The sequence below is a fragment of the Rhea americana genome, unplaced genomic scaffold (genome assembly GCF_003343005.1).
Source record: "Rhea americana isolate MKP2758 unplaced genomic scaffold, rheAme1 scaffold_5, whole genome shotgun sequence".
Classification (NCBI taxonomy): domain Eukaryota; kingdom Metazoa; phylum Chordata; class Aves; order Rheiformes; family Rheidae; genus Rhea; species Rhea americana.
In genome coordinates this window covers 8,587,938-8,650,692 of record NW_028186645.1, presented here as the reverse complement: position 1 = coordinate 8,650,692, position 62,755 = coordinate 8,587,938, and the positions used below count along the sequence as shown (strand labels likewise).

Genomic DNA, 62,755 nt, shown 5'->3' with positions numbered 1-62,755 from the left:
AGACATGCGTGCAGTGGACTATTTTAGTCAACAGGGTGGAGGTTAATGCAGGTATTCACCTTGCTGTGATTCTGGGAATTATGTCAGGCATCAGGTCTTCACATCAACTAATGAAAAAGAGGGAAAGCTGGAAAAGAGTCAAAAAGGAAGCAAAATCAGTCACCCTCCAGGCAGAAAAGTGGTATGCATTTATACTTTGCTCCGCCTAGTGAGGAGTCATCCATTTGTGATAAAAAGAAATAGGATAATCCAGAAACTAGTGGTGAAAAGATTATTCCCAGGAATATTCTACTGCGTAAGATTACTACAGAATTTTTCTATTATAAAAAATAGGCAGATTTCCTAAGCATAATGGAGTTCTGAACTTGAAGCAGTAAGCTTCGGTTATTATTTACACAGGATTTAATATACACTTTCAGATAAAGACCCCTTTTTTGGGAACAAAATATTTTTATAAATTTATATGTAAATCCATTAATCAGTTGATTAATTAAACTTAATTTGTACTAAATTCTTCAATAATTATTTTTATTATTCCAATAATGAAATAATACAACTTACTCAAAATCTTAACAGTGAAATGTGTCTCTTGGAAGTTAAAATGGAATATTTTTACTAGCTGTATCACATAGTAACACCAATATATTATAAGTAGGGTCATGGAAACAGCTCAGATAATTAGCAGTAATTGGGCTATTTCTGTATTGTTTGGTTAATATTGTGAGCTGTGATGCAGAAAAGGATTAATAGGGCTGTAAGCAGCCAACACTTGGAGTTAATTTTATCCAATACCAGTACACATTAAAGACCCTGTAGCTGCATGCTAGGCTTTTTGTAATGTTGCTACCCACTAAATCTGCACTACTGTATGAAACAAAGCTAGGACACTGGTGCAGATGGTAAATGGTATGATTCAAGTAAGGCTTCTTTTCATCCATATTTTTATTGGCCTTATACTTTGTCCCTCCAAATGACACTTTGTGTCTAGACTAAGACTAATCCACGCACCAACTTCTTTCTGTCCACAAAGAACTTCACCTTTGTCAGAGCAGCTGCGAAGAAAACATTATTTTCAGGCTTCCTAAAACATTATTTTAAGACTTCCTGTCAATCAGTCTAACCTGGAGTCACAAAACTACAATGCAATTCTTTTTAGTATAGCTGTAATATGACATAAAAGATTGTTTTGATACTTTGCATATTGTTATACCATATTTGTTTTTTTAACACATAGATGTTTAGATCTTCAGACTGTGTACTTTTTAAGAAAAAACATGAAGTTTAACTACAAAGTTAGTTTAAGTTATTCATATTTACTCTGAATTTGTATGGCAGGAGGGAAACCTTACAAAAACTAGGAATGAAAAAAAAGGTGGAACATTACACTTGACTAAGGAAACAAAGAATGAACCACTCGGTATGAAATTACTAAAAATACCTAAAATTTAGAGTCAGACTCCCGAGTACGCAGTGGCCCCCTCAGGCCTGCAGGCCGAAACAGGCGCCCGAAGGGCCCTTAGGAGTGCTGCGGGCCGGCGCGTCCGGCCGGGGCGCCGCACTAGACCCCACGGCCCGTCTGCGCGGGCGCTCAGCGCGTTGCCCTCGTTAGCGGGGTGCCGTGTCGCCCCTCGCCCCCCACATCGGTGGCGGCTTCAGGCGTGCGCCAGCGCAGCCGCTCCGTCGCGTTCGGGCCTGCGGGAGCTGCGGAGCCTGGGGCCGAGGGGGAACGCTAGAAGGGAAGAGCTTGGCACCTGCCTCAGGCATGAGGCACCGCCCGGCCGGGGAAGGCGCAGCCAGCGGGAACGGGTGACGAGGGACGTGGAGAGGGCACGAGGGCTGCCGAGGGGAGCTTACGAAGGGCGCAGGCACCTTCTGGGGGTGGTTTTGTGCCCGTTTGTGTGCCAGGATGCGTTTTACTGCTCCGCACCCAGCCCCTCGCCTTGCTCTCGGCCGCCTGCGCCCCCTCCCCGGGGAAGAGCCCCCCGGCCGCTGCGGGGGCAGCGCGCACCCGGCCGCGGTGCCCGCGGGAGGGCGATGCCGCCCCCACGGCTCCCGAGGCCGCGGACGGGGCGGGGCGGGCAGGGGGCGCCGCGGCTGCCCGGCAGGGGGCGCCGCAGGCGGAGGCCGGCGCTCTGCGGCGCGGCCCTCGGAGGCGGCGCGGCGCGGCCTGCTGCGGGAGCGGCGCTGGGAGGCCACGGCGCGGCTATGGAGATCGGCACCGAGATCAGCCGCAAGATCCGGGTGAGAGAGGAGCGGCCGGCTCGCTCCCCCTCGGCCGGCGGCGCCTGCCCCGAGCCCCGCTCGCGTGCGGCCGCGGCGGCGCGGCGCCGCCACCGCCGAGCCCTCGCCGCTCTCGGCCTCCCAGGCGGAAGGACGCGGCGGGGCCAGCCCGGCCGGGCCGCGGTTACGGGGCGGCTCCTCGCCGCGGCGGGCGGGCGGCGGGGGAGGGGGCAGCAGCAGGAAAGCAGCAGTTTGGGGAGATGGAGTCGGGGCCCGGCGCAGGCGGCCTCTCCCCCGCCCGGGCCGCGGGCCTGGAGGCCGAGGGGCACCGCCGCTGGGCCGTGCGCTGGAAGCCTCCTTCCGCCGGCAGGTGTTCGCACCATCAGCTGCTTCCACCCCGCAGCCGCCGGCGCGAACTCCTGCCAGGTTTTTCACGCTCAGCCAGGAAACACCTTCATCAAAACATCCAGGGTTTGTTWCCTTTGCACTGCATGAGCCCAGATGGTGCCCGCTTGAAGTATCTGGGACTTGCAAGGCGTCTGGTGGCTCTGGGAGCTGACGTGTAGGAGATATGGCAGATCCTGTGAGATTGCTGCCAGTTCTCACTGTTCGGCTGCCAGTCCCTCTCTGTTACAACCTTTGCACCACAAACAATGGTGAATAAGAAAAATAATCTCTGTTAAACCAACACTTTCAAAGAATTAACAAGAAAAACTTTACTAAATGAGCTTCCCACAGTTTTGCAGTTAGGAGTGCTTTGTTGCTCTGTCGTTTAAATGCTATTTGATTATTTTTTAGGGTGCTATAAAAGGAAAGTTGCAGGAGCTGGGGGCTTATGTAGGTAAGTTTTCTCATGTACTTAGCAATTTTCTGTAGGTACATTATATAGATAGAAAACTAGTAGCCGGTTAATGCCATTATTTGGATCAGCGTATTCATTTATTATTAATTGTGTTGCTGCATAAAAAAGGTTAAGCGTGCGATGAATTTTCTGACATGCTGGACTAATATGAAAGAAAAAAGACTTTTTCTCCACAAAACAAGTACAGTCTAAGTTAAAGTACATGCGTTGCCCTCGTTAGCGGTGTGCCGTGTCGCCCCTTGCCCCCCACATCGGTGGCGGCTTCAGGCGTGCGCCAGCGCAGCCACTCCATCGCGTTCGGGCCTGCGGGAGCTGCGGAGCCTGGGGCCGAGGGGGTACGCTAGAAGGGAAGAGCTTGGCACCTGCCTCAGGCATAGTACATAGATAGTACATGGACATTAATGAATGAAGGGACTGAAGGAAAATAACTAAGGAYGTCCACAGCCGCCTCTTTCAAGGAAAAATGGTAGCAAGGGAATTGAAAGAAAAACAAATAGTGAAGTGGCTTTGTGCCCCTTTAAGGAAGGTTCTTTGACGCTCAGGAAAAACATTAGATAAAGGAATATGCTTGCAGGTATAACAGCAGTTACATGTGAGCACTTTGAGAGAGAGTCAGTCTTTTCTCTGAAGAGAGATCTTTTCAACTGCATTTTGAATTTCAGTTAAGATGTTTGTCAAAATTAGGAAAAAGAATGTTAAAGTTAGACGGAAAGACAGCTTAATTACATTAGTTTAACCAAAGAGTTGGAAAGGTCACGTCAGAAACATTACATAGAATAAATCTGCAAAATGCAAATACTTGGTTGGATAAAGGGAAAACTAAGAGCTACCTTGAGCTAATGTTGATGAAACATACGTAACTAAATCTCAGAGGCAGGGTGAAATTTTGTTTTGAGTGTAAGGAGACAGATATGAGCAGTTTGTAATGCCCCTTTTTTCCCTGAATCCAGGATGAAATGGATATTGCACTTAAGAGCAACTATTTGATTTACAGCAGTAAAAGTTGTTCATTTAGCAGTGTTCTGTCAGAAGCAGACTACCTGAATCCTGCGGCTGTCTTGTTGTTTTATGTGATATTCCTGGGGATTCAGATGAATGAAAGGAGGTTAGATGCCTACTTGAGTGCAGAAATCCCATGCTTGCAGGACCAAGCTCAAAGTTTGTAGCTTTGTCTTGAATCCATCTTAATTTCTATTTAAAATTAACCAGTCTATTTATGCAGTCAAAATATATTATAAAAGGGGGTTACCAGTGAGTTGACATTCTGAACTCAGTAGTTCCCAGGGAACTGAGTTTACAGTTTTTTCATTGCAAGGTCATCTTTGTCACCATCTCAGTTGGTCACATTGTTGTCTTTTTCAATTATTCATTTTTGAGGTTTTTGTTACTACCATTCCAGGTTCCTATTTCTCAGTCCTTGATTCTTTTTCTGCTTTTTCCTGCATTTCTGAAAATATTATCTCTTAATACCAAGATGCTAGTAAAAATAATACTTGTAATCTCTAATTCCAGCTATGGCTACTTCCTGCTTCTTTGTATTTCCTGTATTTGGAAGGCAGTTCCCAAGATCATCATACAATGTCTACATTTTCTTAGTCAGCTTTTGCACTTCTTTACATTTCTCTGTATTTTTTTATCTCCAAATATGACTCTCTCTTTTAACCACTTTTTCCAAATTTTTGTCATTTTTCTACTTTCTTTTCTTGACTATTTGGGGCAACTTTCCAATTAATGTATTTCAGGTACTCTGTGTTTCTTCTTTTAGGAAACTAGTAAAATCGCTTCTCCCTCATTCTAGCTACTGTGAGCTAGAACCACATTTCCTGAATTTACGCTTTTATGTCGTTCTGTAACTGCTGGTACTTTAATTTCAAAAAGTCTTTTAGATAAAGACACGTTGAAAATCATTTGTTCTGTAGGATTTAAGAAGGAAAAAATCACATCTGTAAAACAAAGTGAAGTAAGATATTCATAAATTATCAAAATTATCAGAGGCTGCGGTTTTGCATGCAAATTAAGTAAGCATAAACCAGCACAGTCACAGAGAGAAGCAGTTTTTTTCTGTTTTTCTTCCTCCTGTTGTGCTGTTGCAAGTAATTCTGCAAAGTTATTTTTAAAATATCGTTTTCTTTGCTTTATATCATATATTGAAACAGACCGAGGAGCTGATCAAGTTTAAAACCAAACTGGCCAAAAGTTTTAATGTCATATGTTCCTTGATCTGTAAAGCAGATTCTATGCATCTTTTGAAGTTTAGAGTTAACATGAAAGTACCACCAAAGAAAAACTAGTATTTAACGGTAGCCTTTGGAACACTCGGACTAGAATACTGAGTAGTGGTAGTGAAATGCAAGTAGAACGTATGTATGTCATTTTTGTAGTTTAGAGTACAAGTGATTGTAGTATATGTAGATAAGAAGAAATAGAATTCCTTTGATTTCTATTTGAGATTTTTCATTTTTTTAGGTCTTTTTAATATTGTATGCAGACTTGATTAGGACTGAGTGCAGCTATGTTAGTACTTTAGTTCACATTCACTTTTCAGAGTGTATTTTCCAACTATCTTCACTTACTGTTCTTTGGTTCATGTCATAGAATGGTGTTGGAGACTATGAGTTGTTTGATTAGACTAATTTGAAAGAGGTGCTGAAGGAGCGTGCCTAATGCTACCGTAAATGGGTGTCCAATCTTCTGGAGTAGACCAAAGCTAGTTCAGAATAAAAAGCTTGAATACCAACTTCTCCAAACCCTTAACTCGTGGATGTCAGATTCTCAGCACCTGAATATCTATTCTTATTGGTAGGCATAGCTAGTGTGAACAGTCCTTTAATGGGAGCAGATTCTTCACTCTGTATGAAATTGTATATAGGAAATTATTTCAGCACCTGAATATCTATTCTTATTGGTAGGCATAGCTAGTGTGAACAGTCCTTTAATGGGAGCAGATTCTTCACTCTGTATGAAATTGTATATAGGAAATTATTATTTTTTTTTTTTTTTTTTTTTTTTTTTTTTTTTTTTTTTTTTTTTTTTTTTTTCATAGATAGAAAATCAGGGAGTTAGTACAAATTTGATTTGTTCAAAGCACAAATCAGAAAGTAAGATTTATCTGCTTGGTCTTTGTAACAAGTGGAAATTTCAGAGAGGGGGCACTATATCTGACAAAACTTGAAGTAATGAAAATTGTGGACTGTTGTGAACATTAAAGAAAAGCAACAGAGGAGTGGCTTTCTTCTATATTGGCTGTCTTTTTTGAGGTTTTATTTACTTGTGTTTTAAAGACTTTGATCTTACCTTCCGTCTGTGCTTCCTTACTCATACTTGTATTGATCCTCAGAGAAAATGGAAAACTTGGTCATTTCTTTATCTAAGACTGTCTACAGTCTTTATAGTAAAACTGAAAAAAAAGAAGCTGATGACTTGTTTGAGGTTCTATTTGCTATGTCTTTTATTATACTTTAAAATAACATATTTTAGTGAGCCTTTCAAAAGTAATACAAAGGGCTATTTTTTCTCCTTCTATTAGATGAAGAGCTCCCCGATTATATTATGGTTATGGTGGCCAATAAGAAGAGTCAGGAGCAGATGACAGAGGACCTTTCCCTTTTCCTTGGAAACAATACTGTCAGATTTACTGTATGGTATGTTTGTGAGCTACTTGTCACACTTACTACCAATAATCAGGACTGTTTTCTATAAATGAAACTTGAGAATGTAAGAAGTTACTTTTCCTTTCATTGTGTTATTTACATTAATCAAAACTTTTTACTATGCAACTCAAATAAATAAATTACTGTAATGTTTTTCAGTAGTTAAGCCATTGCAGTGGTAATTAAGTGACAAAGGTTTGGAGGGCTTATATTTTGGTTTTGCTCATAGGTCCAGTTGAATTTTTGTGACATACTCAGGTAACAGGGCCCTGTGTTGACTTTAAAAAATTATTTTTGCAAAGCCCACTGTGAGTGCAAGAATTCACAGCGGTCAAATGTAAAGTAGTTCTTTAAAAAAAGCTTGCTTGCTTTCTTGCTAGTAGTGCTTCAGACTGCTATTGTACATGGGAATTACTATATCAGGACTGATGATCAGTAGATCTAATTCTGTATACCTGTCTTTAACAAGGCTTAGTACCAAATGCTTAGGTATTCCCACGACTCAGGCTGTTTATTTATCACCACCATCCCACTGCACAAAACAAGACTAGAACCCCAGAATTATTGTGAGGAGGAAAAATTATCAATAGATGAATTCTTTTCCAAATTTCTGACAGTGGAGGATTAATCTATGCTGTGCTGCATGAGAGATTTAGCAATTACAATATTTTTCAGGCATTTTCTAATACTGAATTTGGCTTATATTATTAACCTTTAATTAACTCTAGTTTTTAAAGTATTTAAACAGAATATTCAAACAGATACTGTGTCACCCCAGAGTTTTTTTGGCATGCGCAGTTGTATATTTTTTTTTCAAGTTAACCTTATTTCTGAGTCTTTAACCTAAGACAGTTTTAAGGAACATTATTTTGATTTGTATAGATAAGACAGTATATTACATTTTTCCTGCTTTTCAGTTTGATTCCTTTGTAATTTTTATACTTAGTGATTATGTTCACTTCTAACATTTCTCCTACATGGTTAGCCAGGTTCCCCTTTTGTTGGTAAGGAGCTTTTGTGCAATTAAATACCAGAAGAGAAACATTTTAAAGGTTGAGTAAGTGTGTTAGTTAAACCATAATGTTGACAAAAAGTGAAAACTAGTTCTGGCTRTTATGACTTACTATGTTATCTGTTTAAGCTGATGGATTTTCCTGTGACAGTGTTACTTAAATGGAGATAACTTGAATCTGCTTTCAAACTTTTTTCTTTGAGTTCTCCTTTCTTATATTTTGACAAATGCAATTAGCCCTCCTCTTCTTTTTTCTTTGAAGGATGCAGGCTTCTATTGTTCCTGTGTACTGCCTAAGAAAAACTGTTGACTTTCGCTGTAACAATAAGTCATGCAGTTGTCTTTCTCCCAATGATTTTTGAGAATCAGTTAGACAAATCAGTGAGGTTTAACGAGTTCATAAAGTTACTCTAATACTAGGATTTTGACTGAATCCTGATGCACACTAAAAGTAAAACAATGATCTGTAGCAAAAAATGATTTTATAGCTTTATAGATAAAACAAACTATTGAAAAAAAAGAACTAAGGAAAAATTTTAACAGGGAAGGGAGATTAAGGTTGTTTGTTTTTTTGTTTTTTTGTTTTTTTGCATTTAGAACTAGATATCAGTTATGTACAGCAGTTAAATTGCTTGCTTATTTTGATGACATCTTTTAAAAGTCCCAAAGTAATGAGTCTTTTAATCTCTCAATTCAGTATTCTCATCTGTCAATAAATACAAGTTTAATTTCAGATGCTTTATCAGACGATTAAGTAGGTATTAGTTGAAAGAACAATGGGCAAGACGATTAGATGACATGTGCAGTAGGCTGTAAGAGGACAGATTGAAAAAATGTTATATAGTGTTATTGTTGAGTTTTCTTTGTTTTTACTTCTTTTAAAGGCAGTCTAGTATTTTAATATTTTTAGGCATTGGGTCTGTGGCTAAACTAAGTCATCAGCAAGGTCTGCCTTCCTTGATTTGTCTTTGTAGCTGGTAATTCTAGGTCTTCTAGCAGAAGTTCCACCTCATTGGACCTGATACTCCTGCTGGCTGGCCTGCACTTCTTACTCTGAACCAAGTGTCAGGTCACATATTTCCTTAGGTCAGTGTGGAAAATGTTATGTAGCAGTCACATTGGCAGAGCTCAGCTGACAAAACTTTTAAGACTGTTCTAGTGAAAACTCACAGGGAGATTTGGAAGGCCTTCTTAGTATTCCCATACAGTCTTTCTTTTTGCACTTTTGAATGTGATTTTGTTTCTCAACCTTTTTGTACTGTCTGGTCTAAATTATGAAGATACCTGTAATTACAGTTGGATTTCAACTAGAATGTGCATTTTTTTTTCTCTATAATGTTTGTGGATTTTTAAACAATATTGTTCTTAGTCGTTTGATTTTTCTTCAAGAGTCTGTACTTCAGCTTGGTGCATTTTGCACAGTTAAACAGCAAATTTGCTACTTCCTGRAATGCTTTTTTGCTCACCAGCATGTCTTGAAAAATGTTTTCTGTGTGCATATACATTATTATTCCTGAGTATATTATGTGCTATGAATTGTAAATTTGTTAGGATTGAATTTAGAGTTATTTTAACTGTTTACTTTATAACTAAATACAGTATATATGTATATACAGTACAGTATATACTTCATATATGAAGTAAAATTCTCATGTATACTTTAGACTTGTAACTGAGGTTTTCTAAGTCATGCCTTTTAAAAGGCACTTAAGTTGCCGCATTGACTGTAGGACTTAACGTTGGTTTTAGTTCTCTAAATCAGCCAAATGCCAAAAGTAGATCATGTGATGACTACCTTAGCTGCACATCTAAAGCTGACTCGCTAGAAATGAGGTACTTAAACCACTTCCTTTTGAGTTCGGATATGTGTCAACTGATTGAAATTGAAGTCTTAGATAAACAAGATGCTTATTATATGTGGAGAAAAATGTGATATGTTTTGGCAAGATACTACAATTCTTCTGTTTTTCCTTCTTCTCTTTTTCATTGTTCTCTATCCCTTCCTTCTTTCAGGCTCCATGGTGTTTTAGATAAGCTGCGATCTGTGACTACTGGTAAGTAAGACTGATTTAAGAGTGTAAGTTGATACATGCATCTCTTCTGTGTAGTGTTGCAGGTCTAGTGAGTTTCAAAAAATATCTTATTTCTGAGTGGTTCTTGCTTATGTTTTGAGTTGAAATAAGTTTCAATGTGTTGTATTTTCTGTACTGGGCAATGTCTTTTTTTTTTCTACTTAAATTTATTTTAAAAACTTTATTGCTATACTTTGATGTAAACCAGAAGGTACCTGTATCCACAGAAACAACTAGCGTAAAATCTTCAGAATCTAATATCTTTGAGAGCAACCTTCCTCCTAGCAAAACCAGTTCAAGTGTGAGTGATGAGAAGAGGCGCGAGGATATCTTGCCACCTCTTGCAGTTTCCAGCACTCGGACTGAAAGAAATGACTCTAGAGTTTCAACTAGCTCACAGGAACAAAGAAATACTACTTCACGGTAAGGCTTCTGATTGTTTACTGACGGGGATTCAGACTTCAGGGTTGTGTGACTGTGATAGTTGTTCTGAAGAGCACGTATACTTGAAAAGATCAGAGTGATTTTGAGGGGTAAAACATTGCTACAATTTGTTGCATAAAACATGAAATCAGGAATTTCATTACATGTCTTTAAGCAGCAGATATGCTTACATTAATTAATGAAACTGAAAATAGAGGTCAAGTGTGCTAGGTTTGTATAAACAGTAGTATCTTCATGATTCCTCCCTGCTGGCTTTGTTTAAAAGAAAGTTTTTTTATTTTCCAGAAGTTTATTTGCAAGTTAGGTAATAGTTCATAATGTCTTATTTTATCAGGCAGTCTTGTGAAGATGGTTCTGCATCCCGCTTAACGTCTACAGTCAAACCTTTAAGGGAATTATCACCCTCTGAAGCTGTAATTGACATTAAACCTGAACCAGATGATCTAATTGATGAAGACCTGAACTACGTGCAGGAGAATCCTTTGTCACGGAAGAAACCTATTGTAACTGTAACTTACGGGTCTTCTCGTCCTACTGCTGAAATTTATCGACCACCAGCTAGCAGGAGTGCAGATGGGAATGTGCATGTGCACAGATTGTCACAGCAGGGCAACTTACAGGGGAGCCGGCAGTTAGATGGGCAGAACTGCCGGTCTTTGGAAACAGTCCAGCTGTGCAATCCAGAAGCATTTGGCAGCTTAGCAGAGAGTTACAGATCTACCTCCAAACTTTGTGGTGATAAAGTAGGCAGTGAGGTTAGTATGATCTGAACATTGCTATATTTCACACTTACTAGACACCAGAATTGGTGTATGTACTTCTCAAGTGAGATCTTGACCTCAGAGGAATCAAAGGATTTCTGTCACTGATACCAGTAGGTTTGGGATTTCACCCCTTTGGTTCACTGATCAAAACAGATTGTGTAGTTTAACACTTCAGGTTGCTGACTCTTTAAGTTAGTTACCATCTACATCTTGATGCCATATTGAGTTGGACTAACCAGTTAGCACATTGGCATGTTGCTCTTGGTGAATAAGAAGTAATCATTTTGCTCTCTGTGGAGTTACATGTTCTTCCATGAGTGATGAATTCTGTAAATCTGTGGTTTTTTGAATGCTGTATGTACCTGTGTTAAACATAGTCTCTAAAGCTTGATCATATTGCTTGTTAGGACTATTATTATAGTATGTAGACTCGTGGAATTTGAACTCTTTGGAATCAAATGCAAAATCAAAAGTGATTGCTGCCCTGCTTTAGAGGCTAGAATAATTGAGGCAGGTTGATAGTCCCACCTGATAGTTTTAAGACTATCCATGTGAATCAGTTAAGAGCCTTTTGTGAAAGGGATGAAGGTTGTTATGACTGCTGATGTTGCTATGACAGGGAAGTTTTATATACCTTCTATTCTGGGTGGATCTGTCTTTGCTATTGCTTACATAATTCTGTCTTTGCCGCTATTTAGGTAATTTTGTAAAAAGGATAGTGATTTTTATTCAGAAATTTAGAATGTTTTACAAAGATACGTGATGGTATCTTTGTTTTTAAAAATGAGGAAATGAGAGTGAAAATACAGTGATTTGTTTAAGGCTGTACATAAACAACTGAGACATGACAGTCACTTTGGCATATGTTAGAGGAAGGTCTTGTGATAATTTTCTTTTATTACTATTTCATTAATAGTATCTAGAACAGGGCTATTTTGGGAGTGTTTCTTAGAATTATGGCCTTTGGTGTATTCTGCCTTCTCTTAGACAAGTTCCTGTGTCTTGGAAGGTTTTTATTTTTGTAGATATTAGTGGGATTGTTTTGTTTGTTTGTTTTTTTACTATATATGTCTTCTGTATCAGTGTAGCCCAGAACTATCCTTTATGGTATTTATTCCTCCCTCTTGGAGGACAAAGGAATGATTAAAGGATACTGTGTGCAACTGTAAGGTCCAAATACCTTATTGACCTCCTGTGTGGCTTAGTGCTGAGTGAAGGTTTCTGCAGAGAGAAAGTATCAAGGTGCATTCCTTCTCCTGTGCTTTCATGCAACTAGCCTTTACATTTGTTGCTACCATCTTCATGAAGAATGGTAGAAAACGGGTGTTGCACTACCTAAGCTGCACCAGTCTGGCTCTGCATAGCTTCTAGCATCCTTTGGAAGATGTAAGCTTTCTAGATATTAATCCTTACACTAATCTGAAACTAGAGTTGCTGCAGTGGAGAGAGAGAAAAATAAAATAGGTATGAATAACTATTAAACTTCAAACGTGCAACTTGAAGGGTGCTATGATTTGCTTCCAAAAACTCTGTTTTTCTATTGATCTTGAATAGATTGTCTGTCTTTTAGACTACTTTTCTTTTTCTTTTCCCTTGCTAGGTGTTATTTACTGTCACAATTTAAATTATATGTTTCAGTGTAATTATGTCTCATTTTGATATTTTCTAGTACTGTTCCTTTTGTTTCTGCGGACACTGCAGTACCATTCATGCACTTTGAACTGAAGTTTTCCATCTTCTGGCCCTAAGTAGAATTGCAGTATTTTGATTGCTGACTATTAATATTGAATTTCATACTAAATGAATTATTTTGGCTGCTCTGCTTATTGTAGGAAGAAAGCTCCAGGAAAAGAAGGTTGCCTGTTGTAAGCTCAGTAGTCAAAGTGAAAAAGTTTTGTAATGATGGGGAGGAGGAGGAGGAGGAGGAAGACTATGGTTTGCGAATAGGAAGCATCTCCAGCAGTGTGTCTGTGCCTGCAAAGCCAGAAAGAAGGTACTTAAGACCTCTGTCATTTTGTCTGGTTTCCAGAGTGAATTTAATGAACAAAACTTTGTGAAAGTTGGTAAAAATTATTTGCCATTCCTGAAAATTGAGGGAGGGAAAAAAGACAGCCTTTTTTGTGTGTATTGTCTTACACTTCTGTGTGAGAAGTGTCTGCTTACACAACCTTTTTTTCTCTAATTTTATAACCTATTTTTATTATTGTGCATATATTACCTGTGAAATTTTAGACTCTCTGGGAAAAGTTCACTGGCAAAACAATGTTAAAGTTGGCATCCTTCACACCACGTACTTAATTTAATGTTATAACTTCCCAAGCATTTTGATAGTTTGTTTTTACTTCAAGAATAGTCTTCAAAACAGTTGTGACCGATCAGACAAAGCTGACATTCTTTCCTGCAATGTGCCTTTTGGTGTCAAGTGTTTATTACTGTGAAACAAAACCAAAAATCAATGGAATACTTGGATGATTTTTTTAAATAAAACTTCTTTATGTTGCTATATTCCTTAAGACTATTTTAACTTTACAAAAAAATTCAAAGATTTTTTTTTCCTGACTTCTGTCAATCAAGGTTCATTAATCATTTATAGCTGTGTTTAAATAGTAATAGGAAGAGCATTTAAACTACAGAAGAGACGATTCTTCTGATCTCCAGTGCTAGCTCAGCACTGAGATCATCAAATCATTACATTTGTTTGAAGCTAATCCATTTTATTGAATTTATTTTCAGCCCGACAGCATGCCTCTCTGATTTAAACTTCCTGATTGTTGATGTTCAGAGAGAAACAGGAAGCTTTTTGTGTAACAATTGCTTTTTTGTAAGAATCAGTTTTCAGGCATATCTTACTCCCTGGGACAGCTGCATGAGTACTAGTGTAGACACAGAGGTAGTATCAGGAATGCAAGGGGCAGAAGTAGGAAAAGGAGAATGGCAGAGCTTTACCTTTCACAGAATCACAGAATGGTTGAGGTTGGAAAGGACTTCTGGAGGTCATCTAGTCCAACCCCTCTGCTCAAGCAGGGTCATCTGAAGCACAGTAGACAGGATCATGTCCAGGTGGGTTTTGAGTATCTCTGGAGAAGGAGACTCCACAGCCTCTCTGGCTGTGCCTCCTGAATCTTTTCCCTCCCTGGGAGGATTGAGGAGAATACCACATAGGCCCCATGTCCTCAGAGTTCTAGAGTCACTCTTGATATGCTCAGGGTTGGAAGAATCATTGGATGCAGCATGGTTTTATAGCAGCTTAAGCTAACATGTGAAATCATGCCTTTGGGCTTCCATCTATGAGAGCATTTGGTGGATCCCCGTCCATTCAAAAATGGATTATAAGACTGAAAATATACATAAAGTGAATTTTTAGAGGGTGAATTTAGCAGTATTGTGGTATCTCTGCTTAACATGTCAAAGTATCCATGGTTAACATGCATACAACAACTGTTGCAATTCACGTGCAAGTAATTGTTCTTCCATCTCCTTTAGACCTTCACTACCACCTTCCAAACAGGCCAATAAGAATTTAATACTGAAAGCAATATCCGAAGCGCAGGAATCGGTTACAAAAACAACCAATTACTCCACAGGTAATTAGCATTGTTTTTATTTGTGCTAAGCTATAGTATTTCCAAGCCCTGTTTTATAAATCCAAGCTAAAAGTATTGCTAAGTGAGAAAACAAAGTGAAATAGTAGATGTCAGCAATATACTTAATAGCTCTTGCATGTCCTGTGTACATTACAGGAATCTTCAGGAGTAAGGAGTATTTACAGGAATAAATTACAAAAGCATAAACAAGGGAGGAAATGTCTTTAAAACCTGTTAATCAAAGTGATAAGTTTGTGAAGTATCTAGAGAAAATGCCGGTGCTAGAAGTTTTCTGAAGTATTACTAGTTGGAAGTGTGAGAGTGACTATATTAGAGAGGTTGTTTGAGCTAACTTGTTTACCTCTATTCTCCTTTCTCCACTCTCTCCTTTCCTTCATGGGAGAGGAAGAGAAAGGCCCAACAGCAAAAAAACGAAGTGCACAGATGCAATGGAGGTACAGAACAACAAGCAACAAACTGCTAATGATATAGCAACCTATATTCTCTTCAAGCAGTGAGCTTATAACTGTAGTTTTAGATACTGAGTTGCAGCTCGTATTGCAACCGAACAGTTACTTAATTCTAGGCATTCAGTTTTCCTAGCTAGGAAGGACTTCCACTGATGAAGGGCAAATCCAACTGTGATATTTGGCTTTCGTATAATTGATATTAATAAATCTAGTGTCAATATGAAATTTTGCAAATTTCTGGGGAAAAGCATTCACTAAATTACCTAAACCATTAATTCTCTGCTTTAGTGCCATCTGAAGCAAGAGTAGAAATTATTCAAAATTTGTCCCACTATTTGTCCCCACAGAACTTGTCCCACAAAACCTATAAGCTAAGTGTATCAAAGGTATGACTTCCTTCTACGTTAGCATATTTACAAAATAGTTATTGTGAATGTCTTCCCTTTTTCTTGTAGGTACTCGTATTTTCAAAGTTGCATGGGTGCTGATGAGTAGATCCAAACGCATGATAAATGTGTTGGGAGTTTTCTATGTTCAAAGGCTGTTGTACTGGGGGACCTGTCCTTGCATGTTAGAAGTTGGGTGTAAAGTGAGCTAGCTGTAAAATAGAAAAATTGTGCAAATGAGGTAGTAAATATCATTGCCAACCTTAGAATTGAAGGAGAAAGAACTTAAGAATCATTCTAGTGAATAATTGCTGAATTGTTTGATTAGTTATGAAATATATTTCATACAGTAAATGAACTTTTAAAAGAACATTATTAAGCTTCTTCATTCATAATGAATAGCATGAGTGCCTCCCAAGCACTAAGAGATCATCTTCATTCTAGATGGGAAGTGGAATGAGCAGTTTTTGTAAAGAAAAGAAATAGCAGCTTTAATACTCCTGATTCCAGTTATACAGTGATAAAAAGTGTTTATGGTGGGAAAAGCAGCAACATGGGGAACAGTACTTTGAGGGGATGCAGGAAGCTCTTTCCTGTGTACACAGCAATATTTCAGGAAATGAAACATAGCCAGAAAATTTTAAAATAAAAACTGTTGATTTTCAGCAGTGGTGATCTTGTATAGTTTGACTTACCAACATGAGAAGATTTCAGTGGAATAAGCAAAAAGCACCACTTTGTGGTTTAGCAGAAAGATGATATATGAGTTTTACCTGAAATATGTAGTTACTTCCACTTTTAGGGATTGTATCTTGTTTAAATACTTTGAACAGAGTATGGAGATAAGGTAAATAGATAAAAACAGAACAAAAAGATCTTAAGTGATGCATTGTATACTGAGTTGTGTCTTTTAACTCTGTGTGTTAGTAGTCAGGTATGATAGTGGTTAATATGTTAATAGTGCTGGTGTGATATTCAGCCAGGTAATGGATATGCCGGGCAGTTTCGATGGTCTTGACAAAAGCCAGGCAAAGCAGTCARCCTCTCATCCTGCTATTCCCAAATTCCATGCTGTTGTCATCAAGTTTTCTATTCAGTTTACAAGCACTTTAGCATAGATTATCTGGCTTTGCCTGTATTAGAAGCACACATTGATAATCTATAATTGCTCAGATGAAAAAGTGGAAAGAAAAGTGATTTTGAGATCACAAGAGAGTCTAGTTTTTACTAAATTAATGTTGTGTGGAAGTGGATGAATGAATCTTTACTGATGTCAGTGTAATTTTCATGCTACATTTCAGCTTTTACTAAAAGACTTAGTTTTGACTTGCAAATAGATGTTCTGAGGTGCAGCTCTATACAAATCTCTGAGTACATTTTTATACAACAGATTTTACAGGTAGCTGAAGATACTTTCACAGAGATACTTAGCGTTGGGGTTTTCTTGAATTTATTCAAAATTATTTTAGGATCATGTACAAACATAGTACTGTTGAGTGATTGGGTAGTACTAAAATGATTTACTATTGTTTCTTTAAATAAAGTTCCGCAGAAACAGACTGTTCCAGTTGCACCGAGAACTCGATTTACCCCAGAAGAATCTCAGTTAGAAGTAATCCATGTGCAAAGCAGACTCCCTGCTCTGAGTTCTCAGCTTCAAGTAGAAGAGCCAAAGGAACAGACAGTTGAACGAATTCAAGGTCATTTGATAATGTTCTTTAAAAATTTATACCTGGGGACATCATTTTACAACAGACTGAGCAGCATGTTGTTCACATGTGCTTTACCAGAATACTGTATAGACTGAAATTTCTCTGGGGTGCATTAAAGGGAGGAAAAGAATGCATTGGAGATGCTGCCCTGAACATCTAATATCTGAGTTTGAGTGCATCTTTGTTAGCTGCTCTCATAAGTATCTAGTAGAAACTTGAAAAGTGCTGGGTGAAGTGCTTTTAATGTTTAAGTCAGCATCGAGTTTCATGTGGGAATGAACAGAAAAACAAGAAGCTTTCTGAAGCATGAGTGTATGATGTATGTGGATAACTCAGATCAGCCACTCATGGAGCAAAGGGTAGTTTAGCATTCTGGCATATCACTAAAGAATAATTTTGCGAAACTGAGCAATAAGCAAATGTATCTGTTTATATAGAGATGAAGTGTCTTCTTTCCCATCCACTGCATACTTGATGCCTCATGAGAGGAATTCTGTCAGAAAATTACATGAGAGTTAAAATATGGTATGTTTGGAATCATTTTACAGTGTATGAGGTATTAGAAGATATGTTCCAACATACTGTTATCACATAAGTAGTTTCAATGTTTTTGTTTACTTTATGTAAGCATTACAGTACTACAGCTGCTGTTACAGGAAAGCAGATATTAGGATAACTGTGAACATCAAGCTTTTTTCCTACTTCTGTTATAAAACCCCTAAGAGGAAAATGGCATGCCATTCAAAAACAAGCAAATATTTTTTCAGCATGATTGTGCTATAAAGAAACTCAAGTGTGTGTGTTACAAAGAATTATATATTAAGAGTAAACTTTGACAGGAGTAAGATCTTTGTTACATTGTCTCGCAGTCGTTGTCACGGAGTGGTAGACAAAGGTGCTTTTTTTCAGTCTCTTATTCTTTGTGTAGCTATACTTGAAATTTCGTTGGAGTGCCAACGTAAAATAATTTGAACAGTTTATGTGGAAATATGTATGAAGAAGCTTTCTCTGTCTTTGATTTAATGTACAGAAGGTAGTTATGCTAAATATTTTGGCTCTTTTCCCATTGAAATTGAAATGACAGGTTACTTAACCTACAGAAAGTGAAATAATTTTTTTCGAACTGTAACAGGAAGTCAAATGTAGAACAGTGCTATTGTGATTTGTTTTGCCTCTTTTAACTAGACTATAAATAGTTCATTTTAGTTAGCTGTTTTCCATGTGTGTGTATGTTCTCACATGTAGTTAACACCTCTAAAAATGAGGAGGAATAATTTGACCTTTATCAATTTTTGTACCTAGACATAGTACTAGTCTGTAGTGAGTGATAATTATCGTAAAGACTAAATTCTTCTGATAATTGGCTTTTGCCATGCTACCTTACTGGAGAAAATTTGCTACTGCTTCTGAAACAATGAGAAAGGGATCCACAATAGTGAGAATTACCTTTTCTTTTAGAGGTGTGTGTTTTTTTTCTTCTGCCCGAAAGAACAAGGAGGCTATGCTTCAATATGCTTCTTCAATCTAATTTCTTTTAACATGCAGTAGAATATTGTCATAATTCCTGCTTTTTTTTTTTTTTTTTTTTTGGAGCTGAACAGAGGGAGCTTTCTTCTCGGCTCCAGATCGACCCTGCGATTGAAGATACTTTGCAAGTGACTCAAGGTTAAGTGGTCTTTTATTCCTAAAAAAAAATTACTAGTTCTCAAATGATGCCTACTGGCTGGTTGGTGAATATTAAAATATAAATTCCTTTTAAATTAATTATGCTGATTTTTTAGCATTTTCTAATTTCTAAATGTTTAAGAAATTAAGTGTTTTACATCAGTAGCTGCTTAAAGCCTGAGAGATTTTGCCTGTGCATGTGGATCTCCTTCAATGCTGTTTCAGCACAGGCAATTCAGTAACAAAGTTTCCTGCTCAGGCCTAATATGACCTGTGGCTTTTGTTGATGATTTTTTGTGGAATAAGTGAGGAAGTAAAACTGTTTACTGTAAGTGACTGGTAAGAATTGAAAAGAAAATTAGCTCTTCAGCTATGTAAAATTAATATTCAGAAATGTGCTGTAAGTTAGTTATGTCATCATTTTTCTCTTTTTTTCTTTTTTGTGGATTTTTCTCCAATTCAGATTACTATGACACAGAATCTGTGGTCCATACGGATACCAGGTCATTTATCCTGAAGAAGCCGAAGTTATCTGAGGAAATAATGCCGCAGAATCAGCAGTTGGGAAAGAGGGCCACAGAGGCAATACGAGCACTCTCGGGACGTCTAATACAGCCACGGTAAAAAGTTATCTCTTTTCTTATGCTAACAATTTTAAGAGCCCCTACATGCTGTCATAATAAGAATCTTTTATCTGTGAGAGTGCTTCTTTGTGATCTAAACAGAATCATTCTGTAGTCCCTGTGTTCTGTAAGTCCAGTCAAGATCTGTGACATCAAGGAAAATGGGCTGATGTTGAAGAGTGGAGAGGTAGGGGAGAAGCAAGGGTGAAAAATCAGAAATCCTTCTAAACTGAAAGTAGTTCCCGGGGTGAGCTGTAGTTAGAGTAGTTCTTTGATTTTTAAGAAAGTGAAGGAACTGAGTAGATCAGAGCATTAGCTTGTTTCTCTTTCTTTTCATAGCTGTTTTGGTTTCTGAAATCTATAATTTTGATTATATAGCCTGGTAGTATAATTCAGTTTTATACCTCTCTGACCTTGAGATAAATTTGTTATGAAGTGCCTTTTAACTCTCTATTGAGTATGGTGTCCTGTTTGAGCTTTCATAAGAGTGTTGGAGGAAAAACAGCACACACTCTGGGTAGCTCAGTACCTTTAAGCCCATAAAGGTTTAAGCCTGTAAACAGTAAGTGGCGTGTGGGACAAGTCATTTAAGGCTATTTACTGTGGAGTTTGACCAAGGGAAGTTTAGAATACATGTCAGCTGCAAATGATATGTTGTGGATCTTTTTTCATTCACTTAAATGAGTGACCAGTGGACTGTAATCTTCTTTATTCTTTTTATGCCTTTTGTAGTTCCTTCTACTGAATAGTTTTATCAATATGTGTGCACCTTACCAGTTAGGGTACAAACCACTCTGGGCAATGTGATTTGCTTCATCCCTGTAGGCTGTTGTGCTCTGTCATTCTGTTGCAGAAACTTTCAATGTTTCATTTCCCTGAGCGAAAAGGGCAACCTCACAGAGTTTAAAGGTTTAAAGCTGTGACTTCCTGCCACTGGGGAGCGGTGGATTTTTGCATCTAAATAGATCTGCTTTTGACTTCTAGGACTTGAACCTTTGGGGTACTTTTTTTTTTTAATATATCATTTCTCTCTATTTTTAGAGGCATTATACACTGTAATTGCTTTTAGCTTGATTTTGTAGAGAAACAAAGTTTATATCATCACTGTTGATCAAAGATGAGAACTCTTTAGTAGATTACCAAATATTTCAAACCACATCCCACTCAGGAAATCCCACAGATGAAATGAATGAGGCAGTGGAAAAGTGTTTGAAGAAAATACTATGTATGCATCTGCTGTTTTGATACTCCCTATTTTATCCCTTTTAGCTACCATCAGACATAGGATGCTAGGCTAGGGTGCTCTTCTGATCAGGCTGAGCGTGACAGTTTTTACACATCAGTATCTCAAGTTTCCCTTCCCAGCCCTACACACCTCTATATCCTCTGTTTCATCATATTAACCATTTCTGACGAAACACCTGTTGGTGTGTTGTTAAAAGGTTGATGATTCCAAGACCGATATTTGCCTTTTTTGTCTCAAAACTGTAAATTTCTTAACAGGTTAATCATTATCCTTTACTAAACTTTGTAAGTGAGCTTTGAGATCTGTCTGTTGAGCAGAATGCAACAAACTGAAATATAGCTGCTGAAATCTTCCACTGTATGCCACTGAAAGCTCTTCTTTTTAGTGCTTTGGAGAGCCCAGAGGGCAAACATAATCGAAAAACTATTACTTGTTTTAATAGAAGATTGTTACTATGTTGTGCTGTGTAGATTAGCTTGTACTACTGTTAGTTATTAACACTGTTCAATTTTACTCAGGCCTCTTGAGTCAAAACCACATTTCTTTGTTTGGCAGGGAACAGTTTGCACAGCCAGAGAAACCTGCTAGTCCTAAGTTCATAGTGACGTTGGATGGTGTGCCCAGTCCACCAGGATACCTTTCTGATCAAGAAGAGGAAGATATAACTGAAGGATTAAAGCCACTTCCCCAAAATGTGTGTGCAGGCAAAGGATTAAAAGGCCTTCGAGCACAGCAGATGCAAATTGTAACAAGGCAGCTGGAGAGCTCTGATGGTAATTAATCTAACTAGCAGGACCCAACAGTAGTGTGGTGGTTTGATTCTGAATATATCATTCTTAACAATTAAGTGTTTTTTTATTATTATTCTTTAAATAAGTAGAAAATCTTTTCAGCAAGAAAATGACTATAATAAGGCTGAGGATGGAATGATGCTGCAGCAAGTATATCAGTAGTTGAGGTCATAGAGGTATGCTTAGGAATACTGGAGAGATTTGAAAAGCCAAAGGTTTATATAGATTTGCAGAGTTAAGAGTTAGTGAAGGTGTCAGAATATCTGGCTTAATAGTCTGTATTTGGAAAAGTGAGGTTTTTAGAAGTAATGTAAAATAGGAAAAAGTCAAATCCCAGGAACCCAAAGTAGTGAGGGTATTGGTTATCAAATCCTTTTTGAGAGTCTAGATTTAGGTAACTGAGGTAAATGTAGTTGATGTGTCAAAGTAATTACCTGAAAGTAGTTATTTTTTGGTCTGCCCCCATACTAATAAATTGTATCTGATTTGTATAAAAATTGACCTTTTTTTTTTTCCTCTTGATATAGTCTTCTAGAACCAAAAATATCTTCGGAACAGACCTCAATACATAGCTTAACAGAACAGTGTAAATAAGATTCAATTGAAGAATCATTTTCTTAATCTTGCTCAATCAAGGTCTGATTCATTCCACTTTCTATTAGAAACTTAGAAAATGAATTATTTTACTTGTGAATAGTGAATGTTTGATCTTTTATCACGAAAAGGCAGCTTTCAGTTTAACATTATGGCTTGTTCCGCTTTCTAATTTTGGAATTTCCTTCAGATACTATGCTTGTACATAAATTTTTACTATGAAAGACATTTTTTTTAAATAAAGGCTGATCAACATTTGGGCTAAATATAGGGAAAGAATAGGAAATATTTTGAATTTCAGTTATATTTTATAAGCCAAATTGCACATGGAATTTTTAAGGTTCCAGCTTAGGAGGTTTTCTTTTTTCTTTCCCTCCTAGTGGAAATGGAACAGTTGAACATGCTGCAAAAACAAGAGAAGGTGCTTGAGCGCTGCAAGTACTGGCCTGCCTGTAAAAATGGAGACGAATGTGTGTACCATCACCCCACACTACCTTGCAAGTAGGTAGTACAGAGCTCATCCACTTGACATCTCATTTTTATTTTTAGTTCAATATTTCCTTATTTTATTAAATATTTCCAGGCAGTTTAAACTTGTTATGGTAAGCTAGATAATTGCACTATAATTTCTTCTACCAAGTGGCAGAATACAGTGGAGTTTATAGTAAGTGGAATCAATACTGTACTCTTGCAGAATAAAGCTTAGTTTGACGTACAGGCTGACGTTTATGTTTTGCTTATGGATATGGGAATGGGAGTCATCTTAAAAGACAGTACTCCTCTGTTAGATATCACAATTCTTTAGAACACATTATATTACACTAATATGGTAATGCAGCAATTTTTTTATTTGAAAGCAAAGGCTACCTCTTGAATGTGTATTATGTCTTTGATTTCTCTTCTACAAGCAGCAACAGATTAGAAAAATCATTTCTACTGAGGTAGATCTTAGGAGATTGGGTGGCTTCTTTTACTCAGACATATGAATTTGCTTCTAAAAAAAAATCACACACACACACACACACACACACACACACACACACACACACAAATTAGATATATCACTTTCTCTTCAGTAAGAGAACCATATCATGTAGAGAATTTCACGTCCCCCTTAACAAAGATCTGAATTCACAGTTACTTTGCTGCTCTGTGTTGCACACAAAGAACAAGGTATGTTATAAAGCTACTTGTTGCAAGCTACCAAACCCTGCTGAGTGTGAAGTAGTTCACTTATTTACTCTATGTAAAGACTATCCAAAAAGGAAAATGAGTAGAGATACCCTGTATGCCCTGCTTTGATAGTAACTAACACACATACATACGCTATGCTATAGATCTGGATATTGTGTGATATCTTTTCAGGCACAGCAACTTCTTGGGCTGTTTTTTTTTTTTCGAGTGTGAGTGTGCAGCTTACAGTAGGAATAAAATAATTGTTTTATTTTTTCCTCCTCAGAGTCTTTCCTAACTGCAAATTTGCTGATAAATGCTTGTTCATCCATCCAAATTGTAAATATGATGCAAAGTGCACTAAGCCAGAGTGCCCTTATACCCATGCCAGTCGACGAACCCCACTTCCAGTTCCTAAACCAGGTGAGAACATCAGGCTTTCCTGTGCTTCCAATAAATTTGCAGAAGGGAAAATAGTGAATGTGGTGGAAGCAGAAACCGACGTAGGAGAAAAATGTTTTTTGCTTGATTTGACTTTATTTTTTTCTTAAAGTCTTAGTGCCGGGTGAATAATAATAATTCAGTATTACCGCAAAAGCTGGTTTTGCTCTCAGAAAAATCCTTGAACATGATTATGCAGGAGTCCATATGAAAGAAAGCCAAAGGGGTAATTTGTACAAATACTATCCCTCCAGAGGAAGGGACTAATTACCCCACACTGCAAGAGCAGATATAGTCAGATTTCTTCCTCAGATTGGATTCCTGTTGTAGCAAGAACTTCCAACACAAAATGAAAACACAAATTGTTTCTGTCTTTATATGAAAATTTTTCTTCCATTTGTTAACAYTGTAGGAGTTACCTCTCTGTAATGATGAAATGACTTTCTGGGAATGAGGTTGTTCAGTGAATGCAATAACTGTGTTTGGAATCTGGGTTGATATTTCTGAGCATTTGAACAGTGCCAAGGTAGATGGCCTTTACATCAGTGAAGTTATGATCTTTTGGAAGTGGCTTAGCCCTTAATCATAGTAGGATGCAGTTTTSTTACTTTGCCAAGAGGCAGAGTACAACATGCTTATCTCTTGTATCACTTCCAGTACTTAGGTGTGTTTGTGAAAACTGCCCTGCTTGTGCTTTTCAACCCTATTAACTTTAATGGGCTTACTGCTGTCTAAATCCAAAATTTGAATTTTTCTGCCTAACAAAGTTTCCACTTAATTTGTTGGAAGCAGTACATTTATACCTTCTGTCCAGAAATGGTAAAGAACTGGTGCTAGTGGTCTTGCTCTAGTCAGGATGAGATTAGTGCATTGTGATTTTCTGTATTTTTTGCWGAACATTGCATTATTTTATGACTTAATTCCTTGAAGAAGAATTAAGATATTTACATTTATATGGAACCATATTAATAATATGGATTATTATTATTCAAGCTGTATTCCTGTTCTGTTCTTTTTTACTGTCAGCACCATTACCTACGTCGACTATATCCTCCAGTAGTCCGCTGTGCAAGTTTTTTCCTGCTTGTAAGAAAATGGAATGTCCATTTTACCATCCAAAAGTAAGAATTTTCTCCTATCTCTTTCCTTCATTTCTGGAAAGATACTTAAAATATGTTACTTTGAGTCAGGAAATGTTACTAGTATTTCACACATTTTGCTTTCACTTTTTACATTTTAAATGTAGCTCAAACAGTGTATGAAAAAGCAGTGACTAAAAAGAAAGAAATATAAAGGTTAGTCAACATATRATTTTCTAAAAGTGTAACAAATGTTGAATGTTAGATGTCAGCAGTTTCACTAGAGTGTTTTCAGGTAAGTCAGGGGCACAGTGCCATGTCACAAAGGTGGCTTGGTGATAACACTGAGAATGTTAGATTTGGAATTTTTTTCTGCCACCTGGGCGTTGATATGGTTAGTTTGGAGTATGTACTAATAGATGGTTATCYCACTGAGGACATGCCATCCTGGAGTTGAATACATTTAATATTTAACAATAAGAGCATCTGCAGAGAGTGATGTGGTGGTGTTGGTAAAATGACAGTCATCAAATAAGAAAAAAATGTAAATGCCTTGGATAGTTTCTTTATTCTTTTTTTTTTTTTTTNAATGCTGATATAATTGTCTTCCTTCTCTTCATGGCTACCTCTGTAATTAGGAGCTTCTGTCATTTTGATCAGTGATGGAAAGAAAATTTTCTGTTTTTTGTAATTATCTTTCAAATACTCATGAAGGAAGGGCTTTGGGACTTTAGTGTATTTTTAAGATTTTATTAAGAAATCGTTTAAAAGTTCAAACTCTCATTTGTTAACATTCAATCTAAAAATAAATTTAGTGTAGTGCAACACCAAATGAGAATAGTGTGAATAGTGTGAGACTAGTTCTTCGGAAGTTAGACACAGGGATACAATGGAAGAAAAGAAGCATCTGGATTCTTATTGAATGTATTTTTGACATCACTGCTTGCCCTAATGTCATGGTCTTGTTGCTGTGAAAGTGAAAGGTGAGGGAAGGTGATGTATTTATTGCTTTTATGAGAAGAGATAAAAAGCACAAGAAATAGTTTGCCAGGATACTTATTGGCAGTATTTGTCACAGGTATAAAATTCCTAGCAGGTTAACTCTCGAAACTGTTACATTTATTACAGTGTATTAACTAACTGAAATTGCGTTGATTACATGCTTTTAAAACTGGAGAGTACTCAGAATTCTCAAAGTGAATCATTTTCCTAGAGCCTTCAAATTAGTAAGAAACACTGAAGGGCTGGCTAAGAAAACGTGCAGGAAAAGTTCCAGTATCTGTTGTAAAATTTCAAATCACAATTTTTAATGACTAGTATTGTATATGCTGTAGAAGAGACAGATAGGTATGTTTTTGTTTTTCGTTGATCAGACTCTGATTTTTAGAGGAAAACATTGAAAACACTGTTCTCAGTGWCTCTCTTAAGTCTCTGCAGTGTTCAAATCCATTTTTCCACTCCTCTGAGGAACATCCTAGTTGCTAAGCCAGAAGCAAGGCCACTCAGATCTCTCTTGTTGGAGTTTTTTGATGCATCAAATCAGAGAACGGAATGACTGTTTGCCTATATGAGGGAACCCTTCTGGCAAAGAGTCTGAAATTTTGATCACTGCTGTCTTCCTGACTGCTAGTTTATTCTGCTTAAAATGGTCACTGGATAAAGCAGATAACCAATTTGCTGGGAACAGGCACAGAAGCCTGGGACCTCTGTCAGCATCTGTAAGCGTGCTTGGAGAATGTCTGCTAGTATGGATTGCTTTGTGGGAATTCACGGAAGGGTTTGTGTCACTGAGCCTAAGCCAGCTTCTTGGTTAGATTTCATGGTCATGTTACTCTTGGAAGAGAAGAGAGGAATTGCTCCAAAGCAGGTGCAGACAGAGGGAGTTCTCTGAATTGCCGCCGGATAATATGAAATGGTCTCTATGGGGAAAAAAATAGCTCTTTGCACAAAGGAAATTGAAAATTGAGCTGCACTTATGGACCAGCTTCCTAATGTATACTTTGTAACAAATGACTGATTTTAACACGAAGAATGATCCTCATTTTCAGAGATTGATGGATTCTGGTAGTTCTCACTGAAAAAAATTACTCTTGGACCTCTTTGTACCAAACCACAAAATGAAAGATCCCAGGCAATCTTAAGCATGTGCAAAATCTCATAAGAAATATGTCTTCTAGTAAGAAACCTTGTTTSTTGACTCTGTCACTAGCTTGTTCTTGGACCAGCCAATGCAGTTACTTTTATGCGTGTAAATATCTTCTAGGGAGACATTTCATGACAAATACAGAATTCTTTTCTTGGCTGACTGAGGAGTCCTGTATGTAGATTTTTAATGCCAATACTTGATAGGAAGGCACTTTTCTTAAGCTAATCCTTTGATCAGTTACTGAACCTGTGGTTGAGCYAGTTACCTCCTTGTAAGAGCGTGCCTGTCCTGCTTACGCTTRCTTCCATTATGAATACTCTTGATGCCTAATACTGCTCTGAAGCCATATTAGCTGTTCTCCAGCTATTTTACTGGAAGGGTGGAAGAGTAACAAAAGTAGATAAACTGTTACTTCTTTAATTTCCAATTTAGTTGCTTTTTTTTTTTTTTTCTGAAAGAAAGGATGAGAAGTTGAGGGACAATAAAGCAAATTTGATGTAATACTAGCAGATATTCACGTGACTGACAGCTGCATTTGAGTGTGCAGCTAAGTCCACAATTATTCACAGCTGCTGTGAGATCCAGCTTTGTGTGTGCCCTTTGAGTACAAGGCAGCTGTCTCTAGGCTAAAGATTGATAGGTGACTTAGGCAGTTTGAGTTTGGAGCTTGGAGTTTGAATGACAGGCCTTGTATAGATCTTATGCTTACTAGAGCTGGCAAGTACTACAGGCTGTTATTTAGGTGCCTTTGTGGTTAGGGGAAAAAAACAGTGAAATCTGTACAACATAAGCTCTGGTCCTTGGTTATAARTTTATTGTCTCAAAGTGATCTTGAATCTTCTCTTGGCTGAGAGAAATTATATAAAACCAGCAGTTGTCTCAATCCTGTATAAATGCTGTGTATGTAACTGCAGTGTTTTGTCTTTGAAGAACATTCCCATTCTATGTTTCAGCTGAACTTGAATTTGAGCTTTTCTCTCTCAACTTTTCTCTCTTGTCCTGCTTTATAACCCCTGGCTCAGATCTCTGCACAGGTCTATTGCTGTTATGGAAGCTGCCACTTTCTCTAYGCTGTCGCAGGCACAATTCAGTGGTCCCTCATTCCTCTGTTGCCAGCCTGCTGGCAGGTGACAGGGGATGTCACCCTTTCACCTGGGTCTTCCAGGAGAAAAAAATACCAGTTGCTCCTGTGGAATTTCAGACAGGCAGACAGCTGCAGTGCTTGTCCAGAGTCTGTCCAGCCATGATGCTGGGGACAGAGGAGGAGGACACTGTGTAGTGCTTTGGGGAAAGAATATGTTTCAAAATCTGACTTTCCCTTTTGGTGTGCTGTAATTACCAGGAACTTAAAATAATTGCTCAGTTGCTCTAAAGTGTATCAGCATAATTTATATAGCACAACAGTTTATAACTTGAGTACTTCTGTTCTGGATTCTGTGTCCATGTATGTTCTTATGCCAATAAGTTTGCTGCTTTTTCAAGCCCTGACAATGCTGAAATGCACTGTGTCCCCAGGATTCATTCCCAGATATTATTAGCTAGATGTTTTTGCTCTTTCTCAGTTAATGCTGTATCATGCTCCTAACTTTTAAGCACAGATCAATTGAAGCTAAACTCTGCAAACCCCTAAAACAAAGGAACTTCACCTKTGAGTTCAATGGTGTTTTTGGAGCACTTTATTCATAATCATTATTTAGGAAAGAGGATTCCCTTCTGTCATTGGATTGAATTGGTAGCAATGTTGGTCTATAAAGCAGTTGATTCAGTTGCCTATCAGATCATACAGTAATACAGATTTGTATGTAACGTATTCCAGGTTAGCTTGTTCAGATCGTTAGACAGCCAACTTTGAGTAACTTCTTCTGAMATGCTTTCATTTTTTAGCATTGTAGATTTAATACTCAGTGTACAAGACCAGACTGCACTTTTTACCATCCAACTATTACTGTACCTCCACGCCATGCCTTGAAATGGACTCGAACTCAAACCAGGTAAGTTAAGTGATTTTTTTTTTTTGACTAGGTTTAGAGGTTCTGGCCTTAAAAATACTTAGGTCACAAATAAAAAATAATAAAGTGATAAATGTAGTTTTCCTCACACAGTTAAGTGACTGATCAACAAGAATGGAGAAAGATGCCTATTACAGAGTAGCTTTCTTTTGAAGAGAACTCTGTACTATTTGTATTTAATATATAAACATTTACGAATGTGATGCAACACTGAAAAATGCAGTTCGGGTATGGCAAAGTCAATGGATTCCTGACATAGGAAAATCCCAGTGGTCTGGGTTTTGTTTGAATAAAGCTGAAAGTCAAATATCAGGTCTTCACCTTTGTTTTATGTTGCATCCAAGTTGTCTGTCCTGCAAAATGTTCGGATATTTCTCTGAATGTTTGTAAACTCTTTAATTTTCTATTCAGGCCAGGAGAGTTTCTGGCAGAACAGCTCCCTCCTGTCATCTATCCATGATTTTATAAGTAACTACTGTCCAGAAGTGCCAGTAAACACTCTCTAGCATGTAATAGGAATTAGTCAGTGTTTAACACTTTTCTGCAAGTGCTGTGAAACAAAAGGTGATAAAAAAATTTTTGAAAAGATTGCCGTAAGAGGAAAATTGCTGTTAAAGTAAGCTAAAAGATTAAGCCAATATTTAATGCCGAAAATGGCATTTTTATGTGTTTGTTTTTCTGTGAATATTTTTATTTCTGTGTGCTGTATGCAGCTTGGTAATGCTGTTTCTGCTTGTACTTATTTGCTGGCATGAGCACAAAGTATGTGCAAGGAAAGCCTTTGTAAAATCTCATTAAGGAAATCTTCAGTTGACCTTATATTGAGGTACTCGGAAGACTACATCCTGAGCCATAGATTTTGAGTGGGATATTATGYTTAAAATTTGAGCTTCAAATCTGACATCTCAGTAAATGGTCTGTTTTTCAGAAGTGCACAGATCCTGACTGAAATTAACAGGTAGGTATCTTCAGAGATGTATAATTAACATATCTAAAATGAAATTGCTACTGAAATTTAGGTTCCCAAAGTTGCAATCACTGGCCTGTGTTAAAGATTCTCAAATCACTTAACCATTCACTTTATCTAATCCTACCTGAAAATGCCTTAATCAGTTCTCAAATCATCTTTACAAGATGGTAGGACTGTTACTTACCTGAATTGTTTTTTCTCTTCCCCCTAGTGAATAATTATGATACAACTTGGGACTGAAATTTGCCTCCTTTGAACAGTAGTGGAAAGGAAGATTAACTACCAGGGAAACAGGATGCTAGAAAAATTCATGCATTTTGAACTTTTAATACACATTGTTTTCATAAAATGAAGTTGATTGCCTACTTGAAATGTCTCTAATTTTCCAAGTTTGTAAGTTTGAGCAGTTTTAAATTTTTTTTACACTGTAAGAAGAAAATGTCTGTGTAAGAAAAGTTTTACTTTAAATTCCATTAAAAACTTTCAAAGCATGTTTTGTATTCTATGTGGGTAATGTTTCTTTGCTTAACATTCTGATGATGCACTTGCTTCCTCTGCGTTCTCACAAAGCTTATTTCTGTATTCAGGTTGTACTAGAAATATTTTTTGTGTGGCAGATGTTTAGTATCATGCATACAACTGATGTTCTAGCAAATATTGACTGAACTCTTCACCCACTCCCATGGAAAGGAGAGTTAATGGTTTGTCTTTTGGATTTTGTTCCATCTAATAGTCATTCAAACAGTGGAAGACACAGACAAGGGCACCATAAGCAAGAACAATTAAACAATTAATGACACTGTACTGTATTTTTTWAAAAAATTACTGAATTAAATATTACTTTACTTGAAAATAAATGCTTTCAGATATCTAAATTTATATCAGGAAGAAAGCACCTCTCTGAAGCTCTTTCTCAAGAATCTGTTCCTTTAACAGCACAAATGACTACTGGGCGTACTTGTTTGTAATTATCTCATTTGAGAAAGTTCATGTGACTTGCACTGAAGAAAGAAATCCCAATAGGTGACCACAGGTATTTTGAATGTTGTTAGAATAATGGAGAGTGTTGCGCAGAAAGATAAATGCACTTTTTTTATTAAATCTTTTGCATCTTTTGGGGAACTACATTTTCACAAAAATATACAAAAGAATTTCTTTTTACAAATATTTACATTAGATATCAGAAAACAAAGTTAGCTACATATTTTAAACTTAAATTTGACAAATATAGTTGAATATAGTTGAATTCTGAAACTTAACACTCCAGGAAAGTGTTTTTAAATATTATTTGTGAAATAAAGTACTCAAAGTTCATATTCAGATTTAAAAAAAAAATCTTAATTTATGCAAAAATCTGAACATTTAATTTTGTGTGTGCATATATATATATATAAATACATATAAATGTATATGTATTAAATAACAAACTACAATATTGTATGTTTACAGGGATTAAATGTTGGAAATGGTGGAAACCAAAATGGAGTTCACGTAAAACCATGATCCTTATTACAGTAATATATTACCATACCTTTAGACTAGTTTAAAATAATTTGTTGTTAAAGCACGAGGGGTTATCTGACACACTCTGTAACRAAACGCAACAAATCTAAACAGACAACTGGATCAGTGATTTTAAGYTTAAAAGAACTACAGTAAAACATTTTCCTAAGGTGATCTGACAGGTGATCTGTAGGGCTAGAGGATTGGCTCTTGCTTTGTAAAGAACAATGCTGAAATGGTTTTGTTTTTCCAGAGGTGAAAGACTGCAAAATACATTATTTTTTGATAGAATTTCCAATGCCTTCATTAGCTGCCCCATTCAGAAATAGCTGCCACCATGAAGCTATTTTCCCTTTTCAGCAAGAGATGAGACGATAATCATTCATAATACACAGGGTAGCAGAAAACTAACACTACCTCTGTTACTGAATTTCAACAGCTTTGATGTTTTATTASGTACTGTACATGTTTGGCGTAAGGCAAGCTGCTGATTCTTCTCTGCTAATAAAAAATGAGTAAACCAAGCTACTAAGCCAAAAAGATATGTATTTTAACCTAAAGGGAATGGTTCTAACACGTTTAGATTGTTACATTATTTTAAAGGATCAGTGTGGTCTTGAGTGTACTCGTACGTGAATTTTTACATTTAAAAAAACCCATTAATTTTCTTCACAAATTAACAATGCAGCTTTTTCCATTAGTGTAATAAATAAATGAACTAAAAAGCATAAACAAAGCTCCTAATTACTACATGCTGCTTTAAAAAATAATAGAATAGCTACATCAAGCCTATAAAGTCCACACAATGATAAGTAGTAGCAAGTAAAAGAAATACAGACAAGAAATATGGAAGGTATTACCTGACAGCACCAACATTTCACAGAAGTACAGAAAACCAACTTTTCATGCAGTTTGTGCCAATGTTCATGCTTGGAGTTTCTTTAGAAAATATGTTTACTAAATTCCCAAAAAATACAGTATAGAATGTGTCCTGGGTATGATTAGTGTTTGGAAAAAAAAAAATCACCAGGTTACAGAAGTACCATTTCATTTACAGTTTTGTAGTTGAGTATTACATTTACATTTTCAGATTTTAAGTAATATCCTTAAAGAAGGTATTAACTGCTCTACTTCTCTTGTGTAGAATAAATATTCTATTTTTACCTGCTTGGCATGGAAAGCTTCCCTCCCTCAAGTATTTGCAAGTAAATATGTTACCATACAACTCCTTTCCAGCACTGCAATGTTTTGTATTGGCAATTTGTTGTTGCAGCATTTAAAGTCACTGTGGTAACTGTGTAACTGTGGTTAAGGTTGACTGACCTTTTGCACTGCCACTGCATTTGAAGAAGTATGTGGGGTGGTGGGTGGGGGAGTTGGGTTAATAGCTCCTGTGGGAGGAAAAAAAATTAAKAATAATGGCAACAGCTAATAAGTTGTCAACTTTTGGAGGGCATGACATGGAATATTTCTTTTTCTCAGATGGTTTATAATCCTAACAAGGATTGAAACTAAACTACCCTTAGTAACTCCCTCTTTCAGAAGCTGCTATTGCAATACTTTCACTTACTTGAAGAAGCTGTATTTTTTCCCTTAAGCATTTGTCGACTGCCTCCAACCCACAGAGACCAGCTGAAGATGGCACGAGCTTTATGRAAGAGTCAGTTGCACAGAATGACTGAAGTAATGTGATTTGTCCCCTGTGAGGAAATCTATCATCTGTTACGGAAACTGGTAAAACATGAACAGTGTTCACCCTCTAAACTACCTGTTACATTGCRCTCACTTAAAAGAAGTGGGTACAATAATCTTTTAAGCCTCTCGRAAAGGAGAAAAGACATTGAATCTTAGGTAGGATGGAGCAGGCTGCAGTCAGTGTCAGTTAGTCCCTTGCAGTGCTTAAACGCATGGGGTACTATATTATGGTATAACTCTTAACGCATCTTTAAATCACTGAAAATAACACGGCAATAATTTGTTGAAGATCTTGTTAAAAAACACCTTTTCTTAAATATGGTCCCATATGACATCTATGACAAAAGTGAGCAAGATAGGTATGTACCAGTAAGCAATGGGCAGCAGCGTTCTCAAGGTTATCCCACAACAAGCAACAGAAACTTGAGGAAACTCCTATTTCTGGCTGTTGGTAGAGAAATCCCGACACACTGGGCTAAAGGAACAGGCTGCTTCTCATGGCCCAGACGCTCAACTATCCTCCAGCAGGTGCAGGAGGTGGCGCAGAATCAGCACAGATATTCATGCACCATATGTATCCTACCAAGCATTGCTACATGATAAAGTCAAGGCTGGTTGCCTAAATGGAAACTGTAATGAGTTTTTTTTTTTTTTAATTTGATTTTATTTTATGTTTATCTCAATATTTTCTTACTGTGTAATGATTTCTTGCGGGCTAATCGAGAACTTACTTACTTATGTAATACATATTTTTTTTTCTACTGATGTATAGGCATAGGCCTACATTCATCTTGCCTGACTTACTTACTTATAGTTGGAGGCCTAAGACAAGGAACCACTAAAGGGAAATTCAGCTCATGTATGATTTGAATTGTCCTCTGTAGATACGTGTCTGTCCGTCAACTGCGCATACCTAGTGTTAAATGGAACAAATACATTTTATGCATGTCTGGGAACTGAAACAAGAACTTGTGAGTAAAGGTTCAGTCATTAGAAAAGCRATTAGAAGAGTCAGTAATAGTTAGAGGTTGCTTGCAAAGAGATTTCCAAAGTATAACATTTCTTTGGTTTTTTTTTTTTTTCCTTTTTTTCTTTCTTTCTTTTCTTTTTTTTTGTTTTTTGTTTTTTTGGGGTTTTTTTGTTTAAAGAAAGCATTTAAACACCGTTGCACAGGAAACTGAAATATGGATAATATCAGAAGAGGCCAATTAATATAAWCCCATGTTTGGTTAATATGGGAAAGATGATAGGTAGTATTTTAAAATAAATACATTCTAAATTCTTTTACCTGAGCTCTAAGCACTCCATAGCATTTTTATATTTATTTATATTTTCTTCACTACCAGTATATGAGCAATGCCAGCAGTGATTAATCTGTTTTACCCATCATACATCAGCACTAAATAGTTGTCCCACAGCTTAGTATGGGAGCAGCTGCATCTTCCCCCAAAAAGAGAGAGGGAAATTGCATGTGCCTTTTCCTTTGACATCCCGAAACCAACTSGGGACATCATTACTTTCCCTGTTTGCACAACCCCGTATGGCTCACTCGTCCTTGCACTCCAACACCAGCCACTGACAGGTCTCCAGCTGAGGAGGCTTTTTTCCATCTGCTGGTAATTGGTACAACTCTMCCTACCCTGCAGGTCTGTCGGTCCTGCCTTTGCCTATTTCTGAGCTTTCCTTCGTTTTCCTTTCTCCTTTTGTTTGTCCTGGTTCCATGTTGCTGGTTCCTCCATCCCATCTTCCATAATTTAATAAATAACAGGAAATGATGACAATTGCGTATTGTCATCGTGCTCAGCTCTTACACATTGGTTTTTTTCAATTGAAAGGGAAAAAGAGCGCATTCCTTTTTAATAAGAAAAAGTGATTTGGTTGGATTACTGGTTTAATTAATAGAGCTAAMAAGAGCTAGATGAAGATTATGACTGGTGTTCTGTAGGTAACCTGGGAAGGGGTCAGTGAGTGGTTACCTGTTTCATCATCAAATAGGCCAGGAACCCTTCCTCCCCCAACCAAGATTGGTTTTAGTTACTTATAAGTGAGTTTGGCAAGGAAATCAATTGTGGCATTTATGCATACCATGTATCTATCTAAAGCCATTGCTTTTCTGAAATAAGATATACAGAATTTAAATTTGAACATAAGGTTGACTCCAGATCAGGAGATGGAGAGAACCAAATAAAAGGGTTTGGTCTGACAATACCACAGTGACTGGTATAAAAAAAAATGCATAGTAGGCTTTGGCAAGCTCACGTAACTATCCACAGGTAAAATCCAGCAGTGCTGTAAGCTTTAGGAAAACAGAGCAGATGATTGCAAGGAAGCATAAGGAAACTGTGAGAATGGAAAAGTACGTAAGCGCAATGCAGCCAGTGATGCTAAAATGGAAAATCATGATTGGTGTGATAATTTATTTTGTGAYGTGCAACCTTTCTTTCCTTTCTCTAGGGAGACTGCAGGATGATTCACTCTGTCCAAAATACTGAGAAAACGTCTTTGACAATGAATAGAAAAAAGAAAAGATTAAGGCTTATCACATCTGTGACACTGATGATAATGAAACAGGGAAACACATCCTCTTGCCTCTGTAAGAARAGTATTTGAAAACAAGTTCCTTAGTTTTTCACACTGTTAGAAYGTATGGACTAAGTCCAGTAAGATCCTCCAATGTGGAGGTTGACAGTAAATCCATGTGCAAGCAGTGAGGTAAGCATTGCTGGGAGGAAGCCAGGCAGCAGGTCTGGAGTGGCACAGACAAATTCTCAGCTTGCTAAGAGGAGGACTCCGTTTGCCTTGGCAAACTTTAAAGTCAGATAGGGAGTTTAGGCAGCAGCTGAGAAAAGGGGATCACAGTTTGGAATGAAGCCACTCCYGAATGCACTCAAAGTCCTGCTCTAGCTACTGAAGTCCTTTCTTCTGATCTGGAAGGTGCTTGTCTACAGTGTCTACATCTTTCTGATGGTATGAGTCCAAGTCTGCTTTAACCACACTTGTATAAATTTATGAGCTGTTCTGAAATGAGTTTGCTAAAATTAAATCCTGATAAGCAGTATCAGCAGTTGATCTGACTGCCTGCTTGCTTTCAACCATCAAACCAAGTGATAAAACAGCCTTAATTTTCTGAAATGCTTTCTCGTATCCTTAATTTTATATTGTCTCTTGCCTTCCCTGTCAAAATCAGAAAGTGATAATAGGATGACTTTTCTCTTTAAGAATGAGAAATTTAAGGTTTCYGTCTAAATGATTCATTACATTTGGCTAATGACTCCTCTCTATCCTAATCTAAACTGTTTTCATCAGCTCCTGCGCTATAGTAATTTTCAGATCTAACTATTTATTTTTCATTTTTGTATTTTCATTTTTGTATGTTCATATAAGCTGGATTTTCCTTCTCTCCATCTATTTTTTCCTAAGCTTACTTAAATCGCTTTAATAGCACACTTGTTTTTAAGTAAAATGGCATTTTGCTTTAATCAATTCTCTATTTTATTTCTGTTATTACAAAAAATGTTGCTGACTTTACAGATCTCAAAAATGTGTGTTTGCTGCCAACTAGAGAAGAGAGTTAGAAAAATATTTAAGCTAGAGAAGCAAATCATCCAGAATGAGCAAGTCAATTATACAAAGAACTTTTTTGCCTCCCTTTCTTTAGGGCTGCACAATCTCCAGTTTCGGATAAAGCCTTTCGGCCCACATTACTTCCCTCTGACGCTCCCACAGGAAAGTCTATCAGCAATCCCTTCACGTTCTAGCTTCTTTCTGATTTACCGGCGTATGTCGTCCTCTGCCTTTTTTTCTGAGCAAGCAACTACAATGTCCTAGAGTCCCCTGAAAGGGGCCCTCTGTTCGGTGTACATACGGTGTACAAACGTGCTTTAACCACTTGCCACTCCGGCTGGCAACAATTAGCAAGTAACTACAATAGCACTTAATGTAAACAGCAAATGAGGCACAACAAGCAGCACCATCGGGGCACATTTGACCAAAAAGACTGCAAAGCTGCCACCTTTAACTGTGGTTACAGCCAGCTGCGTCTTGCATCTTGTCATGCACCTCGTCATGCAAACTACGTTCCAAACAGCCTTCTGCAAGAGAGCCGCAACTCGGCGCCCGTGCCGCTGCTCCCCTCGCCGCTCACGGCCGCTTCAGCTGGCTGGCCACAAACCATTGCTGTGGGGGGTGGAGGGGACCATCAGGGAAAATACTAGCTGCCAAACTGGCTGTAATAGGAAGAACAAGGCTGGCAGCTTTGCTTTTATACTGTCTCTGCAGCCTCCAGCTCCCACCCAGCCCTTTATAGTGCCAGTGAGGTCTGGAAGAGAATGGAGTAGTAGGGAGAGCTGGAGGCTCCGCACTGCAAACCACACGCAGCCCCTGCTGCGAGTCGCCCCTCGACTCCTCACTAGTACTCCACCTCCGATGAGGCATCTGAGATTCCTCGGGGTGAAAGCACCACTGGACAAATCATCAGCAGAGAGGCACAGCTAGAGCAACAGTATTAATGACTGGGGTGCAGGCCAGGAGGGAAGAGGTGATGACTAGAGTGATGATACAGTGAGGAAATATGGGGATCACAGGAAAAGTCCTCTTGATAGCTCATAGCTCCTTCACTGGGTGAAGGCCTACAAAAGATCATGTGGTTGGGAGATAACGAGCCTAGGATTTTGAGGGGAAAACTCAAAAGAGGCAGAAAAGGAACTTTGATCTGGCAGTCTGTGGAGGACAAGACTACGAGAGAGCTGGTAACAGCCATCCAACTCAAACTGATGAAAGGCAACCTTAAATTAGAGGCAGGACAAATCTTCAAGTCAAGAGATCCTGCACAGATGCATTTAATAAGGGATAGAATCACAGCTCTAAAATAGCATACTACAAGTGACTTCTCTGGCATAGATAAGATTTAAATGCCAGTTACTAATTTTCACTTAACATCATCAGGCAACAAGGTTATGAAACGCACCAAGCCTAATCTCAGTTCTCAGCTGCAGTTCCCGTGAAGTCAAAAATGTTACTGACAAGATCTCCCTGTACAGTCATGACCAAATCCACTGATTTTTTTGTGCCTACAGAYTAGCAGTTGCACGACTGGCAAGACTTTAGTAAGAATCATCATGCTGAGAAATCTGGTAACAGTTCTTCTTCTTTAAAATAAATTTTGTTATAGTTTGATATATAAAATAGATTATCTAAAACTGTTGGGTAACTAGCTGTGTATAGTGCATAACAAGAGTTTTGGACATAGGAGAGCACATAAGTCTGGCTCATTATCTTTTTCCTCAAATATACAAGCCCTCCCATTCCCTCTATCACCACCATCCACACAAGATGCTTACAAGAAGAGAGGAGGTTTATTTCATTTTTACTCTTATCTGGCATAGGAGAATGCAAGAGGTGAATAATATCAAGCGTGCTGGCTGACCCAAACAAATGCAATCCTTAAAGTAAACACTGACTTACATAGACAAGGACTGCTTTAYGTTCACAGCAAACTGCCATTATGAGAGTAGTGATGATAATTGAAGAGATAAATTATTACTTCTGTTCCTTTTCAAGTTGCATGRAAAATAACTGCATTGGTTAAAAAACAGGTTTAGTCTGCAATGCATCCTAACAACATGATTGAGACAGCTGATGAAATCTTCCTCATTTGTACCCAAAATGTAACTTGGTACAGGTTTTTATCACACTGAAATGTGTRATAAACACATTTTAGTGTGATAGGACACTGAAATGTGTCCTACAGTCTCTGTTATATTGCAGTACAAAATAAATGCACTTATGCTAGAGGTGACAGTAGGTCCATTTAAAGAAGCATATGATTGGATGCTTTTACAATCGGGAGAGAAATCTGAATAAAGATCTCACCCAGCCAGTCCCAATTTTTTTAAAAAGTTTGAAGGTACAAAATATAATGTYTGGAAAGTTTATATTCTCTCTGAATCCCCCCTCCATGATGCTGAGAAAATAAATTAAATTCATATTGCTATGAAATTCCATTTTTGCAACTGGTGACACCCCAAGCTTGATCAGTTATGAAGACTAAAATCCTCACCCTAGTTCACATTTTCAGCATAGAGGCTAGTAGCCCACTCAAGCAACACAGCAATAATCTTTCTTCCACTGAGAATACTTTTATTCAAAGGCAAAAACTGGAGTTAGACTTTTAGGTTGTGGGCAAGGCACTCGCAAAGTGAGCAAATCTGTTTTTGCTCATAGAACTAATTTAATGTTTAAGTGCAACAAAAACACTAAATTAGCCATGAAGATCATGCATATCCAACAGCTTTCACCAGACATGATTGTGACCCAGGCCTCTAAACACAGAAATACCTAAGTCCTAAGGAATTAGCTCTTTTTTTTCCTTTTTTTTTTTTTGCTTCATGAAATGATTTTTCCTTTTTGACTAGTCATAGAAATATCATTTTCCATTAYAATATTTAACCATTTATTAAAATATTATATACTTCAGAGTTAATATATTTTTTCTTTCAGTAATAAAATATGGAATACTCTTTTTTTCAATGATATTCAGACCCCCAAAACTTAACAGAAAAACATTCATGCTGAAAATAGACAATGTACAGCACTAGGTCAGAAATAACATCTCTTGATTAAAAACCCAGGATCTTACASTGAAAACTGTACATCGATTAACCACTCACTTTTTCCTTGTATCTATGTATTTCTCTTTTTCCACTTCTGGCAGTGAGTGAAGCACAAACATGGATTATCCGATACTGAAGCAAATCTAATGGCCTCAACGTATTTGTTCCGGTCCATCCTTCTGACAGACTCTGGACACTGCCTCGCAGAGACGGATTGTTGTGTGTCTTGGATCAGCACCATTTCTCAAGCATGCAGGGCACAGCAGAATGTCACATTGCAATCCTGGGTGTTTCATGCCTGTTACTTCATGCAGTGTCCTCTTTGCAAGTCTCTGTATCTCTCTCAATGAGGCATATGCACACATTTCCAAACAAATAAGCTGTGTRTTTAAGAAGATATTAAACATGAGCTATAAAACACTACAATATGGTTAAAAAGAAATAGCTAATAAGAAGAAAAACTTCAGTTAAAGTATGTTGCTCTAAATCAGAAACATTTTAGTCTTTATTGACTATAGAAATAAACATGCTTTCATTTCAGTAAACCTTAACTGTTCATACCAATAYCTGGTCTATTTATTTTGTTTCAAAAATCCACTACTTTATAGACAAAAAAAACACATAGATAAAATGATGTGAATTTTKAACTTGAACTTCATACTCTAGTGGATTGTCCATGTCTATTCCTATTTAGATAGTAATGGAAAATACATACCTGCAGTCATCCCCTCCAGCACTAACAACGTATCTATCTCCACTTGTAAAGCGAATATTAGTCAAATGGGCTGARTGCCCGAGAAATCGTTTGTGTTTTGCCTGAAAAACAATAAAATGGAAGCCTAAATACAGTATAGCCTTGTAAATTAAGGTATGCATGTTTGTATCTGCCTTCTTATTGCATCACATATTTAGAACATTCAGAATATTATAAAGGTTTTCAGATGTGAAAGATCGCCTGAAGAACTACCATTGAGCTGCAGTGCAGATTAAATTGCCTCCAAATAAGAAAGTGCCTGCAAACTGGSGACAATGCTCAAACTAATGTAATAATATGAAATAAATTTTGGCACAGCAATAACCTGCATAAATTTTGTGCAAAGTCCCTAACACTGAAAAAATAAATCTCATTTTAAGCGTGCAAGCAATTTACACAGCGCAGTCTGAAAATTACCAATGTTAGTGAAAAATCTGTAAACTCTTCATCCATGGAAATACACAGATGGAGCTAAAATTACCAGCTGTCTTCCTCATTTGTTAAATGAGACTGCAAATGTAGTTAAACAGAACTAAGTGCTTTGAGAGTTTCAGTATAAATGTACTACGCTAGTGCAAACTGGCAATATTATCGCCTATCAGTTAGAGCTTATAGCAACAGCTATTGTACAAAATATTAAGAAAAGCTGGAGATAAGCATGCTTATAGYACAGGCTAAAGTTACATGGATGCATTAAAAAGCTACAAATTCAGAGAAGTGAATGTTTCTATCATACTTCCTCCRGAGAAACAACATAAGGCCATAATATCAAAAGTATTTTTTTGTTATAGCCACACAAAAAAAAGTTCTTACAAATTTTTCAGGACATGGAAAGTCAAACAGTTTGACCATGCCAAAATCATCACCCGTGACAAGGTTGATTCCCGAATGAGAGACACAGGCACAGTTTACATCAGCTTTTTCAGCATGCCTGGACCAGATTCCAATTACTTCATCCCCTAGAACACTGAAATAGAAGAGTGAGAAGTCCTTTTGAAAACTGCGGGAGAAACAATAAAGTCAGGACATAGTAAGCAACTATTCTATTGCAGCTGATTTTATAAAAATGTTACTTTCATGCTTTAAAGCTTACACGTACGAATCTCATGCTGATTGTATTCAGTGATTGATTTTTATATTATTCGATATTGCTCTGGAAACTGATCCAGCGGTATAAACAATGCGACCAATGACAACACCAAAAAGACAAAGATGAAATCAATAGTGCCAATAATGCTCAGTGTCATTTGCCAAAAATACAAAGGAAAAAGAAARAGGACAATGAAGAAAAGAACTCCATAGTAGAGTTACAAAAATTAATTTTAGTTGTTGGAAAATTCACAAGATTTATTTTCACTGTAACTGTGTTTTGGTTGATTCTCTAACATTTTCAAAGATATCAATTAGATGAAAAAGTCCTATGGCCTTCCAGTTCAATGAAGWTTTTTCGTTAATACCAGAGGGAGAGAAAATTAATCCTAAACAGAAAGCACAATTATCTTAGCRTTCTAAGAACAGACACTGAAACAGAATTTCCTTTGCAAAAGCTTTTGAAAAGMTCTTTTTTATTCAGCTCTGCTTAGAATGTACACTTGTACTTCCAGGAATGCACAGAAACAAGGACTTTATTATTTCATAATAGGTGGATGATTTGGAAATTTTTCTGAGACTTTTCTTTTTTTTTCCAAATYAGAACACAGTATATGATATTCAAAAATGAAATTATTATCTACTTAGGATGCACTGGACTGGATCAAAAAAAAAAAAGAGAGAGAGAGAGAGAGAAGAAAAGCAACACAGGTCTCCTGTTTTCATACCAAAGAAGCGACAAAATGGATTACCCAAAAATAGAAAGCTAGCAAAACAATCAGAAACCTTTTAAAAAAAACTCTTAATCTCACTCTGGTCTTGCAAGAAGACATTAGGGATTACTATTGTTTAAAGTGGTCCACAGGTGGAAATCTTTCAAGTATTTATTCTCATTTTCTTTGAGGATGTTAAGCAGGGGACAATAATTGCAAGCAGGCAATCAGTTCACAAAGAAGCCTACAATAGGGTATAAACTATCAGATTTACAGAAAAAGCAAAATATATGATTTAAATATCTAACAGAAATAAAATATAGTTTCATTTTTCATATAATTTGTAAGACTATTTTAAACACATTATCACTTCAATGTATTTCCTCATACTTTTAAATATACTTTTAGTATGCAGATACTACTGTAAGTAACATAATAATGCAAAACCTGAATTACTGTCTTGTGTTATCTTGTTTTGATATGCTTTTTTCACTGTTCTCTTATCCCCAAATCATTGTTTTGAAGCAAAAAGTGCAACATGCCAAGTAACTGGAACAGCAGAATGAAAAATTACTGAAGCTGCTATAGCTACTTGACTAAWGGAGCTAGAGATGCATAACAAGTAGAAAGGCACCTTTTAGAGAGAGAATTTTTATCTTTTATCTTTAATGGCCAAACAGCCCATGCTCCCCTGAGAAAATGAGTAATRTACTTTATTTTGTTGTATAGCACTTATCTGATTTGTCCCCASAACAGATTAGTACATTTAAAAGAAAACACCTGACTGAATGAAGAGTTGAAATATACTTTAAAACAGTATGCGCTTCTCCTGGAAGTTACATGTCTTTTAAAAGGTKTAAATCTGTGAATTAGTTACCTAGTCCAAGTAGCCCATGTTATTCTGTCAATCACAGCCTGGTCCACAAGCTGCTTTCCTGAAGGCACTTCATAGACTTGCCTTTTGTAAGACCCAGTAGAGACCTTCAACATGACAAAGAGAACAGTCCAGATACATTTAGAATACGTGAACATGTTTGAAATGATGATGACAGAATTCTAAAGGGCTTTAAAAAAGCATTTTTTTGATAGCATCTTTTACCCTAAMAGTAACTCATTTATTAATAAAGCCACCTTTTTGAGTCATCTGGCTCAGTGAGTTGAAAATTCGCAAAAATCTATACAAATATAAATTAACAATTAGAAAGGGTAAAGAAATTATCATTTTAAAATGTCTAATCAAGAAAATGTAATTTAAATACATTTTATATGATGCACATAATATTCACTTTATGTATCCATTCAGCATGTGGTAGTACATATGTGCATAAAAATACATAAATAAATGAGGAAAACTAAACATATCTTTAAAACTGACATGGAAGTAATTCTGCTCAGCTTGCAGATGTTGATTTGACAATGAAGACGCAAAATCAGGCTCATGTTATTTTTCCTCCTGAATGTGAACAAATTGTGGAATGCATCTCTATTTTATTGCAAGAAATGTTTTCAGCCCATTGGCTGGGAGCTTGTCATCTGTTCACGACTGTAATGAAGTAACAGCCTAGTGATAGTAAGACAGTATCCAGCACTTCTTTACAAAATACAGTATAGCGGTCACAGGAAAATACTTGCACAGAWTATGCCGTCAGTATGTTTGCCATTCAATTTTTTTAAACAATTAACAATTGATACCTGAAGATAAGAGCTATCTGCAGAAAAGTCCATCTGGATCACAAAGCTTGGAATATCTTTGCAGTAGCTAACTCGATTTAGCGTGGGACCCAATGTCAGATCATAAAAATCCACTGCATTCTCGCTGGAACCCACCGCTAAGTAACGAGAATCTGGGCTAAACCTGAACAGATAAAAGGGTTTAAAATGGAGATTGGCACTTGCAATAGAATATAATATTTGAGAATCACAGGTGTATTAGCATTTCAAGTATCTGCTACTCAGAACTGAGGAGGGAGGTAGAGTATTTCACCTGCTAGGGCAAAGTAGGTTTGAATCTGAAATAAAATTTTCACGGTATGAATATGCATTAGAAGTTAGCAATAATTTTGGTAGAGCTGCCACATATAAATGAACTAGAAACACCTCTGGAACAATTCATTATAAAATCACAGAATCATAGAATCAGTAAGGTTGGAAAGGGCCTCTGGAGATCATCTAGTCCAACCCCCCTGCTCAAGCCGAGTCACCTAGAGCATGTTAGACAGGGTTGCATCCAGGCGGGCCTTGAAGATCTCCAGAGAAGGAGACTCCACAACCTCTCTGGGCAACCTGTGCCAGTGCTCTGTCACTCTCACAGGGAAGAAATTCCCCMTCACGGTCAGGCGGAACTTCCTGTGCTTCAATTTCTGCCCATTGCCTCTTCTCCTGTCACACGGGACAACTGAAAAGAGTTTGTCCCCGTCCCCYTGACACCCTCCCTTCAGGTACTTGTACACATTGATAAGATCCCCCCTCAGTCTTCTCTTCCCCAGGCTGAAGAGGCCCAGCCATCACAGCCTTYCYKCATRRGRCASATGCTCCAGCCCTCTGATCATCTTYGTAGCMCTACRCTGGRCTCTCTCCAGTAGCTCCATGTCTCTCTTGTACTGGGGAGCCMAGAACTGGACACAGTCTGATCTCCTAAGCATCTCAATGAATCAGCATCTTTGTGACATGACGCTGACTTTGACTCTCTAAAGCTACTTTCACATGACTACAAACTGGAAAAATGAAACATCATAAATAAAGAAAACTGAGATCTTCTAGAYGAAACAAATTAAATAAAAAGGTCTGAAATCCAATCTTTCATACGCCCAATGYATCTTTGCATAGTGGTTTCTTTTCTCCAGTCTTCCGTTTTAGTCTCAAAACTCAGCAGCTTCCTGGGCTGACCAAATTTCTCACAGATGGGCACGTGTTACTGGGATAGCTTCTTTATTTCCTTCACCTCTAACACATATCCTTGGGTTAGCTTTCTGCTTCAAGCACCCCTCTACTCCTAGTGGTGCTCTCCTGCACTCCTGCAGCAGGGTTCCTGTTTGCTCTTATTTCTCCCAGTCACCCCACTTTGCTGTCCAGAAGTTCCTCTGACTTGACCACGCTCAATTTATCTCACAAAAGGAACAATTTTGTCTTCCTTTAAGGGTGCTTCTACCCTACCCAAGGTGCATAAGCAAAATTTTCTTTCTGCTAACTGTATCTTTTCTAACAAAATGCAACAAAAAGTAAACTGACAAAAAGACATTTCTGTCATTTCTCACAACCCAACCTTCTGTAAACCTCTAATCTCATTTTGCTTCCTAACCATCATCTTATTCTGTTCCTTTGCACACCTTCAATCTGCCCCAATTAGGATGGACTTGTACTTCCTATTGTCCATTTGCCTTCCTAATCACTCTTCATTTTAACTAATCCTTGGCAATATTTCCCGAGCCTTCCCCTACCCCAGTAGTCTTTTTTAATTGCTTGCTATCTTGTACCTTTATGTATCTCCTTCCTCCTCTTTATTCTTGGTATCAGAGTAATAGCATGAACTCTAACTCACACATTGATTCCAGCTTTCCGCAATGCCCTTGTAATGCTTCTCACAATGTATACAATACGTATGCAAAATATATACAAATACATATTTCTAAAAATCAAAGAGTGCATTTGACAGTTATGCTGACTTGGGAATAAATTAATATATACTTTTTGGTACAAATGCCAGGCAAATGGCATCTTTAAATCTGGGATTTTCTTATACGATAYGTTCTCTTCCACAATGTTAAGTTCATTTTTCTAATTTTTAGTTCCACGTATTTTTCAGATTTCCAGGACAGTACAGCAGACAAAGCCATTACATGTTCTGACCTGATATCCTGAATAGCTGATCTTCTGTCCCTTTTTTTCCCCCATATTTTTAGAGAGGTCACAAGCAAGATAATAAATTCTCCATTTTTCATGCCAATAGCTACCATATCGCCTTCTGGGCTATAACAAACAGTACGAGCTGCGTGTCCTAAACTGACTTTGTTCAGCATCTTCTGTGAAAAAATAACACAAGAGAAGAATAAATGTTTCTATTTATTCATATTCCAAAATTACCTGATGCTAACGGTTTGCCACTATTGGACGAATTATTCTCAAAATATCAAAGTCCATGTCAAACAATTACAAAAGCTTAGTTTCTCAGGCCACACTAAAAAGAAACTTTGAGTCCTCAAAAATTAAACAAATCTAAGATTTTTGGCTTTGCCAAAGTGGCAACTGTCCTTCACACCTACCTTTTCAGCAATATCCCAGAGTCTCACTGTGCCATCTTCTGCAGCAGAGAGGAAAAAGTCTCTGGAAGGATGTGTTGCCAGGCCCCAGATTGGTCCATCCATATGACCATTAATAAGAATGTTACATGCAGCATTTTTCTCTCCAACTTCTATTATTTCAGCATTTCTTGTCCCAACAAGAATTTTTCCCTTGAACAACAGTGAAAGAATTATCCCCAATATAATACATTAACTACCAGTGCTGAACAGCAGTAAAGGTAAACACCAAAGTTATAGTTCCGTTAAAAAGGTATTTTTTTCTCAAATCAAATAATCAAAGCTAATTTATTTTTTAAACTCAACTATGATCYATTATAGGACAAGGCTGCACAAAAATCATGACATTATTTGAATACTTGCTTGTAAGAGAGGTACTTGTTTTTCTATCACACAGAAATGTAATCCCTTATTATTCTTTAATCAAAACATATACAAAATATTGCCCAAATAAAGGCCCAGATTTCCTGACACAGATTTGTGTTTCTTCTGTAAAGGCAGCTGTAGATAAGTTGTAGCTCAATCTTTAATTTCCATTAATTGCAAGAGCAAGAAGCAGCAAACACTTTAATACATATACGCTGACAGAGATTAAYCCTGAGATTATAACCTTTATTTTAAAGGCAACATGCTTTACCTTGCCTCTACAAACAGAGCGAACACAGTCAGTCATTTGTCCTGTCTCCAGTCTGAAGGCACGACACCGTTTCAGCTCTTGATCCCATAGTTTAACCGCTCCTCCTTCCTTTGATCTATCATGAAATCAGGAACAACCGTGAGTATAATGGCTGGTGCAAGAAAGACAATGAATGTATAAAGAACTTCATTATTTACTGTCATTTAATGTAAATCAAGACTTCTCCACTGTATTTTAAATCATTAAGTATCCATTACTTTTTTACAACACAGATCATACTAATATGCTTAGCTTGCTAGCTAAGTAAACAAACAAGAATACAGCTTTTATAGTGATCAATTCTGAAATCATGACCACTTTCAAACTGATTGCAGATTTTCTTTTTATATTTTTAAAYTTCTCAATTATATCTTGGTAAAAATTAATAATGTGCAGTATTCTTTTAGGCTGCATTATTTAGTTAAAATAATCACATTCTGTATCATTGTCCAGAAAAATATTTTTCAGAAGGGAAACAACCAACATTTGTATTGCAGCTCCTAGATTTTAAGTGTATTTATTTATTCATCTAGCATATTTCACTAAGGAATTGTAAAATAGTTAATAGTTAATTGTTAATTTACTACCTGGGAACAAAAAGTATTTCTTGTCACAAAAATTTCCAAAGCTGAGAAGATAAACGAATATGGCTACTAAAAGGCATTACAAGACAAAAGCTGGAAAGAGTGCTGAAATATGAAGAGAACCAAGGGAAACAGGGATTTACAGTGAAATGGTATTTCATGTATTTTTTAGTAGTGCATTGAGGAATACTGATTCAACGCCTTCATTGTAGCAGCTACTTTAGAGAACAAGTTGAAAGATGGTCATTTAGTTCTACTAAGTTCAGTCTAAAATTAGAAAATGCACATGATGATGGCAATGAGGAAGACAAGAAAGGATAAAAAAGGGGCCAGAATCTCTATCACTCCATTCTTGTGCCATGTTTAGAAAAACAGAATTAAGGTAGCTTTGGATTACTTCTTCTGTACTTCCCAAAATCTATTGCAGAACTTAAGCTTCTAGGCTACAATTGGTTCAATATCAACCAGTCCAAATTAGATTTACAAAGCAGAACTGATCTATGCAACAGACCACTGAAATTGTACATTATTTTAATAGGTGCATCAGATTTTGGAGGTTATTTTAATKAAGTGTTCTAGTTTTTGATCTTCTTAGGCCAAAGGATATAAGGAAGGAAAGCTTTAAATTTATGTTAATTGATTCTAGCAACTTGACATGGGCAATCATAGATATAAGTTATGCATTTTTCCATTTCCATAAAAATAATGCAAAGTCATCACAAAATGCCTGAAGTAGCTTGCATATGTGCTTTAGTAGAATGACTGCTAGAAGATAAAATTATGAAGAACTATTTGTACAACATTGATTCTCTTTCATCCCATTGACTTTAAGTATTTAAGCAAGGCACCYAGGTCAGAATCCTCGTTACTGCAGGCTTTCTCTTAAAATCAATGGAAAAAATTAGGTTCCYGAAGCTCATATGGGCTGACTTACATTTTAGAGGTGGGTAGCTATTTTTTTTCCTACCAACTATTTAGGAATCCTGAAGTGACTTCCCTTCCAACTTGGATGTCACAATCAGTTGAATCAGAATCCCAGTTTTAGATGGGATGAATCCAAACCCTAATTTTTAAAGAATACKTGTGCATACTGAAAAAAGAAAAAGAAAAAAAAAAAGACTCACGGTCTCTCCTTGCCTCCTGTAACGATCAAACCATCTCTTAATGTAGTATACATTGTGAAAACAGGTCCATTGTGAGCTTTCGCCACAATTCGTATCAATACATGATCTTTCCAAACACAAACATCTCCACTGATAGTACCTGTAAATGTCAAGTTATTCTGAAAAGGGGAAAAATATATTCATCATCTGACTCTGAGTAAGGCTGAAAAGAGAAACATTCAAAAACAAATCAAGGTCATCACCATTTGCATTTAGGCTAGACTGGTTTTATTAACTTGCTGTAGAAGAGCTTGTTGTGGAGGGGCAGCTGCTGTCTGAAACATGTGCTTTCTTGTTACTGACAGGTTCTCGACTGCCAGAAGAAATGCAATGACAGACTCAGCCATAGAATTTTCTGTGTTGTCACCCTATCAGATGTGCACAACTGTGGTAAAAATTTAGAAAACCAAGAACAGTTTTGACATTTCACCCAGAAATAGGCAAGCTGCACTACCACTGCCATGCACATTATCTTATAGCCACTTTCATTGTTAAAATGAAGGTACTCCCCGGATTACAGAAACCATCAGTTTAAGAAGAAAAYTGTCTGATACTAACTCAGAAGTAAAAAACTGTTTTTCTTTACTACTGCTTCCTATTTTTGAAAAGTAATGGAAATCCTTTAATTATCTTTGATATTTAAAATGTATTTGTTAAGATACATTTAAAACGCATTGGGATTGGTTATTGACTTAAACTGTTTCATTAACTTAGGTGAAGAATCCCTCAAGTCCAATATTATGTGTAATATTTACAGTACAGATATTCATGCATAGATCTGGCACGAACACTCTCCTTGACTTGTGTTGCTGTTCTACATCCTTATTTAAAGGGGTGTGTGTGTGAAGATGGTGTCCCTAATAAATAAGTAAATAAAAGAGAACTTGAATTGAACCTTGGTGAAGATCTTCTGATCATCCTCATGGCCTAACTTCTAGGCTGTTCCCAAGACTTGTTTTCGATTACCTAGCTCCTTCTGATACAAAACCAAGGAAGAAGTGCACTCCTGGAAAGGCTCCCTACACGCAGTATGGAGAACATACCAGGTCTGGCTTCAATCTCTCTGGAAAGCTTTTCACAAAATTCCTGTAGGCTTTGTAGCCTCAAAGAATCTTGGGTCTTCACACCCTAACCCCTACCCCAAACCAAAGCATTCAATGCATACAGTCTGATTTTTCTRCTAAAAATCTGTCCCTCCATGAAAGTTCACAGAGGCTTCTCAAGACACAGATTAACGCCTGKGCTATGCTTCTCTAACATGTATCTTTTGGAAGATATCTTTTTGCCTTGTAATATTTATTTGATTATAAATTTGTTTCCACTAAAGGCAGAATAAATCATGAGTCTTGATACCCATTCCTCTAGGCAACCCTGAAATAAGCAACATTAAGACAGAGGTAAAAGTAAATGGCCAACAAAACGCAAACCTCATGTCTTTTTCTCCTTATCAAATATCAATATTCAACAAACATACGTTCCTTAGACCATACTCTAGTCAACTAACCAGGTTTTCTTTTCACAGCCAAAGGTCTCTCCTAGAAAGAGAGATCCTCCCTTACATCAGAGGTAGCTAAAGAGATGCCACTGTGGAAAAAGATAGTCTTACGAACAGTGAAACTTGAAGACATTTACACTTTCAAAATCCAAAATCAACAGTTAAAATTCAGTCTGGATTCAGTTGGCAGTTCAGAAAGCAGAATAATAACACATGCAATGAATGAGAAGCACCCTTCCAAAAGAAGGCTGTGACTTTTGGCCCAGCTGAAGATAAGAGCACTGCTCATACAGAGCAAGACCTGAAATGGCAAAGATACAGAACTTAGCAATAAGGCCTGCCTCTGCCAAAATAAAACAATATCAAACCATAAAACAGTTGTCTAACAGCCACAGATGTTAATGAATGCCCCTGAACAGTGCTGCTCTTGGATAAGCCATGAGTAGCAATGCATACAGATTACAACATAAATCACTCCCATGTGGGTTTAAGATAAGCCTCATTTCTTCTGCTTGGTTCCTACAGTCTTTAGTTGGGATTGTTTTATGCCAACCAGCAAATTATCATCCAAAACACCTTTATTTGCTTCTTCTGAAAACGTATTAGTCTGTAAGTCTTTTTTTTCCTGTTCTGTTCTAAAGAAAGCTGATACTAGTTCTAGCTAAGATGCAAGTATTAGAAATGCTAAACTGAGTTTAATAAAACAACTGACATACTCATCAGCAGGTCTGAAAAGTCTAATTCGAACTGAAAAAAGGCAGAAGATTCAAGACATTTTTGTACACATGCATTTTAAAATAGTTTGTATGGTACATACGGCTCCAAAAGCTACAGATAGCATCGTCTGCATTCGGGCATCTTCTATGGAACTCAGCAGTCCTTTTTTACTGAGAAGAGCTCTTCCAGCAAGTGTCCAGAACCTCACATGTTTTACTCCCACGGAAACAAACTGGGTATCTGAGTCTGGTCTGAATTCTGCTACAAATATACGCTGGTTATGACCAGCTCGGCTGGCAATTTTGGCACCTGACAGAAAGAAAATGGACATTTTGAATTCACTGAGAAATTAAGTATTTATAATTTTAAAAAATTATTTTGTAGAATGATGAATCATCCAAGACCATACAGGCCATGAAAAGCACAAACTATTCCTAACAAAAGCCTTGAATATGTTCTGCAACATTTTAAATTCTTGAAAACTATAAATATTTTCAAACTATGTACCCAGAATGGGAAAATTTTGCATTAAGATGCAGATGAAACAAAAATTTTCTAATAATACCCAATATCCAAGGGTGGTGCCTAATGAAGGYGCTTATAATTTTCAATTTCCTCAAGAGCCTGAGAGAGTTAGGAGTCCAAATCCAAGCAAGTATCCAACTCCTATTAAATTCCTCTGAAAATTCAAAACTCTGGATGAGTCTCAATTGCACAAGACTAATGGATGGCTGCCATAAATTTTATCCAAAGGTTTTTTAAYTATTTCTGCAGCAAATGAAGAAACTTACATTGTTACATACAGTCTTAGATTCAAAGGCAGTGCTTTTCCAGTCTTTGTAGAGTTGTCAAAAATCAGGCATTTTGACCCAAAAGGAAGATTCTTTGAGATTTATCATCTGAAAAGACATTGTATTACCAGGCTGCCTTTCCAGGCCATGTACCACTTAACTGCCTTGCTGAGGCTGTATGAACTCTTAAGGGTGAGCCCAGAGATGCTCTGACTGAAATGGCAGTGAATTGCACCACAGGCTTTTACTACACAACCCCCATACAACCTAAGACTCTACAAACACACACTTAACACACTACGCCCAGTAGGATCTAGCAGATACAGACTGTGAAGGATCATTTTTAAGAACTCAGTAGCTGATCTTTATATACCTGAGAGATATTAGTAAATCAGCAGAAATCTCCAAATGGAGAGGAAATAAGCCCCTAAGCCTGGAGAAGCAACTTCACACTCTAGGCATGGTTTTGCCAGACAGAAAGGAGGTGAAGAAAGGAGCTGACCAAATCACTTTAGCCAAGCTGCACTATAGTTTAAGACACAAATTACATAGTGGCATACTGGCATCATATTTTTGCAAATTGCAACATTTTGGGATGATTTTAGGAGTACAACAACATAGTAATCAGACTAGGGAACTACTTCTAGGAGCAAAAAATATTTATAGTTTTCACTTTGCAGCAAAGCAATGACTACGGGAAGAAATTTAATGAAGAACAGGATTTTTTTTTTTTCATTATTCTAACTGGAAATCAAGCAAGCACCTTGATCTTTACTCAAAACTTCCAAAGGGGATATATTTAGCAACTGTTAGAATAGATAAGTACATTTAACTTACCTTTTCTTGTATGGTGCATATGACACAGCATTTATTGTAATTATTTTCTAACAGATTTTTTTTTTTTTTTATGTTACAACTGTCCTCGACTCAACCCAACATGCCTGTAACAATGTAAATGTATTCTACAAAAGCAATCACTTTCCTACCTTCCTGCCATTTCCAAATGGTAATGGTATGTTCAGGATCCAGCCCTACAGACAGCAGTAGTTTGCCAGTGGCACTGAAGCTGACTGAGCAAACTCCCTTTGAATGGTAGCAYCGCAGTACCGATAATGTCTGTTTGTTCATTGCATCCCACACATGGATAGAAGGGGCTGTAGCTACACAAATACAAAAATCATTTATTAGTATATGCTTTTGAATCACCTAAAGATTCTGTTTGCTGAAGCCATTAAAATTTTTTAGTAGTAGACAAATAAAATAGTTCTGGAAAAGAGACAGAAAGAAAGGAAAGAAAAAGAGGAGATTTTGGCCTCCCTTTGGAAACCAATTTACAGCAAACAAGATCATTAAATCAGGACTGAGAACTCACTCGCTTTGTAACACTACTAGATACGTAAACTTTGCTTAACTTGTTCCTGGACTTCTGAAACACAGCAAAAACTCTAACATCAAGCTGTTTTCTGTTTTCCCCCAGTAAAACTTAGTTCAGCACGCTAACTTAAAAACTTTCACAAATAGTGTGTATTTCATCAAGAATGTAATTTCTATGTGGGGCTTTCACACAACTGAGCTTTCACACAACTGATAGCTAYGGTTTACAGTGCAAGACCAAAATCTCTTTTCTATAAAACAGCCATCTGTCTGAAATGCACGCTCTCTTAGGAAAACGGCAGCTGGATAATCAGCTTGCTAACTGATGTAGAAGAACAACAGTATTTAATTTAGTTCGTATTGTTTAGACCAAAAGCTCTTTGCAGTACGGACTAGCTTTCCATGCTACTAATGTATATGATTATTTCTATTATGATGACATCTAGGTTTTTCAGATGCAATGCCTTCTCCAGAGTTCTTACAATCTCCACATGGTTTACAATCTCTGAAAAAGATATACGGGAATCTATCTCCAGCGCAGTAAGAGTGTATCTCAAACTTCTTTACGTACTTCTTCAGTAACTCTGACTGCAGAGCCTGGAGGTTACTGCTTATTGTCTTAGACTCAGATTCATATAAACTAAATTCTGTTTCAACTATGTGCTTTGTGTTTCTCATCAGCTAAATCTAGCCCGTCAAAGGTATCCATCTAATAACAGGAAATAGTAGGCACAGGAACTTAGGTAAAATTTCAGCTACGTGAATCTAGGTCTTAGTGCATAATATCACAGCTGTTCCCAAACAGTCTTTAGAATGATCTAATTTTCTCCATTTCCATCAGAATTTTCTCACATGGCATCAACATCTCTTTGCCATTAATTTTTTGAGAAGTGCTACAGCACTTCTCAGACAAGTTGTTAAGCAGAAAGGGCAGGGGTTGGCAACATTCAGYATGCCTCAAAATTTTCACAAAGGTTGGTCTCCTTAGGGGAAGTCGAGGGATGGAAAGCTTTATTATGGGCTCTGAATARTTGTGGTTGTTTTCTTTTTTTCAGCATTCCCTTTTGTAAGCTATGTAGTGMCAATGGCCTGTCGACCTCCCACATAATCTGAACTGAAATTTTCTGTCGGATGGCAGATGGAAATTTTCATCTTGATCTCATGAATAAGAACTGAGGAAGTATATCAGAGCAAGATATCTCTCTCTGTCAGGATAGAGGATGTGGACTTTTGATTCCTCCTACTTGATCGTGTTTTTCTGATAGTGCCTATCCTGATCTTGTATAATCCTTATGGACTACTCCAGCTGCTCAGTGTCTGCTCTCACAAGAAATATTTTCTAAGATGTCATCGCCTTTTGGCAGAAGTTGAAAAAAAGCTACCATGGGACAGCAGGACAAAAAATATCTTTACTAAGATGAATCAGAYCTATGCCAAGTGATTATGCAACTGTATTTGCCATTCCACTCTATAATAAACATTTCTGCTTCAAAAACTCCTGCATCACTACAGACAACAGAAACAATCTAGAAAAGTGAAAGTTGGTAAGAAGGCTGTCAAATCAATCCATCTTCAGATCAATCAATCTGAAGTCAAACTATCTGCAACTTTATAATGAAGGCAGGCAGCAGCTTGGATTCCAGACTAATGGTTCCACAAAGAATTAAAAAAATTAAGAGYGCTGGTTTCAGGCAGTGACAACAGAAGTTATTAATATACACAAGCTCAAGCTAAATTTGCAATAGGAARAAGGCAAGTGAAAAAGGAAAAGTGTCCAGGCATTACATGTAGGACTAGAGACACTCYTTCCTACAAACAACCCCATCTGGCACTCTAAACAACTGTCTCTTTTAATACAGGTCAAAAGCATAGGAAAAGGTACCTATATTCTTCCTCCCATCCTTAGAGCAACCACAATTTGGCATATTTGAAAGAAGCCAACATATATATTAAAAATGCCAATGTATATCTGTAGATGAACAAGTTTTAGATCCATGTGAAGATTATTATACTTTTTAGGTACATATGAACACACATTTATGCATCTCTTTGAAGATGTGTCACAAGACAATTCTGTCTGCCCAACAATGAACTCACTCGCACATGATGGTGATGAATTTTTAAGATTACTGTTGAAAGACAACATACTAATAAAAATAGCTCAGTCAAGACTGTCAAAGACCCAAAATGATACATAAAAAATTAAACTGACATCATAACAAGCATTTTGGATCAGTGGTAATAAGTGCATGACAATCATACATAAATGTGAAAGGTGATTGCTTTATTCACTCAGTCACCTAGGCCTCCTCAATGGAATTTACTTTAAAAATACACATTTAAAATTATACTCAATTGAGTATCTAAAACAAATGTTAGTTGTCAGCCCCAACATGTCTATAAAATGTAGAAGTATATATACGTATGCTACAGTAGCAATATGTATTAGAACTCACTTATCACTGGGAACCAAGAAGGGAATATGTCACAACAAAAGTATTTTTTATATGTTTTCTAACATTTTAATTTTTTCTGCATTTACAATTTGCTGAGCTATTGTGGTTTATGTTCAATGCTGACAGTAGTATGATTGATATAGGGTTTTAATAAACTATAAATGAATTCACATAACTTATTGCTCTATAAAGTTGTAGATAGCTACTCGATAGGCTAACTACACCTGAAGATGTTAAAATTTTATTTCCCTTACCTGACATATCTGCTGAGTCTCCTGTAATGGAAAAGCAGCAGAAAAATAATTAGACCAGAAATAAGATAAGTTTTAAAGAAAATATATGCCACATTTAGTGTAATGTCTTAGTACACACCCTGATGTCATCTCTTTGTATTGCAGCAGCACTAATACTGCTTTTAGTGTTAAAGATAAACAATTACTGATGACTAAGCATAAATAGTGGTCATGTCAGAAATACAAATTAGTAGAATGAATATATTTTTATTTCCATTTTGAATTACGACACAAAAATATCATTTTGGTGTACGTTAGGTCTGTCTTTGCTAAACTCTAAGAAAAAAACCCCAGATACTACATTTTACTGAAATGTTAAACACATGAGGTGAAAAAAAATGCCAACTGCTATTCTGAGTCTCAGCCTGACAAGCAGCAAGCCCTCTCAATATTATTCTGTAGTGGGGAAAAGAAACAGAACTATAAAGATTCAGGTTTGGGAAACGTTACTGAGACTCTACATAATGGCATTATACTTGTAAAATACTTTAAAATAACATTTCTGTTCATTTTTTGAAGATTTAAATCAGGATGGTGAAGCTATGTTTGTGCCAGTCATATCAGTAGGATAAGTAGTAGTTAAGCATACTGCTTATTAAGTATGTACTCTTTAATGTCTGTTCAAAATTTTAAAACAAGTCTTGTTGGAAAATATTTTGATTCCAGCTGAAAGGGGCAATTCTCCCCTTTGAAATAAACTTTTTAATAGTTTTAAATGTCATCCGCTCCTGCTCTGTATGCCTAAATCCAAGCTAAGAAATAGCTGAAATTCTTCTACAGTTAGTTGATGTAGAAATGATCAGGAAATAAACAAGCATTAAGGGTCCTGTGTTTTTTCTTGGGTAAGACAAAACCTGAAGAACATGATCCATGCAAAGAACCAGTTTTCACATTATGACTACRTTCTTCCCATATATTCTAGCTTATGGAAGGGCAAACAGGGCCAGATTAAGAAATATGCTGCAAGAGCAAATCAATTCCTATAGACAATAGTTAAATCTGTTTTCCTGCAAATGCTCTTGGCAAACAAACCATAAGTAAAAATCTCCAGATATTTTTTCCCCTTTAAATAATTTGCATTATACGTCAATGATTTCTTTAAATTCCTTTAAATTGATGTGAGGCAATAAGCTCACCAAGAAATGAAGCTATTTTAGTTAGGCAGCAATGCTGAGTATCATTCTTGTATATAATACATGCATATGTATATACTACTATCAACCAATCAATTTTAATGAAACATGAATTAGAAATCCAAAAATCACAGGGAAGTAGGTAACAAATCTGCCAAACTGACTGTAGTTAGATGAAACACCTAAAAAAATAATCTACAGAAAAAGTAAAAAAAGGTGTTCTGTCTAAAACAAGACTTTTTGTGTTCTGTGCACTAAGCAAGACAGTGTTTTCTTGAATCTGCTCAGAAAAAAAATGAAAATATGAAAACTGCACTTGCTTTGTAGGACTACAGATAATCACACTAGTTGATAAAACCATAGAAACAATAGTATTAATTGAGTTTATGCAAATGCACAAGGTTTTTTTTATTATTTTGCAAGTTCATAGATCAATTTTAATGTTATCATGAAACATATTTGTTTTTCCCAAAAATCTAATTTATTTGTAGGGAAAAAACATCAGGGCTTTAGATCTACCTAGAATATTAGAACTATGTATTATCAAAACACTAAATAGGTATTACGAACCTGCCTGAATCGGTAAACCGACAACTATTTTAATTCTCTTTTGAGCCCAGATAGAGATGAGGGATAGCTTAGCTAACCTTCTCTGGAAGGTTTATAATTGTCCTAATAAAGGTTGATAATTAAAACCGGTTTAATTACATGGGGCTTATAATTTCTAAAAAATATTTTTGATATTGTTCCAAAAGATAAGCTTCATCTTCTTACACATCTCATTGGTTTTGGTTTAACTTCATTAAATTACACTGAAAGAAACATATAAAGAGGACAGGTAACTGAGTAACACTCATACAAACGGAGATAGCATAATCAAATACTTTTGTGATTTATCATGAACTCACAAGGCCCTAATTGCATGCTCTTATGTTAATTTCTTTTTACAAAAAATACAAACATACCTACTTGGCCAGTTGCCACTATGTTGGTAAACTTGGGGTGCTGATTTACAGTGAGGCACAGAATATCATCATTGTGTTCCTGATAAAAGGACTGAGAGCCTTAAAAAAAAAAAAAAAAAGAAACTCCGACTTTTGTTTGCACACACATGGAAATGATTAATATTTGAAAACTTCATAATATTTAATAGAAAACAGCATCATGTGACATTACACTTTGGAGCTTAAAATTGGGGAACGGGAACCTGTTTTTTTCATCTTTATTTTAAACACGCAACATGCATTAACTCTGAACTATTCCATGAACTTTTCTGCATCAGTCTTCTCCACTAGGAAAACAGAGATAATGCTCCAGAATTATTGGCAAGACCGCCACACACTTAACTGCTCTACCAAGTAGACAAGAGGTGGAAGTTTTATCATATGCAAGCGAAAGTTTGACAGACACTGTAATAGGATACTGTAATGATTCTGATATATGGRGACTTCAGAGTGACATTTTCCAAATTCGAACTACCAGTTACTTAAACATCACAGAAAAAAACGGCACTGTGTTACTTTATAAAAAGTTGCAAGTCATGTAAACTAAGCCGGGTATAGTGAGTGAATGTATGTGGTATGGAGGACTGGAAAGTAAAACAAATAAAGTGAAAAATAATTATTTAACTGTCTTGTTGGAATTTTCTAAATTAAGTACAATGGCCACCTTGTGATTGTATTTAACAAGCACTGAGGAGTTTCAGAAAGCTAATACCAAATTAATTAAATCCTTATTCCCTTCAAAATTCAGTCAGAGATTTAAATATATCTAGCTTGGTTTATGCAAATATTGTAAGTCATCCCTACAGCCTGAATTTTAACAGGAGAAAAATAAAAATATTATTTTTTCCACATAATTTTGTAAGATTTAAAACATACCAGTTAATACATGAACTGTATCTCAATGTGTGAGAGGAAACGTTTTTCTCAAGTAGCTTTTCTCCTACCTGTTGCCACATTATACAAGATCCCAATAGATGCAGTATGATAAATTACATCAGCGCCATCATTCAAATAGTGCACATTGTTCCTGCAGTCCTTGCCTCGGTACCCAAACACCAGCTCTAAAATGAGGTCCTAAAAAAGATATTTAAAACTATTAGCCACTCAAAAACTTAAAGAAATTATGAACTTCATATTCTTTTCCAGGACTTTATTTTGTCCTTATGCAGTACAGGAAGAGGAGCTCTAACGATGCCTCAAACTGATGGAAACCGAGGTCCTGCCTGTTGTGTCAGCTTTCACTGTTTCCCACCCTTGCTGTAAACTGTCCCTTCATTCTATCACCTCTTTTTGGTGGATCCTGTAAAATATTTATATATGCACACATACACACAAATAAATTACAATGAGCCAAGGAGAATACAGCTTTTTTGATACAAAAGATACTAAGAAACAAATAATGAAAAACACTGGTTACTAATTTAGTATCAGCTGGCAATTAAGAAAGAATTACCATCTAAAACTTCTGGAATGCTTATGGTAAAATGCCATTTATTATACTACAAACATCTTGTTTCAAGTCAGAGAATAGTTCAGTTGCTATAAAAACTGCACTTTGCAAGTGTTCATTTCATTTCATTTTAATTTCATTTGAAAAATTTTCATTTCAGATTGATCAAAAACTGAGTATACCTATTTATTTGCATTGGCCATGTACTGAAAAATATGGTGATGGGCACCAAAAGTCCTCAAGAATAAATTCTTACAAGTGTCAACAATAGTGAATTTTGAACAAAGTTGTAAAACAAACAAATAAACTTTAAAAGGACAGATACTTTGTTTTAATAGTGATAATATATCTATCGATATACCAGTTATCTAAACAGAACATACTGTTTTTTATACACTGCATTTAAATGCTTTTAGCATTACTAAGAATAAAGTTGTGCTCCACTGTATTTGCAGAAAAACCAACATCAGGCTTTTCAGAATTTAGAAAAAAAAAAAAAAAAAAACACTTTCCCTTCCACCTTYTTGCTGTCTATTTGCTCACTGTTCAAAATTTCTATCTTCAATACAGTTAAAATAAATACAATCCCTTAGTGTACCCAGAAATGCATCTACTTCTGCTAAAAATTGCTAAAAAGAGAGGGAGGAGGAAAAAGTGTATTTTTTCTTACCTCTATAGGTCTCTTTTTTTTCCCAACATTATTTGTCTGAAGTTTCTCAGGCTGTGGCAATGCCCTACTAACTGGTGGTCTGAAATAAAGAACTGTGAATAAGAGAACGCTGTCTGTCACCCATTCCATACTAACATAGTACTTTCTAACCTCTTACTGCAAATGGAAAACTTATAGCACTCTCCTGTTTAACTGGCATTGCATTTATCTTTAAAAGAAATATCTCTGTCAAAGAGAAAAAAAAAATCTTTGATTTCAGATGTGGTACGTGTTAAACATAGTACATTTTCTGACGGTTCTTCAACAACCCACAAGGTTAATGCAAAATCTTGCTTTTTAATGAACATAACCATTGATCTAATACTCTAAGTTTTTTCATGGTATATTCTTAAGGTACTTCCACCTTCTCTGTAGCAACTACTGTTGGATAAAATTTAAAGGCTTACCTGATTAATCTAAATACTTGAGATCATCTTTCCCTCTTCCCACATTTCTTCAGTAGACCCTTTCTTTTCCCATTCTTGCAATAGTCTTTTCCTATTCTTGCAATAGCATGTAAAGAACCCCAGATAGGAACCCCTCCTGCCCATTCAGTTATGTCAACCCCCAAAATTACTGAAGAATACCTAGTTGTAAGTAAACTACCACCACGCAAAGGCATGAATGTTATCATAATTTATGTTCCACTGTTCTGAATAGCCCAGATTTAAGAAATCTCAAATAGATATGCTTGATAAATACTTGTTCATCATCTTTGCTGTGCATATTTTTCAATAAAAGACAATATATATCTTTTAGACAATGTTCAACTGTATAAAGAAAATGTAAAAATAAATTTTATTTATCAAAGCTATGAACTTATTTCTAGTAATTTGCAGGTGAAATAGTTATTAATTCTACATGTACAAAATATCTGACCCTTGAGAGGAAAAATTCATTTAAAAATATATTCTATAGCAAGCTTTAGTGAAACCCAGGTTATTTAATCCAGTGGGCAGGATGACAAGCTAATACTACACATAAAGCAGCAGTTCAGTTGTCTTTCATATTCCTTTTTTAATATGAAGAACTTTATCTTTTAATTACATCTCTGCTCTTGAGTAATGATTTGATGTAAAATGAACACTCTTTCTAAATACAACAGACCATCTGATTTGCTTATACTCTATATATTTGAACAGCAAAGTATTATTTCTTTTATTTAAATAAAATACCATTTTCTGAGCTTTGTTACATTTCCCCATTTTCTGAGCTTTATTACATTCCTCCACTTTCCCTGCTCAATTTTAGTAAAATCTGCAAATGTAAGTCATATCATAAATCACAAATTTCTAACATTTGTACAAATTGATGCAAATTTCAGTGTAATTGCAAACTGTGTTGAGATTCATCAGTTATTTCCTCTATCCCTGAAAGTCTATCCAGATCTATGAAATAATAATTTCCAAAATAAAAACAGATCATGAAAAATTACTGTCTGCTTAAAATAAATAAATAAATAAAAGTCTGTTGGATGCACATGTCACCCAAACATGACCATGTTCAATAAAAATAGCTATTTTGTGAGAGAGGGCAAGAAGTAAATATTTGAAAGCAAGGGAAGATATTGAAAAATTTAACTCAACACCATAAGCCTAGATTTTATAACATTTAAGATACAACAGAAAATCCAAATCCAGATCTAAAAAAAGAATTGTTTTACACTGGATAGTTAATGTGTCTTTTCACAGTATTTTACAATAAAATATGGGCTAGATTAAACAAGTTCCTCTCAGAGCAATGTATAAAATAATAAAGTTAAAAAGATAAGAAACTCAAGGAATGAAAGAAAAGTATGTCTCATATTTCATACTGAATTTCATACTTCATTCATAATTAAGTGCAAATTTTATTAAGAACAGAAAATAGAGAGAATTAACTGGAATATAGAGAAAGACTTCCACCATTTCACAGAATGTAGAATGTAGCTAGAATTGTAGTCTAACAGTTGTTTCTTGCTGGTCCAAAATTCTCTTGGAGAACAGACTTCTAATATACACTGGCAGTAAAGTCAAAATTTTGGGACAACTACGATAGCAATGCAGGTCAGAAAAGGAGTCTGATGTGGACTTGCACTAAAGGTCTTCTTAGTCCAAGACAAATGTTAAAATATAACAGCATTCAAACACATTCCTTCAGTTTTTTTCTGGAAAGAGGTTTGGTGGGAATGTACCAACAGACTTCAGTCTTAAAGATCCTCAGTTACAGATCTTTTTTCCTCCCAGAGGACTCCAGTTAGAAGAAATTCACAGGTAGCTCAAGACCGAGAAGCAAGGCAGCTGAGCTTCTCTTTCAGATATAGTCTGGACCTAGCTCACGGCCAAAGCATCCTGAGCC

General features: G+C 36.7%; 2 protein-coding genes across 3 annotated transcripts in view; one reads left to right on the top strand and one right to left on the bottom strand.

Moving 5' to 3' along the window:
* The first annotated feature begins 2,119 nt into the window (after window positions 1-2,119).
* On the top strand, window positions 2,120-30,404 carry ZC3H14 (zinc finger CCCH-type containing 14). Of its 2 annotated transcripts, XM_085317571.1 has the most exons (18): window positions 2,120-2,241; window positions 3,019-3,061; window positions 6,609-6,723; window positions 9,758-9,798; window positions 10,044-10,239; window positions 10,595-11,015; window positions 12,857-13,017; window positions 14,508-14,608; window positions 17,009-17,164; window positions 18,770-18,841; window positions 19,305-19,461; window positions 21,266-21,483; window positions 22,476-22,596; window positions 23,555-23,691; window positions 24,736-24,830; window positions 28,819-28,925; window positions 29,872-29,901; window positions 30,125-30,404. In XM_085317571.1, exons 1-18 carry the CDS (start codon window positions 2,206-2,208, stop codon window positions 30,129-30,131), a joined length of 2,214 nt encoding a protein of 737 aa, XP_085173697.1. In that variant the 5' UTR covers window positions 2,120-2,205; the 3' UTR covers window positions 30,132-30,404. The 2 variants fall into 2 exon arrangements, with proteins under 2 accessions (XP_085173697.1, XP_085173698.1); XM_085317572.1 differs by lacking the exon at window positions 29,872-29,901 and having other exon boundaries at window positions 2,121-2,241; window positions 17,009-17,165; window positions 18,768-18,841.
* A 9,642-nt stretch (window positions 30,405-40,046) lies between these two features.
* EML5 (EMAP like 5) overlaps window positions 40,047-62,755 on the bottom strand; it is a 125,839-nt gene continuing 103,130 nt past the window's right edge. Inside the window, exons 28-42 of the mRNA XM_085317569.1 lie at window positions 60,380-60,458; window positions 59,204-59,333; window positions 58,221-58,319; window positions 56,084-56,104; window positions 52,986-53,159; window positions 51,309-51,517; window positions 48,958-49,115; window positions 47,211-47,325; window positions 46,538-46,726; window positions 46,125-46,297; window positions 43,971-44,133; window positions 43,156-43,259; window positions 41,290-41,443; window positions 40,438-40,538; window positions 40,047-40,102 (exon numbers count right to left, since the gene is read on the bottom strand). Coding sequence (XP_085173695.1) covers window positions 40,066-40,102; window positions 40,438-40,538; window positions 41,290-41,443; window positions 43,156-43,259; window positions 43,971-44,133; window positions 46,125-46,297; window positions 46,538-46,726; window positions 47,211-47,325; window positions 48,958-49,115; window positions 51,309-51,517; window positions 52,986-53,159; window positions 56,084-56,104; window positions 58,221-58,319; window positions 59,204-59,333; window positions 60,380-60,458 — 1,906 coding nt within the window. The 3' untranslated portion in view covers window positions 40,047-40,065. The remainder of the gene's footprint in view (window positions 40,103-40,437; window positions 40,539-41,289; window positions 41,444-43,155; window positions 43,260-43,970; window positions 44,134-46,124; window positions 46,298-46,537; window positions 46,727-47,210; window positions 47,326-48,957; window positions 49,116-51,308; window positions 51,518-52,985; window positions 53,160-56,083; window positions 56,105-58,220; window positions 58,320-59,203; window positions 59,334-60,379; window positions 60,459-62,755) is intronic.

Bases quoted from the DNA above. Each gene is read 5' to 3' on its own strand.
- ZC3H14 (XM_085317571.1), top strand. From the start codon at position 2,206: ATGGAGATCGGCACCGAGATCAGCCGCAAGATCCGG. The intron at 21,484-22,475 runs GTAATTAATCTA...TTTCCCTCCTAG, and splicing joins GCAGCTGGAGAGCTCTGATG to TGGAAATGGAACAGTTGAAC. The intron at 28,926-29,871 runs GTAAGTTAAGTG...TCTGTTTTTCAG, and splicing joins TGGACTCGAACTCAAACCAG to AAGTGCACAGATCCTGACTG.